Raw genomic sequence first — 72089 nt, 5'->3', positions numbered from 1 at the left:
AGCAAAAGTCTGATTCAAAGACAGAGAAAGGACTGCAGATGCTGTCAGGATCTGACCTACTTGCACTTGAAGGAGATTTTCTAGAGCTACATAAGTTTAAATGGTGCTCTCTTAATGGCTATGGAAAGCTAACATCCAGGGCTTTCCAGAAATATATAATAGTCCATACTTTGCTTTGGAAATGAAGGCCCAAAACTGGCATTCAACGCCAGCCACCTACCCTATTCCTAACGTTGGACGCCCAAAAGGGAGTAGCTGGCATCCCGCGCCCAAAAGGGAGTCCCAAGCCAATGTTCAACGCCCCTAAGGAGTCCTAGCACGTGGAGACACCCTTTGCTCTGCCTAAACACTCACCAAGTAGGCCCGAAAAGTGGATTTTCGCACTACAAGACTAGTTTATCTTATTTCTATAATTCCTAGTTAGCAGATTAGTATATATAGGAGAAGATCAACCATGTTTGAAGACTCTCCAGCATATCTTTCCTTTTCACATTTTACATTACGTACAGTATGAGTCACTAACCTCCTAAGGTTAAGGTTAGGAGCTCTGCTGATTCTTATGAATTAATAACATCACTATTCTATTTCAATCTATGCTTGATTCTATTCTAAGATGTATCTTCGTTCTTCATCCTAATGAATTGGGAGTGCAACTTGATCGTCATCCCTATTCACATAGATTCTTATGAGTCCTTGAAGGGATAGTACTGAGCCACAAGCTTAACTATATATCTCTTAGATGGCTAATCCACGGCTTCATTGGGGACTTCTCGAGATATCACTTCAGTCGAGGTGCGGGGCAATTAGGGCCTTTGTAGTACAGGCTAGAACCCAAGGAGCAGCGTTCTCTGATCTGGAAGATCTGACCTTGTCTGTGGCGTTTTGAGTAGGATCACCAAGGGAATGGACTGCTAGAGCTTCACCCCGTTTAAATTGGATGACCGCTGACCCGACGTTTGATCTGAAGCAGAGGAGATTAATGACCGCTGACCCGGTGTTAATCATATACAGCCTACCATGGAATGAATCAAATAGAAGTTGGAGTAGATGATGAGAAAAGTTAATCCAGAAGGAAGAAGCATCTCCGAAGCCTCAACCGTTCTCATACCCTTGATTTCACACCTATCTAGTAACGTTTTTATTTATTTATCTATTTTATGAATTTTCTCGTGACAACTATAATTTTTATCCGCCTAACTAAGACCTGCAAGGTAACCATTGCTTTCTCAAACCAACAATCTTCGTGGGATCGACCCTCACTCACTTGAGGTATTACTTGGACGACCCGATATACTTGCCGGTCTATCTGTGCAAAATGTGCGGAGCCGAACAGAATAATGGAGGAGATGCAAGGAAGGTTCTTGGTGACTTCACTGTAACCACTTCTGACTTCTATGGAAGAAGTATCTCCATACCTGCCATTAGAACAAATAACTTTGAGTTTAAGCCTCAGTTAGTCTTTCTAATGCAACAGAATTGTAAGTGTCATGGACTTCCACTAGAAGATCCACATAAATTCTTATCTGAATTCTTACAAATCTGTTATACTATTAAGACCAATGGAGTGGATCATAAGGTATATAGAATTATGCTTTTCCCCTTTGCTGTCAGAGACAGAGCTAGGATATGGTTGGACTCTCAACCCAAAGAAAGCCTAGACTCTTGGAAAAAGTTGGTCAATGCTTTCTTAGCCAAGTTCTTTCCACCTTATAAGATGAGCAAGCTCAGGGTGAAAGTTCAAACCTTCAGACAAAAAGAGGGTGAATCCCTTTATGAAGCTTGGGAAAGATACAAGCAACTGATCAGGAGATGTCCTCCTAACATGCTCTCAGAATGGTCTATCCTAGGCATCTTCTATGATGGTCTATCTGAGATGTCCAAGATGTCCTTGGACCATTCTGCTGGAGGATCACTCCACTTGAAGAAAATGTCTGAAGAGGCGCAGGAACTCATTGAAATGGTTTCAAACAACCAATTCATGTATACTTCTGAGAGAAACTCTATGAACAATGGGGTAGCTTAGAAGAAAGGAGTCCTGAAAGTTGACACTCTGAATGCCATACTGGCTCAAAACAAGATTTTGACCCAGCAGGTCAATATGATCTCTAAGCATTTAACTGGAGTGCAAGGTGCAACTAGCAGCACTCAAGACACCTCATATAATGGAGATACCTATGATCCAGATCAACCCATGATGGAAGAGGTGAATTACATGGGAGAACCCTATGGAAACATCTAAAACTCCTCATGGAGGAATCATCCTAACCTCTCATGGAAGGATCAACAGAAGCCTCAGCAAGTCTTCAATAATAATCAAGGTAGAAAAACCCAGAATAGGTTCAACAACAGACCACCATTCCCATCTTCTTAGTTACTTTTTTTCTCTTTCTTATTTTTTAAAACTTCCTAACTAATTACTCTCTCTTCTATTTTCGAAAAATTCTCATCTCTTTTTCTCCCTTCTTTTTCAAAAATCATCTTTCAATTTTTAAAATCTTTTTAGTTAATTAGCTTTTTTGAAATTCATCTTTCAATTTTCAAAATCTTTTTTAGTCACCGCGAAGCTACCGCTGTTGTTGATGTTTGGTGCACAAAATTGTGATTCACACTTTTCACAACTCATACCACTAACCAGCAAGTACACTGGGTCGTCCAAGTAATACCTTACGTGAGTAAGGGTCGATCCCACGGAGATTGTCGGCTTGAAGCAAGCTATGGTTATTTTGTAATTCTTAGTCAGGAAATCAATGATAAGAGTGATTATATTTATGAAGAGTAAAAAGCATAAATTAAATAGTACTTGTTGTGCAGTAATGGAGAACAGATTGAGGTTTTGGAGATGCTCTGTCTTCTGAATCTCCGCTTTCCTACTGTCTTCTTCTTCACGCACGCAAGACTCTTTCCATGGCAAGCTGTATGTTAGTGGATCACCGTTGTCAATGGCTACCATCTGTCCTCTCAGTGAAAATGGTCCAAATGCGCTGTCACCGTATGACTAATCATCTGTCGGTTCTCACTCATGTTGGAATAGGATCCATTGATCCTTTTGCGTCTGTCACTACGCCCAGCACTTGTGAGTTTGAAGCTCGACACAGTCATCCCATCCCAGATCCTACTCGGAATACCACAGACAAGGTTTAGACTTTCCGGATCTCAGGAATGGCCGTCAATAATTCTAGCCTATACCACGAAGACTCTGATCTCACGGATTCGAATGCTCTGTTGTCAGGAGATGCAATCAAACACGTGAACTAGGAATCAAAGAGAAACACACTCAATCTAAGGTAGAACGGAAGTGATTGTCAGGCACGCGTTCATAGGTTGAGAATGGTGATGAGTGTCACGGATCATCACATTTATCATGGTTAAGTGCGAGTGAATATCTTAGAACAGAGACAAGCGTGTTTGAATAGAAAACAGAAGTAATTGCATTAATTCATCGAGACACAGCAGAGCTCCTCACCCCCAATCATGGGGTTTAGAGACTCATGCCGTCAGAAATACAAATTGAAACGTGTAAAATGTCATCAGGTACAAAATAAATCTCTAAAAGTTGTTTAAATACTAAACTAGTAACCTAGGTTTACAGAAAATGAGTAAACTACAATAGATAGTGCAGAAATCCACTTCCGGGACCCACTTGGTGTGTGCTGGGGCTGAGACTTGAGCTTTACATGTGCCTAGGCTGTTTTTGGAGTTAAACGTCAGGTTGTAGCCTGTTTTGGGCGTTTAACTCCAACTTGTAACCTGTTTCTGGCGTTTAACGCCAGAATGCAACATGGAACTGGTGTTGGACGCCAGTTTACGTCATTTATCTTCGAGCAAAGTATGGACTATTATATATTGCTGGAAAGCCCTGGATGTCTACTTTCCAACGCAATTGAGAGCGCACCATTTGGGTTTCTGTAGCTCCAGAAAATCCATTTCGAGTGTAGGGAGGTCAGAATCCAACAGCATCTGCAGTCCTTTTTCAGCCTCTGAATCAGATTTTTCTCAGGTCCCTCAATTTCAGCCAGAAAATACCTGAAATCACAGAAAAACACACAAACTCATAGTAAAGTCTAGAAATGTGAATTTTGAATAAAAACTAATAAAAATATAGTAAAAACTAACTAAATCATACTAAAAACTACTTAAAAACAATGCCAAAAAGCGTATAAATTATCCGCTCATCAATATTTCTTGCCGCCTTTCTGTCACCGGGGTCCACTGCCGTTGCTGCTAAGGTTTTCTGTCATCACCAGAGCCGTTGCCATTTTGTTTCTCTGTTACTTTTTAAGTGAAGTAGGTAATTTCTTTTCGGAACCCTTGATATATTAGTTTCTGTTATATGTGGCTGAGGTTTGCGGCATTATTTGGCATAGGGTTAAATATCAGTTCTTGCATGTCATGTTTGAAGTCACTGTTGTTGCCTCAGAAATGGTCCAAAGTTGTGGTTGTCGCAGGCTGCGAGGAAAAGGGGTTTTTGACTCGTTTTGGTTTTGTGAGTTTCGACGAGTTGAGGTAGGGGTTTTCTTAAAGTTTATTTTATATTATGGAATTGTTATAAATAGATATTGATATGGAAAATATATTTCTGTGATTATATTTATCTTATGGATGTGGTTGTTTGCTGAATTGAATTACTGATAGCTTGAGTGGTGTGCGGTTGTGGATAAGTGGTGCACGAAATTGTGATCTCTAACAATGGCGCCAAAAACTTGGTACGCGCAATCTTAATCTCAACTCTTTTTCATAACTCTACACAACTAACCAGCAAGTGCACTGGGTCGTCCAAGTAATACCTTACGTGAGTAAGGGTCGATCCCACGGAGATTGTCGGCTTGAAGCAAGCTATGGTCATCCTTGTAAATCTCAGTCAGGCAGATTCAAATGGTTATAAGGTTTTGATAATTAAAATATAAATAAAATATAAAATAAGATAAAGTTACTTATGTAATTCATTGGTGGGAATTTCAGATAAGCGTCTGGAGATGCTTTGTTGCTTCTAAACCTCTTCTTTCCTATTGTCTTCTTCCAACCATGCGTTACTTCCTTCCATGGCAAGCTGTATGATCCTCTCGGATGAAAACAAATCCATATGCGCTGTCACCGCACGACTAATCATCTGTCGATTTCCGCTAGTGTCGGAATAGGACCATTGTCCTTTTTCACACTGTTACTTGTGCCCCACATTCGCAGGTTTGAAGCTCGTCACAGTCATCCCTTCCCAGATCCTACTCGAAATACCACAAACAAGGTTTAGACTTTTCGGATCTCAGGAATGCTACCAATGGTTCTAGCCTATACCACAAAGACTCTGATCTCATGGAATGGAATGCTCTGTTGTCAGGAGAGGCAACCATGCGTCGTGAACCAGGAGGCCAAGAGATACACACTCAAGCTATTGCAGATAGAACGGAAGTGGTTGTTAGGCACGCGTTCATAAGTGAGAATGATGATGAGTGTCATGGGTCATCACATTCATCAGGTTGGAGTGCGAGTGAATATCTTAGAGAAGAAGTAGGCGTGAATTGAATAGAAAAATAATAGTACTTGTATTAATTCATGAAGAACAGCAGAGCTCTACACCTTAATCTATGGGGTGTAGAAACTCCACCGTAGAAAATACATAAGTGAAAGGTCTAGGCATGGCCGTGAGGCCAGCCTCCAAACGTGTACAATATGATCAAAAGATATTCCAAAGATCAAAGACGATAAAATAAATCTCTAAAAGTAGTTTTTATACTAAACTAGTAGCCTAGGGTTACAGAAAATGAGTAACTAAGTGCAGATAGTGCAGAAATCCACTTCTGGGAACCACTTGGTGTGTGCTTGGGCTGAGCATTGAAGCTTTCACGTGCATAGGCTGTTCCTGGAGTTAAACGCCAGCTTTGGTGCCAGTTTGGGTGTTTTACGCCAAGATGTTTTAGGCTGTCTTTGAACGCTAGTTTGGGCCATCAAATCTCGAGCAAAGTATGAACTATTATATATTTCTAGAAAGCCCAGGATGTCTACTTTCCAACTCAATTGAGAGCGCACCAATTGGGCTTTTGTAGCTGCATAAAATCCACTTCGAGTGCAGGGAGGTCAGAATCCAACAGCATCTGCAGTCCTTTTTCAGCCTCTGAATCAGATTTTTGCTCAGGTCCCTCAATTTCAGCCAGAAAATACCCGAAATCATAGAAAAACACACAAACTCATAGTAAAGTCCAGAAATATGATTTTTGAATAAAAACTAATAAAAATATAATAAAAAGTAATTAAAATATGCTAAAAGCTATGTAAAAACAATGCCAAAAAGGGTATAAATTATCCGCTCATCAATAAGAAAAGTAGTTTTTCTTAGTTTTGGAATTAATTTAATAATGAAAATGGATTGGCATTGAAAATAATTTGATTTTGGAGGTGCTTTGATTTTGAATTGGTTGATTTTATAAATGATTCAATATTGGAACTGGTTGATTTTGAAAAAAAAAAGACTTATTATTGGAATTGGTTGGATTTTGGAAAATGGTTGAGATTTGGAAATGAGTTTAATTTATTGGAAATAAATTGAATTAGAGAAATAAATTGATTTTGAAATGGTTTGACATCGAACCAGATCTGATATCAAAATTGGTTTAAAAAGTTAAAAAGAATTGGATATTTGATAATTGTTTGATATTGAATCTAGTTGAGAACGGGTTGGAAAATGTGGTTTTGACAAGACCCGTAATGGTGACATAGTCCGAATTTCAGAAGAGATGCTACCCAAATTTTTATAAAAATTGGAGACTTCGTTTAAAGTGGTTATTTAGAAAGATTGATATTTAAGAATTATATGATTTGTTTCTGAGTTATTAAGAAAAAGATTATGTTTTGAGTTTGAATTATTAATGAACGAAATGGGAGGAATGATGATGATTGAATTTGAATGAAGAATGATGAGATTATGATTTTAAAAGTATGATTTTTGAATGAATTGAATGATATTGAGAAATTGATTTGAAAATGAAATTGAATTTCATTAAGAGTTGAGACCCCAGGTAAGAGGCAGTGGCGTTGTCCACTTGCTCCGAGAAAGAGATGAGGAAGAAGAATGAAGAAATATGAGTCTGATTATGAAATTGAATGAATATGATAAATGAGACATAATTGAGGATGATTGATGACAAGTATGTTTGTGTTTTCTCTCTGGTTGTAAGGGTGACAGGGCACCTATTCCCTCTTGTAAGGGTGACAGGGCATATAATCCCTCTAATGGTGACAGGACATATAATCCCTCAAATGGTGACAAGGCATGTATTCCCTCTAATGATATTAAGGCGCAACAGAGAGACAGTGTCCAGATTAGCTACCGGACATATCAGGTTTGGCTATAAAACCGACAAATGAGCCCATTAGCCATAGGGCAAACATGCATCATATGCATTTGTATGATTTGGTTGAGTTTGAATTTGTTTTGGTTTACCTAATTGTTTAACTTATATTAATTGTTATCTAAGCTATTTGCTATAACTGCTATCCAGGCCTGTATTTTTCTTGTCTGTTTTGCCTGTGTTTGCTCTAATGTGGTACTTTTGAGATAGAGTTTTGGTGCTGAATTGAAGATAAGTGCTAATTGATTACGTGAATGGGCATGAGGTCGTGATTGGTTCCTGATTGAGGTTTAGTTAAGTATGAAAAATCAAGCTGGTTCAGCTAGACTTAATGAACCTATGCTTGGAACAGGTTGGTTATTCATATAGTCTAGGAAACTTTTAAGATTTTTCTTATACGAAATGAAAGGTTTTGGCTTTGCATAGTTAACTGATTTCTTTTAAAAAGGTTTTGAATTTTTGGATGGTTAAACTGTCAATTTTCAAAAGATTCATAAAGCAACGATAATCACTGAGCTTGAAAATAGTTTTCTTATTGAATATCTTCTTATGACAATTCTGTAAACTCCGTGGTGAGATCGTGTGGTTAGGTTCTCATCCCCTACAGCTTTATCTTTTCAAGAGACGAATGAAGAAGCTTTCGAAGAGTTTTATTGCGTTTAGCTTATTCAATGTTGATGTTCAGTTATTTTTTATTTTTCCCTCGCCATCAATATTGTATCTTGTAAGAGGGATAGGGATTGTATGTTTTGTATCTATACTAAATTCATAAGCTACTTGGGTAAGGAGTGTTGTATATATGTATATGTTTGTTGGTTTGCAAGATAAAGTATTTTTTCCAGTTTTCCAAGGAAAACAGCGATACGATTTCGAGTCAAAGGCTCATATTTTATTGTTAAGTATATGTAGTCGTCATAATACTTCTTGCTATCAGAGTGGCGCAGCCGGAAGCATGACATTCTGATAGTGAGGGTGTTACATTATGGTATCAGAGCAGTCTTTCCTGTAGAGCCTGAGGAATGGACTGATTGTGCTCTAGTTGCGTACTTTGAGTGTCTATCATGTTGTAGATCTTGCCTGTAAGACCCGGTTAATTAATGGATAATTAACCCATAAATGAGAATTTATTCTAGAAAGCCAAAAATATGATTTTATGGCTAAATATGATAGAGGAGATTGAGACGAGAATTTTGGTACCAATTTTATAGAAATCGGACCAAGATTGGACCGAACGGGCCAAACCGGTCCAACCGGACCCAAAGTGGGCCCTTGGCCCAACTAAACTAAACCCTAAAACACTCATTTCAGCACTCTCTGTCCTCACTTATCTCTCAAACACGCTGAAAGGGGGAAGAATGGGGGAAGAACACTCTCAAACTTCTATCTCTCACTTGATCTTGAAACCACCATAACTTTTGATCTAGAGCTCCGATTGCCGCACCGTTTGCGGCCACGCGTTCACCGCGGAGAGCTCTACAAAACTCATACAACCAATCTTTAGATAAGCTACGTTTTGCTCTTCGAAATTCCAGCCTTTGTTTTCGAGTTTCATGGGTGAAATATTGAGATTTTGGGCTCCTTGATGTTATAGGACCCAACTCTCTTGAAGGAGAAGGTTAATCTTGTCTCCTTGGACCTTGGGTGTGGTAATATTCTCAACTCTAGTATAATTTATTGTTCTATGATGTTTGGGTATTGAGATATTGTGTATGGGTATGATGATTGTGGCTTAGATTGTGTATATGTGAATATTGGAGCTTGCTTGGTGACTTTGGAAAGCTTGAAAAGGGAGTTTTGTGTGATAAAATATATTCTTGGAGGTGTTGAGACCTTGAGAGCTTGAGGAAAAGTGATTTGGAAGTGCTCCGGTTGAGCTTGGGAAATCGGCTAAGGTATGGTCTTGGTTTCTCGTATCTAATATGTAATGTGGTAGGAAATACTTAGGCTAGAGGCCCTAAGATAGGCATTGAATTGATGATGTTGTTGAATGGTTGAGATATATGATGTGATCATATATGTGACTATGAATATTGATGCCTTGATTGTGTGATATATGAGAAAATGCATGTTGTGATATATGCTTGATGAATGATTGAGGTTGAATTGGTGGGTGGTACCATGTTGATGGTGAGTATGATGATGAGTATGTATAATGATGTTTGATTGAAAATGGTATTATTGGAAATTGGGATGAGGAAGGATGTATGACATGATATTGTGTTTGTCCTTTAGCCATTTGACTGAGAAGTGTTAAAATGGTTGGATGGTGGTTTTGGGAGTTTTGGTAAAGTGTCAATGTGTGAGTTGAGGATGGCTTGATGTTGATTTTGGTACATTTTGATTGATTTCAAAAATGGTTGAAATTGGCATGTTTTGGTTGATTTTGAAAAGAGTTGAAAATGGCTTGTTTTGAAAATGGCACCTTGTGGTTTTGTATGAAAATATGGTTTTTGGGCATATTTTGACGGGACATAACTTGGACTACGGATCCCCATTTTGTACCAAACTTATTTAGAAATGAAATTGGATCTGAGATGTCCATGTCGTTAGAAGAACGGGCGGAAAATGATTTAAAATGAGAAAGTTATGTCCGTCAGAAGATTGGGGGTTGAATCTGTAAATTCTGCAACTTTTAACTTAGAAAATTTTTAGCAGAATGACCCTACGCGCGTAGGCACACTTGGCGCGTACGCGCCACTCTTCAAGAAGGCACCATCCACGCGTGCGCGTGGTGTGCGCGGGCACGTCGATGCGCTGCACCAAATGCCCAGCCATTTTCCCGAGAGTTGTGCCAGAGTTGTGCCAGTTTTGTGCCTGGGGCACAAATGTACCCGCGCGTACACAGGGCTGATGCGTATCCGTCGTTTGGCTATTTTTCAACCCGCACGTTCGCACGTTTGCCGCTTGTGCGTCGATGAGTTTTGTGTCCATCTACGCGTGCGCGTGGAGTGCGCATACGCGTGGCCCTGTTTTCATCCTAAAGTTGATTTTTGAGTTTTAAAAGCCAAATTTTATACTTCTAAGCCTCCGAACTCACCACTTATGTCTTAAATCATTATGATATGCCTAGCAATGAGACAAGGAGCTAGTGAATGTGGTAACTTGCGAGTGAAGCAAGGGAAAAGTGAGTGATCAATGAGGATCAAAGATGATTATGTGAAATGCGGAGAATGGCGGTGGAAGTGCTTGTTATGCCATGGGCCGAAGGGCCGTAATTGTTAATGAATTGGCTGGTTATGGATTTAACCGTGAGCTGGATGGCTGGATTATTGCCGTGTTACGGCGGAGCCATGATTATGGCTAAGTATAAATGCATATATGCTATTGAATGAATTGTGAATGTTTTCACTTCCACAATTGGAGATGAGGGTTTCCCTGGGAGGAAGCAGTGGCTAGCCACTACGTGCTCCAGGTTGAGACTCGAAGCTCTTTTGACCCTATGTCGTAGGTGTAGCCGGGCACTGTGAAAGTCTCGGATGAGCTCGCCCCCGTAAATATTCACCAGTGAGGGTGATGGATATGGATCATGATTATGATCAAGTTTATGATGAGTATAACTCGAGTTGGGGATGCGCGACAGAGGGACAGTCCAATGGTTAGCTACCAAGACTTGTCGGGTTGGCTCTATAACCGACAGATGATATCATCAGCCACTAGGGACATGCATTCATCATATGCATACTATATAAATTGTTTGAGATTGCCTATTTGACTGCATATTACTTACTAGTTGTCTAAATGCCTTATCTGTTCTTATTTGTATATCTCGTGTTTGATTTAGCTACGTTTGCTACGTTATACTCCTGCTGGTGGTTGGGAGGTCTGAAGGAATTGTTAAGGGAAGCATTAGTTAGAATGAAGGATCTTTAGTCAGATGCCCTTTATGGTTTAGCTTGTTTATAAGCTTTGATATTATCTGGAGGAAGTCCTAGGATTGCCTTCGGCTTTTCTCTATTATGACATGTTATATATGGGGAACTGTTACCATGCTGGGGACCTCTGGTTCTCACCCATGCGAATTTTGTGGTTTTCAGATGCAGGACGCGAGGCTTCTCGTTGAGGCATGCTGGAGACTTCCGGATTAGCGAAGATCCTTTATTCTTGGGGGCTCTGTTTTGGTTTATATGTTTTGCGTAGATACTTTTATCTCCATTAAATAATACAAACTGTGATGACTCCTTCTAGAGGGGATTTTTGGAGAATAGGTTCTCTGTTTTTATGTCCCTTTGGGTTTCCTTTGGTGTTTCCTTATTTTATTATATGTATATATATTGCTATGCTCGGACCGGTTATCTTCGCAACCGGATTTTGAGTTTTGATATTCCCATTTTTGACACTCTTTCGTATATATATAATTCTCGCGATGGTTTATTTTTGTTCGCTACGTTATCGATCGGAGTGTTGCGCTTTTCGAGTCACGATTTTTGTTTACCCCTTTTTCCTTCAAAGGCTTCTAGTTATAAACATCATTCATACTACTATACGTACTAAATTTTTATTTTAGAGGTCGTAATACCTTGCCATCTCTGAATTATGACTTAAGCATAAGACTCTGTACGGTAGGGTGTTACATTATGGTATCAGAGCAGTTCGTTCCTGTAGCGCCTGAGGGACGGACTGACTATGCTTCTGTGCATTCTCTGTATGTGTGTTATGTGCTGTTAGTATATCTACTTGATATAATTGGCATAAACGTTCATGAGCATACATTTGGGACTTGAAGTACTAAACTTTCGATATTGAGACTGATCAACTTAATATCGATTGTTTGATGTGTATAGGAACCAGATGGCGCCTCGTGGACGCGGTAGAGGCCGTGGTAGAGGTCGTACTAATGCTCGTGCACCAGAGGTTAACCCTAATGACCCGGTGAACTTTATGACTGCGTTGGAGAACATGGCTGTTGCTATGCAAGCCATTGCTGAAGCTCTTGGACAACAGATGAACAACCATGGCAACGACGGAGGTGGAGTTCAGGGCCCGATGACACTGGCAAACTTTTTGAAGGTTAATCCTCCTAAGTTCAAGGGAACTACTAGCCCGACTGAAGCCGATACATGGTTTCAGGCTTTGGAGCGAGCACTACAAGCGCAGGTGGTGCCTGAAGGACAGCGTGTTGAGTTTGCTACCTATTTGCTCACTGGGAAAGCGTCGCATTGGTGGCAAGGAGTCCGACACCTCCTGCAGTAGGGTGATGATTATATCACCTGGGATGTCTTCCAAGAGGAGTTCTATAAGAAGTACTTTCCGACTTCTGCTAGGACGGCCAAGGAGCTTGAATTATTGTAGTTGAAGCAGGGTACTATGTCCGTATCTGAGTATACTGACAAGTTTGAGGAGCTGTTCAGATTTTCTCGTATGTGTCAAGGGACTCCGGTGGAATATGAGGAATGGAAGTGCGTTAAGTATGAAGGAGGACTCCGGAGTGATATTTTCAGCTCAGTGGGACCAATGGAGATCAGGACTTTCTCCGAGTTAGTGAACAAGTGTAGAGTTGCTGAAGAGTGCGTGAAGAAGGCGGCTGCTGAGAGAGGGAGTCACAAAGGATCATTCCCATAGAACCGAGGGAAGAGCTTTGCACCTAGAGGTCCATCTTTCAAGAGGGGAGGTTCTTTTAGGAGGCCCAACAATAACAACTCCCAAGGTAAAAGGTTTGGAAAGCAGCCTCAGAATGAGCAAGCTTGTGCTAGGTGTGGAAGTCACCATCCAGGAGCCCCGTGCAAGGCCGGGTGGGGCTTGTGCTATTACTATGGTAAGGCGGGACATAAGGTCCCAAACTGTCCGGAGAGGCAGAAACAAGGTGCCGGGAAGGCGCAGCAGATTGGTCGGGTGTTCACCACTTCAACTATAGGTGCTGAGGGATCTGAGGCACTTATCCGAGGTAACTGTGAAATAGCTGGTCGAACTTTAAATGCTTTATTTGATTCGGGAGCATCGCATTCATTCATTGCATTTGAGAAAGCCCATGAGTTAGGATTGAAGATCGTAACCTTAGGTTATGACCTAAAAGTGTATAATGCTACCCATGAGGCCATGGTAACTAGGCTAGGATGCCCGAAAGTTTCGTTTAGGTTCAAGCAGCGTGATTTTGTCCATAACTTAATCTGCTTACCGATGATCGGTCTTGATCTTATCTTGGGATTGGACTGGTTATCTGAGAACCATGTTCTGCTTGATTGTTCTACAAAGTCGGTGTACTTTATGCCGGAAGATACAGAAGGGCCGGTTGTGGTGAATAATTGTTACTTGAATTCGATGATGGTGAACTGCTCCGAAATCGAATGTCAGGGTATCCTGTTGTTAACCACAGGTGTTTCGGGTGATGATCAAAGGATGGAACAGATTCTGGTGGTGTGTGAGTTTCTGGAGGTGTTTCCCGATGACATTGATGAATTTCCACCTAACCGAGAGGTCAAGTTTGCTATTGAATTGGTGCCTGGGGCGGGACCAATCTCAAGTGCTCTTTATAGAATGTCACTGTTAGAGATGGCCGAGCTAAAGTCTCAGTTAGAGGATCTGTTGGGTAAGAATTTTATTCAACTAAGTGTTTCACCGTGGGGTGCGCCAGTGTTACTGGTAAAGAAGAGGGACGGGAGTATGCGGCTCTGTGTGGATTACAGGTAGCTGAACAAGGTCACGATAAAGAATAAGTACCCGTTGCCGAGGATTGATGATCTCATGGATCAGTTACAAGGAGCTGGGGTTTTCTCCAAGATCGATTTGCGATCCGGTTATCACCAGATAAGGGTGAGGGGTGAGGATATCCCTAAGACCGCTTTCAGGACTCGTTATGGTCATTACGAGTACACTATAATGTCCTTTGGATTGACGAACGCTCCTGCAGTATTCATGGATTACATGAATAGAGTGTTCCGTCCGTTTTTGGATAAATTCGTCGTTGTCTTCATTGACGACATACTGATTTACTCCAAGACTGAAGAAGAGCATGCGAAACACTTGAGGACCGTGTTGCAGATTCTAAAGGAGAAGAAACTCTATGCGAAACTGTCCAAGTGTGAGTTTTGGAAGGATGAGGTAAAGTTTTTGGGTCACGTGGTGAGTAAGAAGGGGATAGCCGTAGATCCAGCTAAGGTGGAGGCTGTGATAGATTGGAAGCAACCAACCACAGTAACTGAGATAAGGAGTTTTCTGGGCTTAGCTGGCTATTACCGAAGATTCATCAAAGGCTTTTTGCAATTAGCCTTGCCGTTGACAAAGTTAACCCACAAAGACACACCATTTGTTTGGACTCCTAAGTGTGAGGAGAGCTTTCAGGCGTTGAAGAAAAAGTTGACCACTGCACTTGTGTTGATGTTACCTGAGCCGAACGAACCATTTGAGGTGTACTGTGATGCCTCACTAAAGGGTCTAGGATGCGTGCTGATGCAGCATCATAATGTGGTGGCGTATGCCTCACGCCAGTTGAGACCGCATGAAGTTAGTTACCCTACGCATGATTTGGAACTCGCTGCGGTCGTGTTTGCGCTAAAGGTGTGGAGGCATTACCTCTATGGGGTTAAGTTCCAAGTCTTCTCTGATCACAAGAGCTTGAAATATCTCTTTGATCAGAAAGAGCTTAATATGAGGCAAAGAAGGTGGATGGAATTATTGAAGGACTACGACTTTGAGTTGAATTAGCATCCGGGAAAGGCGAATGTAGTGGCAGATGCGTTAAGTTGGAAGTCGTTATATGCGGCTTGGATGATGCTTCAAGAGGAGAAGTTGCTCAAGGGATTCGAGAGTCTACAAATTGGTGCTCAAGAAGTATCTGGAACTTTGTGTTTGAGCCGATTAGAAATCTCGAGTGACTTTAAGTCCGAACTCCTAAAGGCTCATGAAAATGATGAAGCGTTATGGAAGGTGTTACTGGCTATCGAGCAAGGAAAACAGTGGAGAGTGTCGGAAGAAAAAGACGGGTTATGGAGATTCAAGGGTAGAATCATTGTGTCGGATGTTGGCACTTTGAAGCAAGATATCTTAAAGGAGGCACACAAAAGCGGATTCTCCATTCACCCTGGAAGTACTAAAATGTACCATGATTTAAAGGCAATGTTTTGGTGGCCAGGCATGAAGAATGATGTGGCGGAATATGTTTCAAAGTGCTTAACTTGTCAAAAGGTGGAGATTGAACATCAAAGACCTTCCGGGATGTTGCAACCTTTAGAGGTTCCGCAATGGAAGTGGGAAAGTATTACAATGGACTTTGTGTCAGGATTGCCAAGGACTAGAACTGGTTTTGATGCTATCTGGGTGATTGTGGACCGACTGACGAAATCAGCTCACTTTTTACCCATTCGGATGACTTACACCCTTGAGGAACTAGCACGGTCGTACATAAAGGAGATTGTGAGAATTCATGGCGTACCGGCTACTATAATCTCTGATAGAGATCCTCGCTTCACTTCGAGGTTTTGGGGTGCATTTCAGAAAGCTTTCGGAATCCGACTAAGCTTGAGTACGGCTTACCATCCTCAAACAGATGGTCAATCCGAGAGGACAATCCAAACACTAGAGGATATGTTGAGAGCTTGTGTTTTGGACCAACCTGCGAGTTGGGATCGGTATATGCGTTAGTGGAGTTTGCATACAATAATAGTTACCATGCGAGTATCGGAATGGCTCCGTATGAGGCATTGTATGGGAGGAAATGTCAATCTCCGCTATGTTGGTATGAAGCTGGAGAGAAAGGCTTGTTGGGGCCGGAGATGATAGCTGAGACCACTGAACAAGTCAAGAAAATCCGAGATAGGATGCTTACGGCGTAGAGTTACGCCGATCAGAGACGGAAGCCCTTGGAATTTGAGGAAGGAGATCATGTTTTCCTTAAGGTTACTCCAACCACGGGAGTAGGTAGGGCGATTAAAGCAAGGCAGTTGAATCTTCGGTACATCAGTCCATTTCAGATCCTGGAAAGGGTGGACCGGTGGCATATCAGATGGCTCTACCACCTCATCTTTTGAACCTGCACGACGTGTTTCACGTGTCGCAGCTTCGGAAGTACACTCCTGATGCTAGCCATGTGTTAGAACCTAAATCGGTTCAGTTAAGAGAAGATTTGACGCTTCCAGTGGCTCCAGTCAGAATTGATGATACTAGTATCAAACGGTTGCGTGGAAAAGAGGTTTCATTAGTCAAGGTGGCATGGAGTCGAGGCGGTGTTGAGGAACACACTTGGGAACTTGAGTCAGAGATGCGATCGGATTATCCGCACTTATTCTCAGGTAATTGAATTTGAATTTTGTGGGCAAAATTTCCAATTAGGTGGGTAGAATGTAAGACCCGGTTAATTAATGGCTAATTAACCCATAAATGAGAATTTATTCTAGAAAGCCAAAAATATGATTTTTATGGCTAAATATGATAGAGGATATTGAGACGAGAATTTTGGTACCAATTTTATAGAAATCGGACCAAGATTGGACCGAACGGGCCAAACCGGTCCAACCGGACCCAAAGTGGGCCCTTGGCCCAACTAAACTAAACTCTAAAACACTCATTTCAGCACTCTCCCTCCTCACTTATCACTCAAACACGCTGAAAGGGGGAAGAATGGGGGAAGAACACTCTCTCAAACTTCTATCTCTCACTTGATCTTCAAACCACCATAACTTTTGATCTAGAGCTCTGATTGCCGCATCGTTTGCGGCCACGCGTTCATCGCAGAGAGCTCTACAAAACCCATACAACCAATCTTGAGGTAAGCCACTTTTTGCTCTTCGAAATTCCAGCCCTTGTTTTCGAGTTTCATGGGTGAAATGTTGAAATTTTGGGCTCTTTGATGTTATAGGACCCAACTCTCTTGAAAGAGAAGGTTAATCTTGTCTCCTTGGACCTTGGGTGTGGTAAGATTCTCAACCCTAGTGTAATTTGTTATTCTATGATGTTTGGGTATTGAGATGTTGTGTATGGGTATGATGATTGTGGCTTAGGTTGTGTATATGTGAATATTGGAGCTTGATTAGTGACTTTGGAAAGCTTGAAAAGGGAGTTTTGTGTGATAAAATCTATTCTTGGAGGTGTTGAGACCTTGAGAGCTTGAGGAAAAGTGATTTGGAAGTGCTCCGGTTGAGCTTGGGAAATCGGCTAAGGTATAGTCTCGGTTTCTTGTATCTAATATGTAATGTGGTAGGAAATACTTAGGCTAGAGGCCCTAAGATAGGCATTGAATTGATGATGTTGTTGAATGGTTGAGATATATGATGTGATCATATATGTGACTATGAATATTGATGCCTTGATTGTGTGATATATGAGAAAATGCATGTTGTGATATATGCTTGATGAATGATTGAGGTTGAATTGGTGGGTGGTACCATGTTGATGGTGAGTATGATGATGAGTATGTATAATGATGTTTGATTGGAAATGGTATTATTGGAAATTGGGATGAGGAAGGATGTATGACATGATATTATGTTTGTCCTTTAGCCATTTGACTGAGAAGTGTTAAAATGGTTGGATGGTAGTTTTGGGAGTTTTGGTAAAGTGTCAATGTGTGAGTTGAGGATGGCTTGATGTTGATTTTGGTACATTTTGATTGATTTCAAAAAGGGTTGAAATTGGCATGTTTTGGTTGATTTTGAAAAGAGTTGAAAATGGCTTGTTTTGAAAATGGCTTGTTTTGAAAATGGCACCTTGTGGTTTTGTATGAAAACATGGTTTTTGGCCATATTTTGACGGGACATAACTTGGACTACGGATCCCCGTTTTGTACCAAACTTATTTAGAAATGAAATTGGATCCGGGATGTCCATGCCGTTGGAAGAACGGGCAGAAAACGATTTAAAATGAGAAAGTTATGTCCGTCGGAATATTGGGGGTTGAATCTGTAAATTCTGCAGCTTTTAACTTAGAAAATTTTTAGCAGAATGACCCTCCGCGCGTAGGCGCACTTGGCGCGTACGCGCCGCTCTTCAAGAAGGCACCATCCACGCGTGCGTGTGGTGTGTGCGGGCGCGTCGATGTGCTGCACCAAATGCCCAGCCATTTTCCCGAGAGTCGTGCCAGAGTTGTGCCAGTTTTGTGCCTGGGGCACAAATGTACCCGTGCGTACGCACGGCTAACATGTACGCGTCGTTTGGCTATTTTTCAACCCGTGAGTTCGCACGTATAATGCTTGCACGTCGATAAGTTTTGTGGCCATCCACGTGTGCGCATGGAGTGCGCATACGCGTGGCCCTGTTTTCATCCCAAAGTTGATTTTTGAGTTTTAAAAACCAAATTTCATACTTCTAAGCCTCCGAACTCATCATTTATGTCTTAAATCATCATGATATGCCTAGAAATGAGACTAGGAGCTAGTGAATATGGTAACTTGCGAGTGAAGCAAGGGAAAAGTGAGTGATCAATGAGGATCAATGATGATTATGTGAAATGCGGAGGATGGCGGTGGAAGTGCTTGTTATGCCATGGGCCGAAGGGCCATAATTGTTAATGAATTGGCTGGTTATGGATTTAACCGTGAGCCAGATGGCTGGATTATTACCGTGTTACGGCGGAGCCATGATTATGGCTAAGTATAAATGCATATATGCTATTGAATGAATTGTGAATGTTTGCACTTCCACCATTGGAGATGAGGGTTTCCCTGGGAGGAAGCAGTGGCTAGCCACCACGTGCTCCAGATTGAGACTCGAAGCTCTTTTGACCCTATGTCGTAAGTGTGGCCGGGCACTGTGAAAGCCCCGGATGAGCTTGCCCCCGTAAATATTCACCAGTGAGGGTGATGGATATGGATCATGATTATGATCAAGTTTATGATGAGTATAACTCGAGTTGGGATGCGCGACAGAGGGACAGTCCAATGGTTAGCTACCAGGACTTGTCGGGTTGGCTCTATAATCGACAGATGATATCATCAGCCACTAGGGACAGGCATTCATCATATGCATACTATATGAATTGTTTGAGATTGCCTATTTGACTGCATATTACTTGCTAATTGTCTAAATGCCTTATCTGTTCCTATTTGTATATCTCGTGTTTAATTTAGCTGCGTTTGCTACATTATACTCCTCTTGGTGGTTGGGAGGTCTGAAGGAATTGGAAAGGGAAGCATTAGTTAGAATGAAGGATCTTTAGTCAGATGCCCTTTATGGTTTAGCTTGTTTATAAGCTTTGATATTATCTGGAGGAAGTCTTAGGATTGCCTTCGGCTTTTCTCTATTATTACATGTTATATATGGGGAACTGTTACCATGCTGGGGACCTCTGGTTCTCACCCATGTGGATTTTGTGGTTTTCAGATGCAGGACGCGAGGCTTCTCGTTGAGGCATGATGGAGACTTCCGGATTAGCGAAGATCTTTTGTTCTTGGGGGCTCTGTTTTGGTTTATATATTTTGCGTAGATACTTTTATCTCCATTAAATAATACAAACTGTGATGACTCCTTCTGAAGGGGATTTTTGGAGAATAGGTTCTCTGTTTTTATGTCTTTTTGGGTTTTCTTTGGTATTTCCTTATTTTATTATATGTATATATATTGCTATGCTCGGACCGGTTATCTTCGTAACCGGATTTTGAGTTTTGATATTTCCATTTTTGATACTCTTTCGTATATATATAATTCTCGCGATGGGTTATTTTTGTTCGCTACGTTATCGATCGGAGTGTTGTGCTTTTCGAGTCACGATTTTTGTTTACCCCTTTTTTCTTCAAAGGCTCCTAGTTATAAACATCATTCATACTACTATACGTACTAAATTTTTATTTTAGAGGTCGTAATACCTTGCCATCTCTGAATTATGACTTAAGCATAAGACTCTGTACGGTAGGGTGTTACATTGCCCGATGACGAGAGTTAGAGTTTTATGCACACGACGATCTACTAATTAATGTCGTTAGTCTATCATTGCATACTTCATGGTATTAAACTTGGCCAGCTTAACGCTAATGGTTTATGTATACTAGCGGCTCAACAAGCACTAATGTGCCTGTTCAGCCGCTTTTCTATTATTTTGAAGAAATTAATTTTATTTTTAAAATATATTATTCGCTCTTCAAATTTATTAAATCACCTTTTTTATTTTAATATTGATGTGATCTTATTTATATCATATTTTAGTGTTGGTGTTAATATATCATTCACCCTTATTTATATGATATTTTGTTGAGAGTAAAATTACTATAAAAAAATCTTTAAACTGCTAAATTATAAAAGCGCACAATAAAGATATATGTATATATTATCAGAAAAAGGTACAGTTCAAGAAATAACGCAAAAAATATTATCCTAATTTAAAAAGAGTATCTCTATAAACCAAAATGCATGTTAGTTATTTACAAAACATTAATTTTGCCTAAATATCATGGATATTCATGTTTGTCTTCTTCGTTTTTAAGTGGTAGGCCAAAATATGATTCTGAATATGAAGAGGCCTTCATTTTTCTACAAATAGTGGAAGGATAGAAGAAATGAATATGCTTATTTTGTTCGTTTTTAAATATCAAACTATAAGAGAATTAATGAAAAAATTAGGAGAATACAAAGATTGTGTACCTGGAAAAAATTCTTCGTAATTCATCATACATCTCCTTGTCAATAACTTCTTGCATCTTGAAAAACTGTCAGATTTTGTTTACCATAAAAATAACCATATAAATGCTTCAGGTTTATTCAATTAAATTGATTCCTTATTATAGAGAAGAATTCAATTAAAACCTGTAGAATTATGATATCTTGTTTTACATTAAACTTTCTGAAAGGACAAAAGAAATGACATTAATCATTGTTTATCATTGACAAAATATAAATTAAATGATATTACATCTTTTTTTTTTTGGTATTTTTTTAATAGCAATTACTTGCAATTATATTATTTTGTATCGAAATGAGTTAGTTGTGTTCTTCTAAGTTCATGGCTGAAAAAAAAAGTTAAAGTTTTAACATAATTGGTATATAAGACGAAATAGACGGAAATGTGTATTATATAATAAAAGTTTATTGCATTATCTTTTATTCTTTTGATCCAATATTTCTCTTTTTACCATCTTCCATAATTGAGTTTTGTCTGCTTTAACTGTACCTCCTCAACCAATAGAATAAATTTTGAGTGGATGAACCTGAGTCAATTTCACGTTTGATCAATAACGCTAAAACAAAAATATGTATCATCAATGCAATTGTCACTGTCATTAATGCTGTAATCCTTACTTTATTGTCGATTGGTCTCATTGATACAATTGATTGCTCATCCTTCCATGTACTCGATAACGATTGGAATCCTATTTCCTGTAATTTATTGCATATATGTATCACAATATATTTCAGTAGTGTTTTATATATTACTTTAGAATTAAGTAATGATACATCCCAAATAAGACATACCTCTCCTTTTATTGGTTTTAAAATTTTAATTTTTATAATTTTATTGCTAAAATTATAAAATTGATAGCAACATTTAAAGAAATCAAATTTTGAATTTTTTTAAAGTAAATATAAACATTGCAAACTATAATTTCTTAAAAAACCAATAATGATATATTTTAAGGATGTATGATATAATTTTTATAATTTATGTGAATCGTAGTTGGTGCATACCTATTGAGTAAAGTAGAGGTTCCAGTTCCTTTCGCTTATCTCTTTTAATATGTTGATGAGCTCTCTTGATATCAATTTATCTGTTAAAAATCTTAGTCATTAGTTGTTAAAATTAGTGAAAAAAACTATCTATTCCAATGTTGATATTGTAATGATAAAATTACATAGAGTAAAGTATCGTTTTTGTCCCCAACGTTTGGGGTAAGTCCTATTTGTGTCCCTAATGTTTAAATCGTCCTATTTGTATCCTCAACGTTTATAAAAGTGATTCAATGTTATCCTACTATCAATTATACTAACAAATCAGATTATATTTTTCAATTATTCTCACTTAAATGTATTCATTCTCAATTAGGTCTCACTTGGATGTGTTCGATTTAATATTATACCCACTATTTGTGTTTAGATTCAATTATGTCCCTAGAAAAGTGAATTATGTAAATGTTGTAGGAATTAGTTTCAACATTTGATGAGCTATTTTTCGGAGTAGATCATCGATTCTATCCCAGACATTTGTATTCTAATTCAAGAAGAGATTTTTAAAACTCAAACTAAAGCGCTCATGATGTGTAATTGATGACAGGATAACATTGAATCACTTTTACAAACGTTAGGGATACAAATAGGACAATTTAAACGTTAGGGACACAAATAGGATTTACCCCAAACATTAGGGACAAAAACGATACTTTACTCAATTACATAATACTCGGATTATACTTGTAAAAAGGCTCACGTATTTGCTAAGCACATAAATTACCTGACAAAATTTCTTTGAACACTACATTCTTTGTGAATTGTCCGCTTTTTTCATCTATTGTTCCTTCTTTGACTAAGATTTTTGTGGTTGACTGAGAAACACTTCGAGATAGAGCAACGTATAATTGACCATGGCTGAACACATATTTAGGGAGATAGATCCCTACCTTAGGGATAGCTTTCCCTTGTGATTTATTTATCGTTAAGGCAAAACTCAACCTTACAGAAAATTGCTTCCTAATAAGCACAAAGGGTAATCTTGAGTTCTCAGTTTTTTTGTGTTTTATCTGAGGCAGAAAAGCTCTTTGTCTAGAGTGATGGCCTGTTAAAATTTCCACATCTAACATGTTTTGAAAAGTTCCTCGACACAGTAGCCTTGTGCCATTGCATAAGCCTGCCTTAGGATCTATGTTTCTCAGTAACATCAAAGGAGCACCTTTTTTACCTTCAACATATAAGGTGGCAATCCACCTGTGCAGATCGAGATAAGATATTCTTGTTGATATAGATTATTTGTATCTCCTTTTACTTCATCAAAGGATGCTAAAATTCATTCATCTCCTGGAAATTGGTTGATGACTATATCATTAAGCTGTTGCACATAATGATTTTTGGGTGTCAATATCACTCTCTCCACCATATAAGATGCATCCCACTCATGAGATTGCAAATTTGGAAAGGTTTCTTCTATTAATTTGTGTAATGATGCCTCACCTTCCCATGGTATTGCCATGTGTGCTTCTATTTGTTCCAAGTCCTCACATATAGTAGGCTCAATCCCATCCCCTATGCGCATAAGATACTCTGCAAAATCATGATCATTAAGAGATCGCATATTTTGTCACAAGTGGAGAATTTTGGTGAATGCCCACAAATGTGATTTAACAATAGAAGCCAAAATCATTTACGACTTACTTCCTTTCGGCACAATAGGTGGTACTTGGCGGAAATCCCCTCCCATAACCATCACCTCCCTCTAAATGGATTATTGTTTTATAAGATGTCTCGCAATGTGCGGTCCAATGATTCCATTGTCTCTTTATTAGCCATTGGCGCTTCATCCCAAAATATCACTGTCGTTTGCCTAATCAATTTTTCAAAATCAAATTGTTTACTTATATTGCACATGGAGGATGGCTCTGCATTAATTGGGATCTTAAATCTAGAATGAGCTGTTCGACCACCAGGCAATAAAGTTGCAGCTATTCCTGATAACGCAGTTACCAAGGCAATATGTCCTTTACTTCTTAAGTCTACAATTAAACTCTGTAAAGAAATGTTTTACCTGCTCCGCCTGGTCTATCAACAAAAAATACTCCACTTTCTCTCCGATCAATTGTATTCATAATACACCTGAAAGCCACAGACTAGTCACGATTCAATCTTTCTATAGAAAACAGATCTTCTCAAGGAACTTCGATGGACATCTCTTCTTGAATAATTCTAGGCATCAAGTTGTCATTGTCGTTGTCCGAGGTTAGAGCTGATAAATCGTATTGTGCAATATGTTTTCCATGTTGTAAGAGGATGTCATTTAAATCCCTAAGCAAACGATTTGTCAACCCATGGCATGTTGTAGTGCTTGTTGATGGATAATCATCTACCATGTATGAAAGAAACTCGTCCCACAACCTTCTTACATCTGTTGGCTCACAAAAAATTAAGATGGTGGCAAACAACCTTCTTAAAGCACATGGCATTCTTAAAATGGAAGCCTCAACCAAACATGACCTTATACTGCTATCACTCTCTAGCAGTCTTTGATGCTGAATGGATTGCTTAAAGGACGAATATTGGACACCATTCACTGTTAACAAATCATCCCAACCAGTTGGTTCTCTTACATTTGACAATAGAATACGCAAATAGAATTTTTCTCTTTCTGTTGGTGAAATAGTATAGATCCGACCGATAGCCCTCTTTTGTGACCTGCGTCGACGCCATTCTTTTTCCTTGCTGTGCCAACTGTAATATTCTGGGATTTCCCTATACAAAAGATGCCTAGATTGTTAGTCATCGACCCGATTAAGTGCAAAGAATTCAGTGAGCATTGTTCTTGAAAAATATTCATCATTAACTATTTCAGAAATAGTTTGGTGCTCATAAAAGCTCACTTGATGTTGGTTTGGCAAATGAACTTGCAACCTTTCAACTGATGGGTACATTCGGTAAAGGTTGAATTTAAATATTCTCCAGCATGCCTTTGAAACAACAATCCATCTTGCATCAATAAACTGTTTCACCTCATCATAATGAGAACTTCTGTGAACCTTCATTGCAACACGATCTGGTCCCTTATAGCAATACTTGTATAGATACTTTATACTCTTGATACTGCTACATATCTCTACATTGATATGGCAATCATACTTCAGTAGTAGCCAAGGGTTGTACGGAACTACCCATCTATTGTCAATTGTGACATTTTGGTTTATAGGGATTGGAGTATCAAATCGCCTCCTATATTGAGGATATGAGTCATCATCTCGTCGTGTCTCTGCTACGAACTCTTTTGGATAGTTGTGTTTACATTGACCATTTTTCATGCATGGTGAAGATTGATTAAGTGTTCCGCAAGGAACATGGACCATATGCCTTAGCACTGCCTCATGTATGTGCGGTTCTGCTTCTTTACATGGTATTTCCGCTCGAACCAAACTATCATATTGGTCAGCATCACTCAACTTGTCGTTGTTTTCTAGGATTAGCAACATATGTATGTGTGGTAATCCTCTTTTCTGAAACTTGGTGACATAAATATAACTTTTTACCTTTCCCAATACACCCTTGGTAATGACATCCTCCTTTAATTGTTTGAATTTGGCTCTGAAAATCCTAGTTGTTAGATCCGGAAGATCTTGTGGAGTTTGAGTAGGACTGAGTTCTGAAGCTATTTCTGACCATGATGGATTGCATGTCATAGTGAGAAAAATATCCGGTTTTCCTTCTTTAAGAACAATAGCCATTCCATCATCGTACCGTTGGGTCATGTCTTGACGACTGCCCATGAAATCTATTCCTGGGGAGCATTTACTTGTGGCAAAGAGACATTTCCCCTGTTGCAAAACATGTCAAATATTTCATGGTGAAATAGACGTGCATTACAGTGGGTACATGTCCTTGCAGTAGGTAGTGTAGTTTGAAGCACTGTTGTATTCTCTTGAAAATTCTGAGCATAATTGTAGGATGTTCAGACATGGTGGGTAATTTCTGTACTCGCATAGGTAAATAAAATATTATATTATAGATCTTTTTTCAACACGTGCCAATAATTATATGGTTAGGTACTCGGGAAGAATTCATCAATTATTTCATATATTTTTTAGATAGTGAAATAAAGAGTGAACAAAGAATATCTATACAACTTCCCAAATGAGGATTATTTTTTGGAAAATAAACATAATCTTTAAAGATGTAGTATATTTTTTTAGATTTTTTCTGTTTCCTAAAAATCATATAAGATTGTCAAAGTTTAAAGTTCTAGGTAATATTTGAGGTAAAATATTTAATAGAGCAGATTTTTATTCTGAATTATACTAAAATATATAAATAGTATTTTTTAAATTGTTTGATTTTAATTGTATTTCTTTGCTATTTAATTTGTTGAAAGTTTTGATTGTCGCCTAATAATTTGTAATAATTTTAGTTTAATTTTTTAAATTTATTATGATAAAGTAACGATATGATAAGGATTTTGTCCATTAAAATTGCATAAAGATTTTTAAAAATTTCTTTGTTTATTGTACTTTATTTGTTTTTTTTAGGTGTTTATGTTAATATTTCTTACATTATTAAATTTTATTTTGATAATTTCTTTATCATCAAGGGTTTATATTCCCTAATTACTGTAACTACATTAAAATTTAGTTTCCATCTCTAAATAATATTATGTGTCTTATAATTATTGCTATTGGATAATAGTTGTAGTAGTATTTTGTTTAGTTCGTACTTAAATTAGTTATTCAATAAAAATTTATCTAGTAACTCTTAAAAATGTATATGTTATCTATGTTTTTAAGTTGATTTTTTCTGATTTAGTTACCTGTTGACTTGTAACATTTAATTTAGTATTTAATCTTTTTTTTAAGAAATTAGGACACGTACTATCACCAAATTTCACCATTTATTGAATTCTTAATTGGATAAAGACCTGATAATAAAAAAGACCTATATAATTTGTACAGTATATGTTTAAATACATGAGATAAAATATCAATATTTTAGCACTATCTTTTAATTGTTGTTTTTGTGTTTAAATTAGATTTTTTTTATTTCTAGTTGTACTCTTTAATTTTAAAAGATATATTTTGTTACCAAAATTTTATTAACAAAGGTATTCTTATTATTATTAGTCTCATGAATGTATTGACTATTTTGAATTTTTTATTTATTAAATATTTGTTTTAACATTATTTTTTATTAAATTTATAATTTTGTTTGTCATTAGACATTTTATATAGTAGTGTACGATAACAAACCTTTACATTTATTTAATACAAAAAATATTTTAAATAAATATTATATGATGATGGTGAAATATTAGAGATATAAATAGAATACTGACCATTCATATTTGTATGGCTTCTAGCATTATTTGTAATTAATTCATGATAAAGAATTGGTTGAGGCATTGAAGTAGTAGCAGCAGTGGTGCCTTGACCTACACTTATACAACAAAAACAAACTTTATATGTTATACATATTTTTGGAAAAATTAAAAAGTAGTGTTAGCAATAAAATTAATCATCTAAATTAAGTTAGTTAATTTTGTTATCCTATATATTAAGAAGATTTAATGTGGAGGTAAAATAACTTATATTATCGTAGGATACTAACCAGTTAGAGATCTGTTACTTGGACCGGCTCCATTACCATATATTTTTATATTTATATTTTTAAAGAGCAATACAGATAATAAGCATAATTTAAACTCGTGAGAGAGTTATTAGTTATCATAATAAAAGTTAACTTTGATTGTGTGAAACAAAATACTACTGACTTTAATTCTTTTAAATTTTTGTAATTTTAGTGTGCTCAATATAATAGATCTTATTTATAAAACAAATTGTTTTTTCTATACTTCTATTTAATTTTTTATATGTTAATTTCTTTTCCAAAGTTTTAATCTCATCCATTAATGTGTGACATATTTTAATCTGTTTTTTTTAATTTGTTACCATAAATTAATGATATGATGAGTATTTTATCAATTAAGAATGCAAAAATATTTATAAAAAATAATTTATTTAATATACTCTAATTTATCTTTGTATTTTTGTGTTTACATTGCTATATCTCATATTATTAAATTTTAATTTGATGAGATATTTTTATCATCAAGAATTTATTATTTACTTAGTACTATTAAAGTAAGATATATTTTTTAGTAATAAACGATGTTAGGTATTTTGTCATGGGTTAATATAGGATTATTAGATTAATATTTGGTACCCGAATTAGTTATTTTATAAATGTCGAATTTTGAAAGTTGTATGTTTATCTATTAACTTGTAACATTTAATGCCAATGAATAATAGTTTAAATAGCAGAGTCTCCCGATATTCAATTAAGAGGTTGCGGGTTTGAGTCTCCTATCTTTGGTAAAAAAAAAAAATTTGTAACATTTAATATAGTATTTAGACTTTTTTTTAATTACAATACATTTTACCTTTTCCAAATTTTATCATTGGTTAATTTTTTAATTGGAGAAAAATTTTTTTAATAAAAAGGATAAATCTTTATCTGTGCAGTGTATTTTTAAATACATTAAATAAAATACATATATGTTTGTATTCTATTTTAACCGTTGTATTTATATTGAAATGAGATATATCCTCGTGTTATTTTTCAATTTTAAAAAATATATATATCATTACCAAAAGTTTGAAATATGAGAACATAAATAAAGATACAAAAATTAAAAAAAAAAACTAAATTAAAGTATATTAAAAATTATTATATTACATTGATTTATTATTTTAATATATAAATATTATTTTGATTATAAAATTGTTATGATAAACTTTAATTGAAGAGTAGTGTTCAATATCTTATCGAGTTTTGTGGGTCATGCTAGATCAACTGATTGAACTGGGAGTGGTTGTAAGCTTTTTAAAGTTATCTTATATAAAATAGTATTTATATATGAAGAGATTTTATTTATTTTTTTTAATATAAGAATGCAAAAGCATATTTTTTAATTTCTAATTCTTTAACTAGAACTCTACATTAATTTGAAATATAAATACATTTTTTTCGTAATAAATGTATAACAAATAAAAGCATGAGTTGAAGAGTACTCATTAATTTTTTTTATAAGTTAGAGTAATAATTTTTTTTATTTCATAATTGTTACTTACTTTGTAAGACATATCTATCAACTCAAATTTAAAAGTACACACGGCAAGAAATAAGAGATATATTTTTTTCTTATTATATTTGTTATTATTAGTCTTATGAATATATTTTTTATTTTATTTTTGTTAAGTATTTACAATTGAATTCATAATCTTATTTGTTAAATAAATATAAAAATATAAATATTATATAATGCATTATATATTATATTGTATGATGAAGATGGAATATTAAAAAAATATAATTATTATTATTTTGATCATTAAATTTAATTTACATAATAAATTTTTTAAGCATGAATCTGAAAAAGTTGAACTCCAAACTTTGATTTTGACGTTTTATATTGTTACTTTATAACTTTATATATTGTTTAATGTATTGTTTGATTAAGGAATACATTGGTATAGGTATAATTTTTTATCTAAAATTAAACATTAGTACTCAGAAATAAAATAAATCATCTATATTAGTTTGATTAGTTTTATTACATAATATAAGAGTACTCAATACCAACCAACAATGTTATTAGGATCTCTATTACTTGTGCCAGTATCATTGCTTTCATTCCTGTATTTTTCAAGAGGTAGAAAATAGATATTAAGAACTAATTAAGTTCATAACAAAGAAAATTAGTTATCATTATCTATGTCAAGTTTTATGTTACCTGTGTCAAATTGATTATGGTTGGTAGCTCTGGCCATTTGTCTATTTGTAGTTAATCAGGTAACTCCACCTGTGTTTGGCATAGGAGTTGAAATAGGAGTTGTATCAGTTGACATGGCAATTTGTTTTCCTTGTCGAATCGTCTCGCGATAAGTTGCACGTCTTCTAGCTAGGTGTTGCTGTCTTTGTTCTTCGGTCATGTTCTATCTTTTTTGCCTAGCATATTCTGTCCAAGTGGGTCGACGTTGACGTAATTGTTCATTTGTTGAATTCTCCATTTTTATTTTTGTTTCAGAACATAAGATAGGAAGAAGAAAAGAAAAACAGACAATTGCAAGTGGAGGAATTTTTTTATTTTGTTTCACGATTGAGAGTGAGTAGTTGCATAACCCCCTCGTAAATTAATGGAGACTTTACAAAACGCGTACGTAGTTTTAGATTATACAAATATGGGTAAACACAGGAAATAAGAATTGGATACCAAATTTTTAATATCCCCATTATATATTACCTGTATCTATAAAAATATTACTATAATAATATTACTCAAAATGCTTAATAAAATATTTTTATATTATAATGTTATCTCTGTGTGTAGATTTTAATGTTAACTCTGTGTGTAGATATTTTTAAAAATAATAAAATACTTATATTTATTGTTAAACATGTATAATTATAATTATTTTAAACATTTTAATTATCTTTAGAGTACTGTTAATAAAAAGAGTACTATTAATAAAATGTTTTAGTAATAATTTTTATATTATTATGTTTAATTTTTATATTATTAAAATTTAAGTTTTTTAATCCTTTTCATGATTGACCGTCAGCCGTTTGAGTTTAATCCATTTCACGATTGAAAGTGGAAACTCTTTGTCGGTTAATGGAGAGGTTACAGAATGTTACGTAGTTTTAGTTTATAATGATAGGGGTAAAATAAGAAAACAGATTTGGATACCAAACTTACCTTTATAAAAATAGGGATAATATAGGAAAACAGATTTGGATACCAAACTTCCGTATCCACTTTATATATTGTTATAGATGAGAGCACTAGCGGATTATCATAGACGAGATAGAACTAATAGATAACGCATATCACGGGGTTTCGAAAAATGTTAGAAGTTGCATCTCGAGGTTACTCGGTTATCCATCTTGTTCTTTCATGGTTTGTCTTGAAGTTCTTGTTTGAGATTTCTTCTTTTGGAAGTGATTTGAATCTTTTCCAACCCTATTCTTTTGTTCATATGCATTCTCGTTGATCATAACTACATATGTCTGCTTAAATTTCTTGGATATCTGTCTTGTGTTGGTTAAAATCCTCTTTTTGACTCATGTATTCTTTGATGTAATTTTGGATTTGTTTGATACATCAAAGAAAATCGTTAAAATTTTTGTGAACCTTGTCCTTATTGCTTGTTCTTTCTCTGAGGTCTCATATCTGTTTGAGTGACTCGGGATTTGTTTTGGTGTCTTGTGCAACTGTTATACATTGCAAGTGATATGTTAGTTCTTCAGTACGCGTTTTATGGACGTGGTAGGTGAAGTTTCTAAGTGTGTGAATGTTAATCACATTGTTTTAACGCCAGCCTGTTTTGTAATCGTTTGCATCGAGCCTATATTGTAGTTTCTGTTTCGCCTCACACGTATACCCTTATATCTCTATACCATATGAGAATCCTATTATTTGAAACTCTACGTATATACATCTATATGCTTAGACTTTTTGCTTTTCCATAAGATGTTTAAAAAGTAAAGTGTTGAAACTATGTACTGTTTTGTGTATTATGTTAAATTTTCAAGGACAAAAGTTTTTATAAGTGGAGTAGAATGTATGAATGATCTCTTCCTTTAAATACTAAACTAATAATAAATGCTAACCTAAAAGACACTATTAAAAAAAATAAAAATTATAAAGATAAAAAAAATAAAATAAGATGAAACTAATAAGTGCTAAATCCACTTAGAGGCCCAATAGTGTGTGACTCAGACTGCAGGCTGGTGTTCAGCGCCAGGATTGGGCGTTGAACGCCCAGAAGGGGAAGCGCGTTCTGATCACTTGCCCCCTTGCTGGCGTTGAACGCCAGGTTGGCATTCAGCTCCCAAGGAGGAGCTGCCAACATTTTCCTTTCTTGCTCCAGGCTTCTCCAAACTGCTCCGAATTTCACCTAAAACCATAAAAACACAAGAAAAACTCAAAGTAGCATCCAAAAGTGATTTTTGCACTAAAACCAATTAAAACTAATTAAAATCTAACTAAAAACAATATAAAAACAACTAGAAAAAGGGTATAAGATGCTCACGCATCAAAGACCCCAAATTTTTAGAAATTAAATAATAGATTAATTATGACTTATTTTATTTATTCAGGGTATTATTTTCAGAAATTTTTATATTAATTGGATATTTTCTTATTATTGATTTGAAAGTTTGAGTAATTGAAAAATAATGAGGATTTTAGATATATGGTTTAATTTGAATAATTAGACTTTGAACTCTATTTTATGATTTTAAGGAAAATTAATTTGATTATCTCTAATTATTGAATTAGAGTATTTATTTGAAAATAAATTAAGTTGATAATTAAATAGTATTTTTATAGATATTATTATTCGATTAAAAAAATTGATTTTTGATTTACTCTATTACCCCTAATTTTATTAAAATTACCTAAACTACCCAAAAATTCCCAAATTGAACCCACTAACCCTAACCTAACCTAGCCACCGCCCCACCCACTGCCACACCCCTTCCTTAAATACACCCAACACAAGTAAACTCACACACAACATAAGAAAAAAAAAGGGAAAACGAAATAGGGGAAAAGGGAGAGTGAGATTCGAGAGAGCAGAGAACGGGAGGAGAGGGGAAGAGAAGAGGGAGACAGCGCCAGCCACTGCACCACGTCGTCGCGCCCAGCTCATCGCCAGTCACCGCTGATGTCGCCGAAGGGAGGAGCGCGACCACTGGTGCGGAATTTATAACCACAAACTAACCAGCAAGTGCACCGGGTTGTACCAAGTAATACCTCAGGTGAGTGAGGGTCGATCCCACGAGGATTGATGGACTAAGCAACAATGGTTAAGTGATTTACTTAGTTAGACAAACAGAAAATGGTGTTTGAGAGTTCAAAGAGCATTAAACAGTAACTCAATATTAGAAGACAGGCAAGTAAATAAGTTGGGAATAAAAGATGGAGAAAGCAGTTAAGACTTCAGAGTTATCTATTTTCTGAATTGACTTTTCTTATTAATTTATTTTAATCATGCAAGATTTAATTCCTGGCAAACTATGTATGACTAAACCTGAATTCCTTAGACCTTTTTAGTCTCCTCTAAAATTCATCAACCGCCAATTTCTTGGTCAATTAATTCCAATTAGAGGGTGAAGTTCAATTCTAGTTTATATGCCACAAAAATCCTAATTATCCAAATATAAGAGGATTATATGTCACGTATCCCGTTAAGTCCAGATAACTAGAATTTAGGAGAAATTGTTTTCAAGCTCTTGTTCAAGTAAAGAGCTTTTCCAAGTTATACAAGAACTCAATTAGAAAGAGGGTCATACTTCCGTCCACCCAAATTCATAAGATAAAGAACGAAAACAATTCTTGAATTATAAATCAGGACATGAATTAAAATACAAAAATAATAGAATCAATCCATACAAATAGACAGAGCTCCTCACTTTAACAGTGGAAGTTTAGTTGCTTATGGAAAAGAGTGAAAACTAGGATTCTGATAAAATGTATTTTGGTAGTCGTGAAATGGAATCCCCATGTGGAATAATTCCAATCCCCTTTTATATCTAATCCTAATTAATTTAAAATCTATCTTCTAAAACTAAAATAATATCTTTTCCTATTTTTAAATAAAATAAAATTTAAATCAGAATTAATTAAAGCAATCAGCATGTCTTCAATTGATGGATGGGGACCAGTTGTTTCGTACAGTCCACGCCTAACTTGGAGTGGGCATAACCATTCTTGTGTGAATCTCCCATGAGTCTCTGCTATCCCCTGGCTCCAGTCTATGTTTCTTGGCCGAAAACTGGGTCGAAACTCGGCCTGAAATCGCCCCCAGCATTTTCTGCGAATTCTGCATGTGGCGCAGGTCATGCGTACGCGTCGATGATCTTCTTTGCGTGTAACGCGTACGCGTCAGGTACGCGCACGCGTCGCTATGGACAGCTCCGAATCACGCGTACGCATCAGGCATGCGCACGCGTCACTCCTCGCTGGTCAGCTCCTTGGTTTCTTCTCTTTCTCTGCAAAAACTCCATCAAATTCATCCGAATGCTACCTAAAATAAACAGAAGTGCACAAAGCTCAAAGTAGCATCCATAGTGGCTAAAAGATAATTAATTCTTGATTAAACTCAACAAATTACATGCAAATTCACTAGGAAAAGATAGGAAAGATGCTCGCGCAGCAACCACTATAAGGAATCGTCATCATCGTTGCCGAGCTGGGAGAGAGGAAGTATCGCCGTTCTGCCTTCCATCAAGCCCGTTGCGCTGCTGCCGTTGCGCCGTGTTGCCACTCCAAGCCGTTGCCATCGCTATTCGCAGAGGGAGAGAGCAAGCACACCAGAGGAAGCGAGAGTGACCGAAGCTGAGAGAGAGAGGAGAAGTGACGAACGAAGCTGTTGCGAGAATTGCCGCCAGAGGGAGTCCCGTCGCCGCTGCTGCCAATGTTTCCTCTGATGTCGTTGCTGTAGGGGAGGACGAGAGAGAGGGTCACGTGGAGCGTAGTCACCGCGAAGCTACCGCTAATGTTGCTATTTCTTGCCGCCATTCTGTCGTTGGGGTCCACCGCCGTTGCCGCTAAGGTTTTCCATCATCACCGAAGCTGCTGCCGTTTTGTTTCTTTGTTACTTTCTAAGTGCAGTAAGTAATTTCTTTTCGTAATCCTTGATATATTAGTTTCTGTTATATGTGGCTAAGGTTTGCGGTGTTATTTGCCATAGGGTTGAATATCAGTGCTTGCACGTCGTGTTTGAAGTCGCTGTTGTTGATTCGGAAATGGTCCAAAGCTGTGATTGCCGTGGGCTGCGAGGAAAAAGGTGTTTTTGACGTGTTTTGGTTTTGTGAGTTTCGACGAGTTGAGGTAGAGGTTTTCTTAAAGTTTATTTTATATTATGGAATTGTTATAAATAGATTTTGATGTGAAAAATATATTTCTGTGATTATGTATGTCTTATGGATGTGGTTGTTTGCTGAATTGAATTACTGATTGCTTGAGTGGTGTGCGGTTGTGGATAAGAAATTGATTTGTAAAGTTACTTGGTTAAATATTATGAAAAGTGATTTTTCTTCGTGTTGGAATTAATTTGATAATGAAAATGGATCAGCGTTAAAAATGATTTGATTTTGGAAGCGGTTTGATTTTGAATTGGTTGATTTTATAAATGATTCAATATTAGAGCTAGTTGATTTTGAAAAAAAAAAGATTTGTTATTGGGATTGGTTGGATTTTGAAAAATGGTTGAGATTTGAAAATGAGTTTGATTTATTGGAAATAAATTGATTTTGAAATGGTTTGACATCAAACCTGATCAGATATCAAAATTGGTTTAAAATTAGAAAGAATTGGATATTTGATAATTGTTTGATATTGAAGCTGGTTGAGAATGGGTTGGAAAATGTGGTTTTGATGGGACCTGTCAGGATTGCAAAGTCCAAATTTTAGAGAAGATGCTGTCCAAATTTTTATAAAAATTGGAGACTTCGTTTAAAGTGGTTATTTAGAAAGATTAAGATTTAAGAATTATATGATTTGTTTCTGAATTATTAAGAAAAAGATTATGTTTTGAGTTTAAATTATTAATGAACGGAATAGGAGGAATGATGATTATTGAATTTGAATGAAGAATGATGAGATTATGATTTAAAAGTATAATTTTTGAATGAATTTAATGATATTGAGAAATTGATTTGAAAATAAAATTGAATTTGATTAAGAGTTGAGACCCCGGGTAAGAGGTAGTAGTGTCGCCCACTTGCTCTGGGAAAGAGATGAGAAAGAAGAATGAAGAAAACTGAGTCTATTATGAAATTGAATGAATATGATAAATTAGACATGATTGAGGATGATTGATGATAAGTATGTTTGTGTTTTCTCTCTAGTTGTAAGGGTGACAGGGCACCTATTTCCTCTAATGGTGACAGGGCACATAATCCCTCTAATGGTGACAGGGTACATAATCTCTCTAATGGTGACAGTACACGTATTCCCTCTAATGATATTAATGTGCAACAGAGAGACAGTGTCCGAATTAGCTACTAGACATGTCGGGTTTGGCTATATAACCGTAAAATGAGCTCATTAGCCATAGGGAGACATGCATCATATGCATTTGCATGATTTGGTTGAGTTTGAATTTGTTTTGGTTTGCCTAATTGTTTAACTGATATTAACTGCTATCTAAGCTACTTGCTGTAACTGCTATCTATGCCTGTGTTTTCTTTGTGGTACTTTTGAGATAGAGTTTTGGTGCTAAATTGATGATAAGTACTGATTGATTGCGTGAATGGGCATGAGGTCGTGATTGGTTCCTGATTGAGGTTTAGTTAAGTATGAAAAATTAAGCTGGTTTAGCATAGACTTAATGAACCTATGCTTGGAACAGGTTGGTTATTCATATAGTCTAGGAAATTTTTAAGATTTTTCTTATACGAAATGAAAGGTTTTGGATTTGCATAGTTAACTGGTTTCTTTTAAAAAGGTTTTGAATTTTTGGATGATTAAACCATCAATTTTCAAAAGATTCATAAGGCAACGATAATCACTGAGCTTGAAAACAGTTTTCTTATTGAATATCTTATGACAATTCTGTAAACTCCATGGTGAGATCGTGTGGTTAGGTTCTCACCACCCCTACAACTTTATCTTTTTAGGAGACGGATGAAGAAGCTTTCGAAGAGTTTTATTGCGTTTAGTGATGAGCAGATATTTTATACGCTTTTTGGGGGTATTTTTATATAGTTTTAGTAGGATTTAGCTACTTTTCAGTATAGTTTTATTAGTTTTTATGAAAAAATGACATTTTTGGACTTTACTATGAGTTTGTGTATTTTTCTGTGATTTCAAGTATTTTCTGGCTGAAGTTGAGGGATCTGAGCAAAAATCTGATTCAGAGGCTGAAAAAGGACTGCAGATGCTGTTGGATTCTAACCCTGCTTCACGAGAAATGGATTTTTTCGAGCTACAGAAACCCAATTGGAGCGCTCTCAATTGCTTTGGAAAGTAGACATCCAGGGCTTTCTATCAATATATAATAGTCCATACTTTTCCCGAGTTTTGATGACGCAAACTGGCGTTTAAACGCCAACTTCCTGCCCTATTCTGAAGTTAAGCGCCAAAAACAGGTTACAAACCAGAGTTAAATGCCACAAACAAGCTGCAACCTGGCATTTAACTCCAAGAGAAGCCTCTACACGTGTAAAGCTCAATGCTCATCCCAAACACACACTAAGTGGGCCCCAGAAGTGGATTTCTGCACTATCCATCTTAGTTTACTCATTTTCTGTAAACTCTAGCTACTAGTTTAGTATAAATACTACTTTTAGAGACTTACTATGCATCTCTCATGACATTTTTACACGTTTCATATTGTATTTCTGACGGCATGAGTCTCTAAACCCCATGGTTGGGGGTGAGGAGCTCTGCTGTGTCTCGATGAATTAATGCAATTACTTCTGTTTTCTATTCAATCAATCTTGTTTCTATTCTAAGATACTCGCTTGTACTTAACCGTGATGAATGTGATGATCCGTGACACTCATCACCATTCTCAACCTATGAACGCGTGCCTGACAATCACTTCCGTTCTACCTTAGATTGAGTGTGTATCTCTTAGCCTCTTGGTTCATGATTAGAGTCTTCATGGTATAGGCTAGGATTATTGGCGGCCATTCCTGAGATCCGGAAAGTATAAACCTTGTCTGTGGTATTTCGAGTAGGATCTGGGATGGGATGACTGTGACGAGCTTCAAACTCACGAGTGCTGGGTGAAGTGACAGACGCAAAAGGATGGTAGCCATTGACAACGGTGATCCACTAACATACAGCTTGCCATGGAAGGAGCCTTGCGTGCGTGAAGAAAAAGACCGTAGGAAAGCAGAGATTTGAAAGACAGAGTATCTCCAAATCCTCAATATGTTCTCCATTACTGCATAACAAGTATTATTTAATTTATGCTATTTACTCTTCATAAATATAATCACTCTTATCATTGATTTCCTGACTAAGGATTACAAAATAACCATAGCTTGCTTCAAGCCGACAATCTCCATGGGATCGACCCTTACTACGTAAGGTATTACTTGGACGACTGGTGCACGAAATTGTGATCATCAACCATGGCGCCAAAGACTTGGAGCTCTTAAACGTGAATCACACTTTGTCACAATTCCACACAACTAACCAGCAAGTGCACTGGGTCGTCCAAGTAATACCTTACGTGAGTAAAGGTCGATCCCACGGAGACTGTCGGCTTGAAGCAAGCTATGGTCACCTTGTAAATCTTAGTCAGGATAATTCAGATGGTGATGGAGAATTGATAATTAAAAGATAAATAAAACATAAAATAAAGATAGAGATACTTATGTAATTCTTCGGTTGGAATTTCAGATAAGCGTATGAAGATGCTTTGTTCCCCCTGAACCTCTGCTTTCCTATTGCCTTCTTCCAATCATTCATACTCCTTTCCATGGCAAGCTTTATGTTGGGCCTCACCGTTGTCAATGGCTACTTCCCTTCCTCTCAGTGAAAATGTTCCAAATGCGTTGTCACCACATGGCTAATCATCTGTCGGTTCTCGATCATGTCGGAATAGGATCCATTGATCCTTTTGCGTCTGTCACACGCCCCACAATCGCGAGTTTGAAGCTCGTCACAGTCATCCCTTCCCAGATCCTACTCAGAATACCATAGACAAGGTTTAGACGTTCCGGATCTCAGGAATGGCCGCCAATAATTCTAGCCTATACCACGAAGGTTCCAATCTTAGATCAGAAACCCAAGAGATACGCATTCAAGCCATTGCTAGTAGAACAGAGGTGGTTGTCAGGTACATGTTCATAGGTGAGAATGATGATGAGTGTCACAGATCATCACATTCATCAAGTTGAAGAACGAATGAATATCTTGGAGAAGAAGTAGGCGTGAATTGAATAGAAAAACAGTAGTACTTTGTATTAATTCATGAAGAACAGCAGAGCTCCACACCTTAATCTATGGTGTGTAGAAACTCCACCGTTGAAAATACATAAAAACAAGGTCTAGGCATGGCCAAATGGCCAGCCTCCCAAACGTGTCTAAGATAGCATAAGACTTATCAAAGATGAAAATACAATAGTATAAGGTCCTATTTATAGAGAACTAGTAGCCTAGGGTTTACAGAAATCAGTAATTAATGCAAAAATCTTCTTCCAGGCCCACTTGGTGTGTTCTTGGGCTGAGCATTGAAGCTTCCATGTGTAGAGAATTTTCTTGGAGTTAAACGCCAGCTTTTGTGCCAGTTTGGGCGTTTAACTCCAGCTTTTGTGCCAGTTTTGGAGTTAAACGCCAAAATTCTTGAGCTGACTTAAAACGCCTATTTGGGCCATCAAATCTCGGGAAAAGTATAGACTATTATATATTGCTGGAAAGCCCAGGATGTCTACTTTCCAACGCAATTGAGAGCGCGCCAATTGAGCTTCTGTAGCTCTAGAAAAGCCACTTTGAGTGCAGGGAGGTCAGAATCCAACAGCATCTGCAGTCCTTTTTCAGCCTCTGAATCAGATTTTTGCTCAGGTCCCTCAATTTCAGCCAGAAAATACCTGAAATCACAGAAAAACACACAAACTCATAGTAAAGTCCAGAAGAGTGATTTTTATTTAAAAACTAATAAAAATATAATAAAAACTAATTAAAATATACTAAAAACATACTAAAAACAATGCCAAAAAGCGTATAAATTATCTGCTCATCACAACACCAAACTTAAATTGTTGCTTGTCCCCAAGCAACTGAAAATCAAATAGGATAAAAAGAAGAGAATATATAATGAATTCCAAAAACATCTATGAAGATCAGTATTAATTAGATGAGCGGGGCTTTTAGCTTTTTGCTTCTGAACAGTTTTGGCATCTCACTTTATTCCTTGAAGTTCAGAATGATTGGCATCTATAGGAACTCAGAATCCAGATAGTGTTATTGATTTTCCTAGTTAAGTATGTTGATTCTTGAACACAGCTGCTTTATGAGTCTTGGCCGTGGCCCTAAGTACTTTGTTTTCCAGTATTACCACCAGATACATAAATGCCACAGACACATAACTGGGTGAACCTTTTCAGATTGTGACTCAGCTTTGCTAGAGTCCCCAATTAGAGGTGTCCAGGGTTCTTAAGCACACTCTTCTTTTTGCTTTAGACCTCGACTTTAACCGCTCAGTCTCAAGTTTTCACTTGACCCCTTCACGCCACAAGCACATGGTTAGGGACAGCTTGGTTTAGCCGCTTAGGCCAGGATTTTATTCCTGTGGGCCCTCCTATCCACTGATGCTCAAAGCCTTGGATCCTTTTTATCACCCTTGCCTTTTGGTTTAAAGGGGTATTGGCTTTTTCTGCTTGCTTTTCTTTTTCTTTTCTCTTTTTTTTTTTTGCCTCTTTTTTTTTCTTTTTTTTCCTGCAAGCTTTTCACTACTTTTTCTTGCTTCAAGAATCAATTTTATGATTTTTCAGATCATCAGATAACATTTCTCCTTTTCCCATCATTCTTTCAAGAGCCAACAATTTTAACATTCATAAACAATCAAATTCAAAAATATGCACTGTTCAAGCATTCATTCAGAAAAATAATAGTATTGCCACCACATCAAAATAATTAAACAGTTTTAAAATTTGAAATTCATGCACTTCTTTTTTTTTTCAATTGAAAACATTTTTCATTTAAGAAAGGTGATGGATTCATTTTTCATAGCTTTAAGGCATAGACACTTAGACACTAATGATCATGTAATAAACAAACATAGATAAACATAAGCATAAAAATTCAAAAAACAGGAAATAAAGTACAAGGAAATTAAAGAACGGGTCCACCTTAGTGATGGCAGCTTGTTCTTCCTCTTGAAGATCTTATGGAGTGCTTGAGCTCCTCAATGTCTCTTCCTTGCCTTTGTTGCTCCTCTCTCATGGTTCTTTGGTCTTCTCTAATTTCATGGAGGAGGATGGAATGCTCTTGGTGCTCCACCCTTAGTTGTCCCATGTTGGAACTTAATTCTCCTAGGGAGGTGTTGATTTGCTCCCAATAGTTTTGTGGAGGAAAATGCATCCCTTGAGGCATCTCAGGGATTTCATGATGAGGAAATTCCTCATGCTCTTGTCCATGAGTGGGATCTCTTGTTTGCTCCATCCTTTTCTTAGTGATGGGCTTGTCCTCATCAATGAGGATGTCTTCCTCTATGTCAATTCCATCTGAATTGCAGAGGTGACAAATGAGGTGAGGGAAGGCTAACCTTGCCACAGTGGAGGACTTGTCTGCCACCTTGTAGACTTCTTGGGATATAACCTCATGAACTTCTACTTCCTCTCTAATCATGATGCTATGAATCATGATAGCCCGGTCTATAGTAACTTTGGATTGGTTGCTAGTAGGAATGATTGAGCGTTGGATGAACTCCAACCATCCCCTAGCCACGGGCTTGAGGTCATGCCTTCTTAGTTGAACCAGCTTTCCTCTTGAATCACTCTTCCATTGAGCGCCCTCTTCACATATGTCCATGAGGACTTGGTCCAACCTTTGATCAAAGTTGACCCTTCTAGTGTATGGGTGTGCATCTCCTTGCATCATAGGCAAATTGAATGCCAACCTTACATTTTTCGGACTAAAGTCTAAGTATTTCCCTCGGACCATTGTAAGCCAATTCTTAGGGTCCAGGTTCACACTTTGATCATGGTTCTTGGTGATCCATGCATTGGCATAGAACTCTTGAACCATTAAGATTCCGACTTGTTGAATGGGGTTGGTGAGAACTTCCCAACCTCTTCTTCGGATCTCATGTCGGATCTCTGGATATTCGCCCTTTTTGAGCTTAAAAGGGACCTCGGGGATCACCTTCTTCTTGGCCACAACTTCATAGAAGTGGTCTTGATGCACCCTTGAGAGGAATCTCTCCATCTCCAATGACTCAGAGGTGGAAGCTTTTGCCTTCCTTTTCCTCTTTCTAGAGGTTTCTCCGGCCTTTGGCGCCATTAATGGTTATGGAAAAACAAAAAAGCTTTAGCTTTTACCACACCAAACTTAGAAGGTTGCTCGTCCTCGAGTAAAAGAAGAAAGAAGAGAGTAGAAGAAGAAGAAATAGAGGAGATGGAGGGGGCTCTGTGTTTCGGCCAAGGGGGAGAAGTAGTGTTTAGGTTGTGTGAAAATGAAGGAGTGAAGATGGGTTTATATAGGAGTGGAGAGGGGGGGTATGGTTCGGCCATTATGGGTGGGTTTGGGTGGGAAAGTGGTTTGAATTTGAATGGTGAGGTAGGTGGGGTTTTATGAAGGATGGATGTGAGTGGTGAAGAGAATGGTGGGATTTGATAGGTGAGGGATTTTTGGGAAAGAGGTATTGAGGTGATTGGTGAATGGGTGAAGAAGAGAGAGAGAGGTGGGGTAGGTGGGGATCCTGTGGGGTCCACAGATCCTGAGGTGTCAAGGATTTCTCATCCCTGCACCATGTGGCGTATAAAACGCCCCTTGTTGCCAATCCTGGCGTTAAACGCCAGGCTGCTGCCCATTTCTAGCATTTAACGCCAGCTTCTTGCCCATTCCTGGCGTTAAACGCCAGTCTGGTGCCCATTTCTGGCGTTAAACGCCCAGAATGGTGCCAGACTAGGCATTTAACGCCCATTCTGCTACCCTTACTGGCGTTTAAACGCCAGTAAGTTTTTCCTCCAGGGTGTTCTGTTTTTCATTCTGTTTTTGCTTTTTCAATTGTTTTTGTGACTTCACATGATCATCAACCTACAGAAAATATAAAATAAAAAAAGAAAATAGAAATTTAACATAGATAAGTAAAGATTGGGTTGCCTCCTAACAAGCGCTTCTTTAATGTCAATAGCTTGACAGTGGCTCTCATGGAGCCTCACAGATGTTTAGAGAAATGTTTGGAACCTCCCAACACTAAACTTAGAGTTTGAATGTGGGGGTTCAACACCAAACTTAAAGTTTGGTTGTGGCCTCCCAACACCAAACTTAGAGTTTGACTGTGGGGCTCTGTTTGACTCTGTATTGAGAGAAGCTCTTCATGCTTCCTCTCCATGGTGACAGAGGGATATCCTTGAGCTTTAAACACAAGGGAGTCTTCATTCACTTGAATGATCAATTCTCCTCTATCAACATCAATTACAGCTTTTGCTGTGGCTAGGAAGGGTCTGCCAAGGATGATGGATTCATCCATACACTTCCCAGTCTCTAGGATTATGAAGTCAGCAGGGGTGTAGTGACCTTCAACCTTTACTAAGACATCCTCTACAAGTCCATAAGCCTGTTTCTTTGAATTTTCTGCCATCTCCAGTGAGATTCTTGCAGCTTGTACCTCAATGATCCCTAGCTTCTCCATTACAGAGAGAGGCATGAGGTTTATGCTTGACCCTAGGTCACACAGAGCCTTCTTAAAGGTCATGGTGCCTATGGTACAAGGTATTGAGAACTTTCCAGGATCTTGTCTCTTCAGAGGTAATCTCTGCCTAGTCAAGTCATCCAGTTCTTTGATGAGCAATGGAGGTTCATCCTCCCAAGTTTCATTACCAAACAACTTAGCATTTAGCTTCATGATTGCTCCAAGGTACTTAGCAACTTGCTCTTCAGTGACATCTTCATCCTCTTCAGAGGAAGAATACTCATCAGAGCTCATGAATGGCAAAAGTAAATTTAATGGAATCTCTATGGTCTCAGTGTGAGCCTCAGATTCCCATGGTTCCTCATTAGGGAACTCCTTGAAGGTCAGTGGATGTCCATTAAGGTCTTCTTCAGTGGGAATCATTGCCTCTTCCTCCTCTCCAAGTTCGGCCATGTGAGATGTGGTTATGGCCTTGCACTTTCTTTTTGGATTCTCTTCTGTGTTGCTTGGGAGAGTACTAGGAGGGAGTTCAGTAAATTTCTTACTCAGCTGACCCACTTGTGCCTCCAAATTTCTAATGGAGGACCTTGTTTCAGTCATGAAACTTTGAGTGGTTTTGATTAGATCAGAGACAATGGTTGCTAAGTCAGAGTGGCTTTGCTTAGAATTCTCTGTCTGTTGCTGAGAAGATGATGGAAAAGGCTTGCTATTGCTAAACCTGTTTCTTCCACCATTATTGTTGTTGAAACCTTGTTGAGGTCTCTGTTGATCCTTCCATGAGAGATTTGGATGATTTCTCCATAAAGGATTATAGGTGTTTCCATAGGGTTCTCCCATGTAATTCACCTCTTCCATTGCTAGGTTCTCAAGATCATAAGCTTCTTCTTCAGAGGAAGCTTCCTTAGTACTGCCTGTTGCTGCTTGCATTTCAGACAGACTCTGAGAAATCATATTGACTTGTTGGGTCAATATTTTATTCTGAGCCAATATGGCATTCAGAGTATCAATCTCAAGAACTCCTTTCTTCTGAGCTATCCCATTATTCACAGGATTCCTTTCAGAAGTGTACATGAATTGGTTATTTGCAACCATTTCAATGAGTTCCTGAGCTTCTGCAGGCGTCTTCTTCAGATGAAGAGATCCTCCAGCAGAGCTATCTAATGACATCTTGGATAGTTCAGACAGACCATCATAAAAAATACCTATGATGCTCCATTCTGAAAGCATGTCAGAAGGGCACCTTCTGATCAATTGCTTGTATCTTTCCCAAGCTTCATAGAGGGATTCACCTTCCTTCTGTCTGAAGGTTTAGACTTCCACTCTAAGCTTGCTCAATTTTTGAGGTGGAAAGAACTTTGCCAAGAAGGCATTGACTAGCTTTTCCCAAGAGTTCAGGCTTTCTTTAGGTTGTGAATCCAACCATGTCCTAGCTCTGTCTCTTACAGCAAAAGGAAAAAGCATAAGTCTGTAGACTTCAGGGTCAACCCCATTGGTCTTAACAGTGTCACAAATTTGCAAGAATTCAGCTAAGAACTGATGAGGATCTTCCAATGGAAGTCCATGAAACTTGCAATTCTGTTGCATTAGAGAAACTAATTGAGGCTTAAGCTCAAAGTTGTTTGATCCAATGGCAGGGATTGAGATGCTTATCCCATAGAAGTCGGGAGTAGGTGCAGTAAAGTCACCAAGCACCTTCCTTGCATTGTTGGCATTGTTGTTTTCGGCTGCCATGGTTTCTTCTTCCTTGAAAAGCTCTATTAGGCCCTCTAAAGAGAATTGTTCTTTAGCTTCTCTTAGCTTTCTCTTCAAGGTCCTTTCAGGTTCAGGATCAGCTTGAAAAAGTATGCCTTTATCTTTGTTCTTTGAGGAGGAGTGTTAGTCCTTTAATTAGAAGGATGTGAGAAGAGGGGAAGAATTTTCGAAAATTAATTAAAAGATTTTGAAATAATTAAAAAGAAATTTGAAATTTTGATTGAGATTTTCGAAAACTAAGATTGGGAAAGAAATAAAGTGATTTTTGAAAAAGATTTTGAAATTAGAAATTAAAAAGATATGATTGAAAAATTAATTTTGAAAAAGATGTGATTGAAAAGATATGATTGAAAATCAAATAAAAAAAGAGAAAGTTTTAAAATTAAAATTGATTACTTGACTAACAAGAAATTAAAAGATATGATTCTTAAAATTTAAAATTTGATCCTTTCTTAATAGGCAAGTAACAACTTGAAAATTTTGAAGTAAATCATTAATTTTAGCAAGGATTTTCGAAAATAGTAATAAATAAAAAAATGGAAAGAAATTGATTTTGAAGAGATATGATTGAAAAGATATGATTTGAAAAAGATTTGATTTTGAAAAATTATGAAGATTTGAAAAAAATCTGAATTAAAAACAAAATCTTCCCTCTAGTGTCATCCTGGCGTTAAACGCCCAGAATGGCATTCATTCTGGCGTTTAACGCCCAAAATGCTACCCTTTTGGGCGTCAAACACCCAGCCAGGTACCCTGGCTGGCGTTAAACGCCAGTTTTCCTTCTTCACTGGGCGTTTTGAATGCCTTGCTTTTTCTGTTTAATTCCTCTGCTGAATGTTCTGAATCTTCAATTCTCTGTATTATTGACTTGAAAAGACATAATTTTGAAAATATTTTTGGATTTTTAATGATGAGAAACAATAAAAATTTCAACTAAGATCAAATAAACAATGCATGCAAGACACAAACTTAAATATTTTCATATAAGAGACACTAACAAATTGAGGATGCATATGAGAAACAACAAAACACAAAAAACAAGAGAATTTAAAGATCAGAGCAATGAAATCATCAAGAACAACTTGAAGATTAATGAAGAACATAATTCATGTATTCAAAAAATGCAAGAAGAATAAAAACATGCAATTGACACCAAAATTAAAAATTGATACTAGACTCAAACAAGAAACATAAAATATTTTTAATTTTCTGGTTTTATAAATTTTTTTTGTGATTTTCGAAACTTATATGGAAAAGAAAATAAAGAGAATCAAAACTTTTAATAAGAATTCCAAGAATCATGCAATGTTAGTCTAAAGCTTCAGTCTAAAAAGATTAGACATGTTTGGCCAAGCTTCAGCAGGACATTACATTCAGCAGCTAAATTGATGAGAATCAATCATCTTTTGTGATGATAAGAACATCACCTTGAAACTCTAGAATTCATTCTTAAAAATTCTGAAAAGTAAAAAGAAAAGTACCTAATCTAAGCAACAAGATGAACCGTCAGTTGTCCAAACTCGAACAATCCCCGGCAACGGCGCCAAAACTTGGTACACGAAATTGTGATCATCAACAATGGCGCCAAAGACTTGGAGCTCTTAAACGTGAATCACACTTTGTCACAATTCCGCACAACTAACCAGCAAGTGCACTGGATCGTCCAAGTAATACCTTACGTGAGTAAGGGTCGATCCCACGGAGACTGTCGGCTTGAAGCAAGCTATGGTCACCTTGTAAATCTTAGTTAAGCTAATTCAGATGGTGATGGAGAATTGATAATTAAAAGATAAATAAAACATAAAATAAAAATAGAGATACTTATGTAATTCTTCGGTTGGAATTTCAGATAAGCGTATGAAGATGCTTTGTTCCCCCTGAACCTCTGCTTTCCTATTGCCTTCTTCCAATCATTCATACTCCTTTCCATGGCAAGCTTTATGTTGGGCCTCACCGTTGTCAATGGCTACTTCCCGTCCTCTCAGTGAAAATGTTCCAAATGCGCTGTCACCGCACGGCTAATCATCTGTCGGTTCTCGATCATGTCGGAATAGGATCCATTGATCCTTTTGCGTCTGTCACACGCCCCACAATCGCGAGTTTGAAGCTCGTCACAGTCATCCCTTCCCAGATCCTACTCAGAATACCACAGACAAGGTTTAGACATCCCGGATCTCAGGAATGGCCGCAAATAATTCTAGCCTATACCACGAAGGTTCCAAGCTTAGATCAGAAACCCAAGAGATACGTATTCAAGCCATTGCTAGTAGAACAAAGGTGGTTGTCAGGCACATGTTCATAGGTGAGAATGATGATGAGTGTCACGGATCATCACATTCATCAAGTTGAAGAACGAATGAATATCTTGGAGAAGAAGTAGGCGTGAATTGAATAGAAAAACAGTAGTACTATGTATTAATTCATGAAGAACAGCAGAGCTCCACACCTTAATCTATGGTGTGTAGAAACTCCACCATTGAAAATACATAAGAACAAGGTCTAGGCATGGCCAAATGGCCAGCCTCCCAAACGTGTCTAAGATAGCATAAGACTTATCAAAGATGAAAATACAATAGTATAAGGTCCTATTTATAGAGAACTAGTAGCCTAGGATTTACAGAAATCAATAATTAATGCAAAAATCTTCTTCCGGGCCCACTTGGTGTGTGCTTGGGCTGAGCATTGAAGCTTCCATGTGTAGAGACTTTTCTTGGAGTTAAACGCTAGCTTTTGTGCCAGTTTTGGAGTTAAACGTCAGAATTCTTTAGCTGACTTGGAACGCCTGTTTGGGCCATCAAATCTCAGGCAAAGTATGAACTATTATATATTGCTGGAAAGCCCAGGATGTCTACTTTCCAACGCAATTGAGAGCGTGCCAATTGGGCTTCTGTAGCTCCAGATAATCCACTTTGAGTGCAGGGAGGTCAGAATCCAACAGCATCTACAGTCCTTTTTCAGCCTCTGAATCAGATTTTTGCTCAGGTCCCTCAATTTCAGCCAGAAAATACCTGAAATCATAGAAAAATACACAAACTCATAGTAAAGTCTAGAATAGTGATTTTTATTTAAAAACTAATAAAAATATAATAAAAACTAATTAAAATATACTAAAAACATACTAAAAACAATGCCAAAAAGCGTATAAATTATCCGCTCATCAACGACCCAGTGCACTTGCTGGTTAGTGGTACGAGTTGTGAAAAGTGTGATTTACAATTCGTGCACCAAGTTTTTGGCGCCGTTGCCGGGGATTGTTCGAGTTTGGACAACTGACGGTCTATTTTGTTGCTTAGATTAGGAAAAATTTTTCTTTTTTGGTTCAGAGTATAAAAATTTTTAAGTTTGATGTCCTTTGTGTTTTAGTGGTCTTAAAATTTTTTCAAAAAAAAAAAGTTGTTTTTGGTATTCATTGTGATATTCAAAGTTTTCCTGCTTGTTTTCGTTGTCCTGATCTAAAAATTTTAAGTTTGGTGTAATTTTGTGGTTTTTCTCTTTCCTCATAAAATTTAAAATTCAAAAAGAATATATATCCTTTCCTTTAATTGCTCATAATTTTCGAAAATCTACTCTTACTCTATTATTGTGATTTAAAAATTTTAAGTTTGGTGTTTCCTTATTGAGGAAGTTTCAACATTTAAAATTTTGAAATCATATCTTTTTCAAAACTTACTAACACTTTCTCTCTCTCCATTTTCTGAAAATATTCACTCATTTTTCATTTTTTTATTTTTTTTATTTTTATCTATTTTAATTTTGAATATATATATATATATATATATATATATTTATCCACATCATCTCCCTTACTCCAACATGGACATAAGTGGAACTCTGGGGTCATATGCTAACCCCATTACTGCTGCATATGGGAGTAGTATCTGTATACCTCCCATCAAAGCAAGCAGTTTTGAGCTAAATCCTCAGCTCATTGTCATGGTGCAGCAAAATTGCCAGTATTCTGGTCTTCCACAGGAAGAACCTACTGAGTTTCTAGCACAGTTCTTACAAATTGCTGACACAGTACGTGACAAGGAAGTAGATCAGGATGTCCACAGATTATTACTGTTTCCATTTGCTGTAAAAGATCAAGCTAAGAGGTGGTTAAATAACTAACCTACAGCAAGCATAAGAACATGGAAACAGTTATCAGACAAATTCCTGAATCAATATTTCCCTCCAAAAAGGATGACACAGCTAAGGGTGGACATCCAAGGCTTTAAACAAGAGGATGATGAATCCCTTTATAACTCCTGGGAGAGGTACAGAGGGATGCTGAGGAAATGCCCCTCTGAAATATTTTCAGATTAGGTGCAGTTAGACATCTTCGACTACGGGCTTACAGAAAAAGCTCAGATATCTCTAGATCACTCAGCTGGTGGATCTATAAACATGAGAAAGACTGTTGAAGAGGCTCAAGAGCTTATTGATATAGTTGTTAGAAATCAGCATCTGTACATAAATAATGAGTCCTCTATGAAAGAAGAAGCTAAGGAAGTGTCAACTGACTTTAGTCCTCAGGAACAAGTTGCTAAACTCAATCAGCAACTATCTTCTATAACAAGGCAGCTAGCAGAATTTAAGGAGATGCTACAAGAGACCAGAATTGCTAACAGGTATATGGAATTACAATTGAATCAGATAAAACAGCAGTTGTCAAAATAGATAATAGAGGAGTGCCAAGCAGTTCAATTAAGAAGTGGAAAAACGCTAAACACTTTAACTCAAAGCAGCAGAAAGCCAAGAAAAGAACAGCTGACAGAGGAGGAGCAACCTGCTATCCAAAATCCCTCTGAGGACAGTAAGAGCCCAGAGAGGAATAGTTCTGGCAATCAAACGCCAGAAACAGGTGAAAAACTGGCGTTAGACTCCAAATCCACGTCCAGTTCTGGCGTTCAGACGCCAGAAAAGGGTAGGAATCTGGCGTTAAACGCCCAATCCATGTCCAGATCTGGCGTTCAAACGCTAGTGAGGGATCAGACACCTGCAAGTGCTGATACTAACTCCCTCAAGAAGGCTTCTCAACCTGCCTTTGTAGGAAATAAACCTGCAGCAATTAAGGTTGAAGAATATAAAGCCAAAATACCTTATCCTCAGAAACTCTGCCAAGCGGAATAGGATAAACAATTTGCCCGCTTTGCAGACTATCTCAAGACTCTTGAAATAAAGATTCCATTTGCAGAGGCACTTGAGCAAATACCCTCTTATGCTAAGTTCATGAAAGAGATCTTAAGTCATAAAAAGGATTGGAGAGAAACAGAAAAAGTTTTTCTCACTGAAGAATGCAGTGCAGTCATCCTAACAAGCTTACCAGAGAAGCTTAAGGATCTCGGAAGCTTTATGATACCATGCACATTAGAGGGTACTTGTACCAAGACAGCTCTATGTGACCTTGGGGCAAGTATCAATCTAATCCCTGCATCTACTATCAGAAAGCTTGGCTTGGCTAAAGAGGTCAAACCAACCCGGATATGTCTTCAACTTGTTGATGGCTCCATTAAATATCCATCAGGCATAATTGAGGACATGATTGTCAAGGTTGGGCTATTTGCCTTTCCCACTGACTTTGTAGTGCTGGAAATGGAGGAGCACAAAAGTGCAACTCTCATTCTAGGAAGACCCTTCCTAGCAACTGGACGAACCCTCATTGATGTCCAAAAAGGGGAGGTGACCTTAAGAGTCAATGAGGACGAGTTCAAGCTGAATGCTGTTGAGGCAATGAAGCATCCAGACGCATCAAAAGACTGCATGCGTGTTGATATTATTGACTTCCTGGTAGAGGAGATCAACATGGCTAAGAGTCTCGAATCAGAGCTATAAGATATCTTTAAAGATGTCCAGCCTGATCTGGAGGAATTAGAGGAAATAAAAGAGCCTCTGAAATTTTCTCAGGAAGAGGAGAAACCTCCTAAACTTGAGCTCAAACCACTACCATCATCCCGGAAATACGCATTTCTGGGAGAAGGTGACACTTTTTCGGTGATCATAAGCTCTGCTTTAAATCCACAGGAAAAGAAAGCACTACTTCAAGTGCTAAGAACACACAAGGCAGCTATTGGGTGGTCCATAAGTGATCTTAAGGGCATCAGCCCAGCAAGATGCATGCACAAGATCCTATTGGAGGACAATGCTAAGCCAGTCGTTCAACCACAGAGGCGGCTGATGAGCGGATAATTTATACGCTTTTTGGCATTGTTTTTAGTATGTTTTTAGTATATTTTAGTTAGTTTTTATTATGTTTTTATTAGTTTTTAAATAAAAATCACATTTCTGGACTTTACTATGAGTTTGTGTATTTTTCTGTGATTTCAGGTATTTTCTGGCTGAAATTGAGGGACCTGAGCAAAAATCTTATTCAGAGGCTGAAAAAGGACTGCAGATGCTGTTGGATTCTGACCTCCCTGCACTCGAAGTGGATTTTCTGGAGCTACAGATACCCAATTGGCGTGCTCTCAATTGCGTTGGAAAGTAGACATCCTGGGATTTCCAGCAATATATAATAGTCCATACTTTGCCTGAGCTTTGATGGCCCAAACAGGCATTCCAAGTCAGCTTAAGAATTCTGGCGTCAAAACGCCAGAACTGGCACAAAAGCTGGAGTTAAACGCCCAAACTGGCACAAAAGCTGGCGTTTAACTCCAAGAAAAGTCTCTACATATAGAAGCTTCAATGCTCAGCCCAAGCACACACCAAGTGGGCCCGGAAGAAGATTTCTGCATTAATTACCTATTTCTGTAATCCTAGGCTACTAGTTTTCTATAAATAGGACATTTTGCTATTGTATTTTCATCTTTTGATCATCTTGGAATCATGTTTTGATGATTGAACCCTCTTTGGGAGGCTGGCCATTTGGCCATACCTAGACCTTTTGTTCTTATGTATTTTCAACGGTGGAGTTTCTACACACCATAGATTAAGGTATGGAGCTCTGCTGTTCTTCATGAATTAATACAAGTACTATTGTTTTTCTATTCAACTCAAGTCTATTTCTTCTCCAAGATATTCATTCGCACCTAAGAACATGATGAATGTGATGATTATGTGACACTCATCACCATTCTCACCTATGAACGCGTGACTGACAACCACTTCCGTTCTACATGCAAACAAGCTTGAATGTGTATCTCTTGGGTTTCTAATCTAAGATTAAAGCCTTTGTGGTATAGGCTAGAATTATTGGCAGCCATTCCTGAGATCCGGAACGTCTAAACCTTGTCTGTGGTATTCTGAGTAGGATCTGGGAAGGGATGACTGTGATGAGCTTTAAACTCGCGATTGTTGGGCGTGTGACAGACGCAAAAGGATCAATGGATCCTATTCCAACATGATCGAGAACCGACAGATGATTAGCCGTGCGGTGATAGCGTGCGTAGAACATTTTCACTGAGAGGATGGGAAGTAGCCATTGACAACGGTGATGCCCAACATAAAGCTTGCCATGGAAAGGAGTATGAATGATTGGAAGAAGGCAATAGGAAAGCAGAGGTTCAAGAGGAACAAAGCATCATCATACGCTTATCTGAAATTCCTACCAATGAATTACATAAGTATCTCTATCTTTATCTTATTTTATGTTTTATTTATCTTTAATTATCAATCCTCCATAACCATTTGAATCTGCCTGACTGAGATTTACAAGATGACCATAGCTTGCTTCAAGCCGACAGTCTTCGTGGGATCGACCCTTACTCACGTAAGGTATTACTTGGACGACCCAGTGCACTTGCTGGTTAGTTGTGCGGAATTGTGACAAAGTGTGATTCACGTTTGAGAGCTCCAAGTCCTTTGGTGCCATTGTTAATGATCACAATTTTGTGCACCAAGTTTTTGGCGCCGTTGGCGGGGATTGTTCGAGTTTGGACAACTGACAGTTTATCTTGTTGCTTAGATTAGGTAATTTTATTTTATGTTTATGCTTTTTACTTTTTATTTTTGAAAAATAATTCAAAAACAAAAAAAACTTCTATTTTGTTCTTCAGAGTTTTTAAGAATGAATTCTAGAGTTTCATGATGATCTATTGAAGTCTGGTTGGCTGTGAAGCCATGTCTAATCTCATTGGACCGAGGTTTCAACTTATCATCACAAGAGCTTGTTGATTTCTATCAATTTTGCTGTTGTGAGCAATGATCTGCTAAAGCTTGGCTGGCCATTGGCCATGTCTAGTGTTTTGGACTGGAGCTTTCTTTGAAAGCTTGGCTGGCTAGTAAGCCATGTCTAATTCCTGGACTGGAGTCTTAGACTAGCATTGCAATGATTCCTGGAACTCTTATTAAAAATTTTGAATCCCTTTCTTCTCCACTCAATTTTCAAAAAATCACAAAAATTTCTATAAAACCATAAAAATAAAAAATATTTTATGTTTCTTGTTTGAGTCTAGTATCAATTTTTAAGTTTGGTGTCAATTGCATGTTTTTATTGTTCTTGCATTTTTCGAATATATGCATTATGTTCTTCATTGATCTTCAAGTTGTTCTTGATGATTTCAGTGCTCTGATCTTTAATTTCTCTTATTTTGTGTCTTTTGTTGTTTCTTATATGCATTTTCAAATTGTTATAGTCCTTAGTATACAAACTTCTAAGTTTGGTGTCTTGCATGCATTGTTTATTTGATCTTAGTTGCATTCTTTTTATTATTGTTTCTCATCATTTAAAAATTCAAAAAAAAATTTTAATTGTGTCTTTTCAAGTCAATAACATAGAGAATATAAGATTCAGAACATTCAGCAGAGGAATTACACAGAAAAAGCTGGGCGTTCAAAACACCCAGTGAAGAAGAAAAACTGGCGTTTAAACGCCAGCCAGGGTACCTGGCTGGGCGTTAAACGCCCAAAAAGGTAGGATTTTGGGCGTTAAACGCCAGAATGGATACCATTCTGGCCGTTTAACGCCAGGAAGACACTAGAGGGAAGATTTTGTTTTTAATTCAAATCTTTTTCAAATATTCATAATTTTTCAAAATGAATTTTTTTTCAAATTATATCTTTTCAATCATATCTTTTCAAAATCAATTTCTTTTCAATTTTTTTATTATTACAATTTTCGAAAATCCTTGCCACAATTAGTGATTTAATTCAAAATTTTCAAGTTATTACTTGCCTAGTAAGAAAGGATCAAAAGTTTTAATTCTAGAATCATATCTTCTAATTTCTTGTTAGTCAATTAATCAACTTTAATTTTCAAACTTTCCTTTTTCTATTTGATTCTCAATCATACTGATGAGTGGATAATTTATACGCTTTTTGGCATTATTTTTAGTATGTTTTTAGTAGGATCTAGTTACTTTTAGGGATGTTTTTATTAGTTTTTATGTTAAATTCACATTTCTAGACTATACTATGAGTTTGTGTGTTTTTCTGTGATTTCAGGTATTTTCTGGCTGAAATTGAGGGACTTGAGCAAAAATCAGATTTAGAGGTTGAAGAAGGACTGCTGATGCTGTTGGATTCTGACCTCCCTGCACTCAAAGTGGATTTTCTAGAGCTACAGAAGCCCAATTGGCACGCTCTCAATTGCGTTGGAAAGTAGACATCCTGGGCTTTCCAGCAATATATAATAGTTTATACTTTGGTCGAGTTTAGATGATGTAAAAGGGCATGGAACGCCAGTTCTATGCTGCTGTCTGGAGTTAAATGCCAGAAACACGTCACAAACCAGAGTTGAATGCCAGAAACACGTTACAACCTGGCGTTCAACTCCAGAAAGAGCCTCTGCACGTGTAACATTCAAGCTCAGCCCAAACACATACCAAGTGGGCCCCAGAAGTGGATTTATGCATCAATTACTTATCTTTGTAAACCCTAGTAACTAGTTTAGTATAAATAGGACTTTTTACTATTGTATTAGACATCTTATGATTTTTAGTTTATCTTTAGATCATATTGATCACGTTTGGGGGCTGGCCATTCGGCCATGCCTGAACCTTTCACTTATGTAATTTTAACGGTAGAGTTTCTACACTCCATAGATTAAGGTGTGGAGCTCTGCTATTCCTCATGAATTAATACAAAGTACTACTATTTTTCTATTCAATTCAACCTATTCCGCTTCTAAGATATTCATTCGCACTTCAACATGAATGTGATGAACGTGACAATCATCATCATTCCCCCACGAACGCGTGCCTGACAACCACTTCCGTTCCACCTTAGATTGGATGATTATCTCTTGGATCTCTTAATCAGAATCTTCGTGGTATAAGCTAGATTGATGGCGGCATTCATGAGAATCTGGAAAGTCTAAACCTTGTCTGTGGTATTCCGAGTAGGATTCTGGGATTGAATGACTGTGACGAACTTCAAACTCGCGAGTGCTGGGCGTAGTGACAGACGCAAAAGGAGGGTGAATCCTATTCCAGTATGATCGAGAACCTCATATGATTAGCTGTGCTGTGACAGAGCATTTGGACCATTTTCACAAGAGGATAGGATGCAGCCATTAACCACGGTGATGCCTCCAGATGATTAGCCATGCAGTGACAGCGCATCGGACCATTTTCACAGAGAGGATGAAAAGTAGCCATTGACAATGGTGATGTCCTTACATAAAGCCAACCATGGAAAGGAGTAGGACTGATTGGATGAAGACAGCAGGAAAGCAGAAGTTCAGAGGGACGAAAGCATCTCTATACCTTTATCTAAAATTCTCACCAATGATATACATAAGTATTTCTATCTTTATTCTCTGTTTATTTATTATTATTTTCGAAAACTCCATAACCATTTGATATCCGCCTGACTGAGATCTACAAGATGACCATAGCTTGCTTCATACCAACAATCTCCGTGGGATCGACCCTTACTCACGTAAGGTTTATTACTTGGACGACCCAGTGCACTTGCTGGTTAGTTGTATCGAAGTTGTGAATGAAAAATGATTTATTAAGACGTGCGCACAGAGTTTTTGGCGCCGTTGCCTGAGATCACAATTTTGTGCACCAAGTTTTTGGCGCCGTTGTCGGGGATTGTTCGAGTTTGGACAACTGACGGTTCATCTTGTTGCTCAGATTAGGTAATTTTCTTCTTATTTTGTTTTCAAAAAAAAAATATATTTTCAAAAAAATTTTCAAAAATTTTTCCTTTGTTTTCGAAAAAAAATAAAAAAATAAAAAAATTCTTTTTAAAAAGTTTTATTATCTTCTTCAGAATTTTTAAGAATGAATTCTAGTGTTTCATGAAGCATGTTGAAGCCTGACTGGCTGTAAAGCCATGTCTAAATTCATTTGGACTGGGGCTTCCAACCCATCATTATCAAGAGCAAGCTAGTTGTTACTAATCCACCTGCTGCTGTTTCAGATCCAAAAGATTTACATGCTAAAGCTTGACTGGCTATTAAGCCATGTCTAACCCTCAGATTGGAGCTTTAGACTAAGAGTACAAGATTCCTGAAATTCATATTAAAAATTTTGGAATCCTTATTTTCCTTTTTCAAATTAATTTTCAAAAAATACAAAAAAATTTAGAAAATCATAAAAATCAAAAAAATATTTTGTGTTTCTTGTTTGAGTCTTGAATCAGATTTTAAGTTTGGTGTCAATTGCATGTTCATCTTGCATTTTTCGAAAAAAAAATCATGCATTCATAGTGTTCTTCATGATCTTCAAGTTGTTCTTGACAAAACCTTCTTGATTGATCTTCATATTATCTTGTTTTGTGTTGTATGGTGTTTTTCATATGCATTCTTGAATTCTTAGTGCCTAAGCATTAAAGATTTCTAAGTTTGGTGTCTTGCATGTTTTCTTTGCATTGAAAATTTTTCAAAAATATGTTCTTGATGTTGATCATGATCTTCAAAGTGTTCTTGGTGTTCATCTTGACATTCATAGCATTCTTGCATGCATTCATTGTTTTGATCTAAAAATTCTCATGCATTGAGTCTTTTTCATGTTTTTCTCTTTCTTCATTAAAAATTCAAAAATCAAAAAAATATCTTCCCCTTTTTCTCTCTTAAAATTTCGAAAATTAGATTTGACTTTTCAAAAAAAATTTAAAATCTAGTTGTTTTTATGAGTCAAATCAAATTTTCAATTTAAAAATCTTATCTTTTTTAAAATCTTTTTCAAAAATCAAATCTTTTTCATTTTTCTTATTTATTTTTGAAAATTATAAAAATATTTTTCAAAAATCTTTTTCTTCATTCTATCTCATAATTTTCGAAAATATCATCAACAATTAATGTTTTGATTCAAAAATTTCAAGTTTGTTACTTACTTGTTAAGAAAGATTCAAACTTTAAGTTCTAGAATCATATCTTGTGATTTCTTGTGAATCAAGTCATTAATTGTGATTTTAAAAATCAAATATTTTTCAAAACTAATTTCAATCATATCTTTTCAAAAATATCTTTTTATCTTATCTTTTTCAAAATCATATCTTTTTCAAAAATTTGATTTTAAAATATCTTTTCTAACTTCTTATCTTCTTATCTTTTCAAAATTAATTTTCAAATTTGTTTCAACTAACTAACTAACTTTTTGTTTGTTTCTTATCTTTTTCAAAACTACCTAACTAACTCTCTCTCTCTCTAATTTTTGAAAATATCTCCCTTTTTTTCAAAAAAAATTCTTTTTAATTAACTAATTGTTTCAAATTTTAATTTTAATTTCTTTCTTCTCCTAATTTTCGAAAATCACTAACCCCTTTTCAAAAATAATTTTCGAAAATCCTTCTCTCTCATCTCCTTCTATTTATTTATTCATCTACTAACATCTCTCCCTCACTCACCAAAAATCCGAACCCCATCTCTCTCTCTGAGTTCAGATTTTCTCTTCTTCTTTTCTTCTACTCACATAGGGACCTCTATACTGTGGTAAAAAGGATCCCTATTATTATTTTTCTGTTCCCTCCTTTTTCATATGAGCAGGAGCAAGGACAAGAATATTCTTGTTGAAGCAGATCCAGAACCTGAAAGGACTCTGAAGAGGAAACTAAAAGAAGCTAAATTACAACAATCCAGCAAGCACCTTTTAGACATTTTCGAACAGGAAGAGGAGATGGCAGCCAAAAATAATAATAATTCAAGGAGGATGCTTGGTGACTTTACTGCACCTAATTCTAATTTACATGGAAGAAGCATCTCCATCCCCACCATTGGAGCAAACAATTTTGAGCTGAAACCTCAATTAGTTTCTCTGATGCAGCAGAACTGCAAGTTCCATGGACTTCCATCTGAAGATCCTTTTCAGTTCTTAACTGAATTTTTGCAGATCTGTGATACTGTTAAGACTAATGGAGTAGATCCTGAAGTCTACAGGCTCATGCTTTTCCCTTTTTCTGTAAGAGACAGAGCTAGAATATGGTTGGACTCTCAACCTAAGGATAGCCTGAACTCTTGGGATAAGCTGGTCAAGGCTTTCTTAGCCAAGTTCTTTCCTCCTCAAAAGCTGAGTAAGCTTAGAGTGGATGTTCAAACCTTCAGACAGAAAGAAGGTGAATCCCTCTATGAAGCTTGGGAGAGATACAAGGAACTGACCAAAAAGTGTCCTTCTGATATGCTTTCAGAATGGACCATCCTGGATATATTCTATGATGGTCTGTCTGAATTAGCTAAGATGTCATTGGATACTTCTGCAGGTAGATCCATTCACCTAAAGAAAATGCCTGCAGAAGCTCAAGAACTCATTGACATGGTTGCTAATAACCAGTTCATGTACACTTCTGAGAGGAATCCTGTGAGTAATGGGACGCCTCAGAAGAAGGGAGTTCTTGAAATTAATACTCTGAATGCCATATTGGCCCAGAATAAAATATTGAATCAGCAAGTCAATATGATTTCTCAGAGTCTAAATGGAATGCAAGCTGCATCCAACAGTACTCAAAAGGTATCTTCTGAAGAAGAAGCTTATGATCCTGAGAACCCTGCAATAGCAGAGGTGAATTATATGGGTGAACCTTATGGAAACACCTATAACCCCTCATGGAGAAATCACCCAAATCTCTCATGGAAGGATCAACAAAAGCCTCAACAAGGCTTTAATAATAGTGGAAGAAACAGGTTTAGCAATAGCAAACCTTTTCCATCATCCACTCAGCAACAGACAGAGAACTCTGAACAAAATACCTCTAATTTAGCAAACTTAGTCTCTGATCTATCTAAGGCCACTGTAAGTTTCATGAATGAAACAAGGTCCTCCATTAGAAATTTGAAGGCACAAGTGGGCCAGCTGAGTAAAAGGATCACTGAAATCCCTCCTAGTACTCTCCCAAGCAATATAGAAGAAAATCCAAAGAGAGAGTGCAAAGCCATTGATATAACTATCATGGCCGAATCCAAAGAGGAAGGGGAGGACGTGAATCCCAAGGAGGAAGACCTCCTGGGACGTCCAGTGATCAATAAGGAGTTTCCCTCTGAGGAACCAAAGGAATCTGAGACTCATCTAGAGACCATAGAGCTTCCATTGAACCTCCTTATGCCCTTCATAAGCTCTGATGAGTATTCTTCTTCTGAAGAGAATGAGGATGTCACTGAAGAACAAGTTGCCAAGTTCCTTGGTGCAATCATGAAGCTGAATGCCAATTTATTTGGTAATGAGACTTGGGGAGATGAACCTCCCCTGTTCACCAATGAACTGAATGCATTGGATCAACTGAGATTGCCTCAGAAGAAACAGGATCCTGGAAAGTTCCTGATACCTTGTACCATAGGCACCATGACCTTTGAGAAGGCTCTATGTGACCTGGGGTCAGGAATAAACCTCATGCCCCTCTCTGTAATAAAGAAACTGGGAATCTTTGGGGTGCAAGCTACTAAAATCTCACTAGAGATGGCAGACAATTCAAGAAAACAGGCTTATGGACAAGTAGAGGACGTGTTAGTAAAGGTTGAAGGCCTTTACATCCCTGCTGATTTCATAGTCCTAGATACTGGGAAGGATGAGGATGAATCCATCATCCTTGGAAGACCCTTTCTAGCCACAGCAAGAGCTGTGATTGATGTTGACAGAGGCGAACTAGTCCTTCAATTGAATGAGGACTCCCTTGTGTTTAAAACTCAAGGTCATCCTTCTGTAAACATGGAAAAGAGGCACAATAAGCTTCTCTCAAAACAGAATCAACCAGATCCCCCACACTCAAACTCTAAGTTTGGTGTTGAACTCCCATATCCAAACTCTAAGTTTGGTGTTGGGGAGTCTCAACAATGCTCTGAACATCTGTGAGGCTCCATGAGAGCCCACTGTCAAGCTATTGACATTAAAGAAGCGCTTGTTGCGAGGCAACCTAATTTTTATTTATCTAATTTTTATTTTCATTATTTTTCATGTTTTATTAGGTTCATGATCATGTGGAGTCACAAAATAAATATAAAAATTGAAAACGGAATCAAAAACAGCAGAAGAAAAATCACACCCTGAAGAGGATCTCACTGGTGTTTAAACGCCAGTAAGGAGCATCTGTCTGGCATTCAACGCCAGAACAGAGCATGTTTCTGGCGTTGAACGCCAGAAACAAGCAGCATCCTGGCGTTCAGACGCCAGAAATGCACAGTGAAGAAGAGTTGGCGCTGAATGCCAGAAACAAGCATCTGGCTGGCGTTCAACGCCAGAAATATGCTGCATCTGGGCGTTCATCAATTCGGCGTCTAAACGCCAGAATTGCATGCAAAGGCATTTTACATGCCTAATGGGTGCAGGGATGCAAATCCTTAACACCTCAGGATCTGTGGATCCCACAGGATCAACTCAGCATCGGTGGACCCCACAGGATCCCCACCTACCACCACTCACTCTCTTCCCTCTTCTCAATGTTCATCCTCTCTTTCCAATAAACACTCTTCCCCAAAACTCTTCACCAATCACCTCAATCTCTCTTCCCTATCACTACTTCACCACTCACATCCATCCACTCTTCCCCATAAACCTACCTCATAAACTCCACCTACCTTCAACATTCAAAATCAATCTCCCACCCAAACCCACCCATATGGCCGAACCTTAACCCCCCTCCCTTCCCTATATAAAGCCATCCATTCTTCTTCATTTTCATACAACACAACCCTTTCTTCCCCTTCTTGGCCGAATACACCTCTCCCTCTTCTCCTCCATATTTTCTTCTTCTTCTTCATCTATTCTTTCTTCTCTTGCTCGAGGGTGAGCAATATTCTAAGTTTTGTGTGGTAAAAGCATAAGATTTTTGTTTTTCCATTACCATTGATGGCACCCAAGATCGGAGAATCCTCTAGAAAAGGGAAAGGGAAGACAAAAGCTTCCATCTCCGAGTCATGGAAGATGGAAAGATTCATCTCCAAAGCTCATCAAGACCACTTCTATGATGTTGTGGCCAAGAAGAAGGTGATCCCCGAGGTCCCTTTCAAACTCAAGAGAAATGAGTATCCGGAGATCCGACATGAGATCCATAGAAAAGGTTGGGAAGTTCTAACAAACCCCATCCAACAAGTCGGAATTCTAATGGTTCAAGAGTTCTATGCTAATGCATGGATCACAAGGAACCATGATCAAAGTAAGAACCCGAACCCAAAGAATTATCTCACCATGGTTCGGGGGAATTACTTAGATTTTAGTCCGGAAAATGTAAGGTTGGCGTTCAACTTGCCAATGATGGAAGAGAACGCACGCCCCTACACAAGGAGAGTCAACTTTGATCAAAGGTTGGACCAAGTCCTCATGGACATATGTGTGGAAGGAGCTCAATGGAAGATTAACTCAAAAGGCAAACCGGTTCAACTGAGAAGACTGGACCTTAAGCCTGTAGCTAGAGGATGGTTGGAATTCATTCAACGCTCAATCATTTCCACTAGCAACCGGTCTGAAGTTACTATAGACCGGGCCATCATGATCCATAGCATCATGATTGGAGAAGAGGTGGAGGTTCATGAGATTATACCTCAAGAACTCTACAAGGTGGCTGACAAGTCCTCCACTATGGCAAGGTTAGCTTTTCCTCACCTCATTTGCCATCTATGCAATTTGGCTAGGATTGACATAGAAGGAGACATTCCCATTGAGGAAGAGAAGCCCATCACTAAGAAAAGGATGGAGCAAACAAGAGAGCCCATTTATGGAGCTCAAGAGACGCATGAAGCTTAGCACCATGAGATCCCGGAGATGCCTCAAATGCATTTTCCTCCACAAAACTATTGGGAGCAAATCAACACCTCCCTAGGAGAATTAAGTTCCAACATGGGACAATTAAGGGTGGAACATCAAGAGCACTCCATCATCCTTCATGAAATTAGAGAAGATCAAAAAGCAATGAGGGAGGAGCAACAAAGACAAGGAAGAGACATAGAAGAGCTCAAGGACATCATTGGTTCTTCAAGAAGGAAACGCCACCATCACTAAGGTGGACTCATTCCTTGTTCTTAAATTATCTGTTTTTCATTTTCTTTATGTTAAATGCTTATCCATGTTTGTGTCTTATTACATGATCATTAGTATTTAGTAACTATGTCTTAAAGTTATGAATGTCCTATGAATCCATCACCTCTCTTAAATGAAAAATGTTTTAATTCAAAAGAACAAGAAGTACATGAGTTTCAAATTTATCCTTAAAATTAGTTCAATTATATTGATGTGGTGACAATACTTTTTGTTTTCTGAATGAATGCTTGAACAGTGCATATGTCTTTTGAAGTTGTTGTTTAAGAATGTTAAATATGTTGGCTCTTGAAAGAATGATGACAAGGAGACATGTTATTTGATAATCTGAAAAATCATAAAATTTATTCTTGAAGTAAGAAAAATCAGCAAAAAAAACAAAGCTTGCAGAAAAAAATGGCAAAAAAAATAGAAAAAAAAAAGAGAGAAAAAGCAAGCAGAAAAAGCCAAAAGCTCTTAAAACCAAGAGGCAAGAGCAAAAAGCCAGTAACCCTTAAAACCAAAAGGCAAGGGTAATAAAAAGGATCCCAAGGCTTTGAGCATCAGTGGATAGGAGGGCCTAAAGGAATAAAATCCTGGCCTAAGTAGCTAAACCAAGCTGTCCCTAACCATGTGCTTGTGGCGTGAAGGTGTCAAGTGAAAACTTGAGACTAAGCAGTTAAAGTCAAAGTCCAAAGCAAAAAAAAGAGTGTGCTTAAGAACCCTGGACACCTCTAATTGGGGACTTTAGCAAAGCTGAGTCACAATCTGAAAAGGTTCACCCAATTATGTGTCTGTGGTATTTATGTATCCGGTGGTAATACTGGAAAACAAAGTGCTTAGGGCCACGGCCAAGACTCATAAAGTAGCTGTGTTCAAGAATCAACATACTGAACTAGGAGAATCAATAACACTATCTGAACTCTAAGTTCCTATAGATGCCAATCATTCTGAACATCAATGGATAAAGTGAGATGCCAAAACTATTCAAGAGGCAAAAAGCTACAAGTCCCGCTCATCTGATTGGAGCTATGTTTCATTGATAGTTTGGAATTTATAGTATATTCTCTTCTTTTTATCCTATTTGATTTTCAGTTGCTTGGGGACAAGCAACAATTTAAGTTTGGTGTTGTGATGAGCGGATAATTTATACGCTTTTTGGCATTGTTTTTAGTATGTTTTTAGTAGGATCTAGTTACTTTTAGGGATGTTTTCATTAGTTTTTATGTTAAATTCACATTTCTGGACTTTACTATGAGTTTGTGTGTTTTTCTGTGATTTCAGGTATTTTCTGGCTGAAATTGAGGGACTTGAGCAAAAATCAGATTCAGAGGTTGAAGAAGGACTGCTGATGCTGTTGGATTCTGACCTCCCTGCACTCAAAGTGGATTTTCTGGAGCTATAGAACTCAAAATGGCGCGCTTCCAATTGCGTTGGAAAGTAGACATCCATGGATTTCCAGAAATATATAATAGTTCATACTTTGGCCGAGTTTAGACGATGTAAAAGGGCATTGAACACCAGTTCTACGCTGCTGTCTGGAGTTAAATGCCAGAAACACGTCACAAACCAGAGTTGAATGCCAAAAACACGTTACAACCTGGCGTTCAACTCCAGAAAGAGCCTCTGCACGTGTAACATTCAAGCTCAGCCCAAGCACACACCAAGTGGGCCCCGGAAGTAGATTTATGCATCAATTACTTATCTCTGTAAACCCTAGTAACTAGTTTAGTATAAATAGGACTTTTTACTATTGTATTAGACATCTTATGATTTTTAGTTCATCTTTAGATCATATTGATCACGTTTGGGGGCTGGCCATTCGGCCATGCCTGAACCTTTCACTTATGTAATTTTAACGGTAGAGTTTCTACACTCCATAGATTAAGGTGTGGAGCTCTGCTGTTCCTCATGAATTAATACAAAGTACTACTATTTTTCTATTCAATTCAACCTATTCCGCTTCTAAGATATTCATTCGCACTTTAACATGAATGTGATGAACGTGACAATCATCATCATTCCCCCATGAACGCGTGCTTGACAACCACTTCCGTTCCACCTTAGATTGGATGATTATCTCTTGGATCTCTTAATCAGAATCTTCGTGGTATAAGCTAGATTGATGGCGGCATTCATGAGAATCTGGAAAGTCTAAACCTTGTCTGTGGTATTCCGAGTAGGATTCTGGGATTGAATGACTGTGACGAACTTCAAACTCACGAGTGCTGGGCGTAGTGACAGACGCAAAAGGAGGGTGAATCCTATTCCAGTATGATCGAGAACCTCAGATGATTAGCCGTGCTGTGACAGAGCATTTGGACCATTTTCACAAGAGGATAGGATGCAGCCATTAACCACGGTGATGCCTCCAGATGATTAGCCATGCAGTGACAGCGCATCGGACCATTTTCACAGAGGATGAAAAGTAGCCATTGACAATGGTGATGTCCTTACATAAAGCCAGCCATGGAAAGGAGTAGGACTGATTGGATGAAGACAGCAAGAAAGCAGAAGTTCAGAGGGACGAAAGCATCTTTATACCTTTATCTGAAATTCTCACCAATGAGATACATAAGTATTTCTATTTTTATTCTCTGTTTATTTATTATTATTTTCGAAAACTCCATAACCATTTGATATCCGCCAGACTGAGATCTACAAGATGACCATAGCTTGCTTCATACCAACAATCTCCGTGGGATGGACCCTTACTCACGTAAGGTTTATTACTTGGACGACCCAGTGCACTTGCTGGTTAGTTGTATCGAAGTTGTGAATGAAAAACGATTTATTAAGACGTGCGCACAGAGTTTTTGGCGCCGTTGCCTGGGATCACAATTTCATGCACCACATACCTTTTCAATCATATATTTTCAATCACATCTTTTTCAAAATTAAGTTTCAATCATATCTTTTTTATTTCTAATTTCAAAATCTTTTTCAAAAATCACTTAATTTCTTTCCCAATCTTAGTTTTTGAAAATCATCAATCAAATTTTCAAATTTTTTTTATTATCTCAAAAAAAATTTTAATTTAATTTTCGAAAATTCTTCCCCTCTTCTCACATCCTTCTATTTAAGGGACTAACACTCCTCCTCAAGGTGCAATTCGAACTCTATCCCTCTTGATAAGTTCGAATTCTCCTCTCTCTACCTCCTCCTTCTATTCTTCTTTTCCTCTGACACCTCAAGGAATCTCTATACTGTGACATAGAGGATTCCATACTTTCTTCTTCTCTCTTTCATATGAGCAGGAGTAAGGACAAAGACATTCTTGTTGAAGCTGATCCTGAACCTGAAAGGACCTTGAAGAGAAAGCTAAGAGAAGCTAAAGCACAAATCTCTGTAGAGGGCCTAACAGAGCTTTTCAAAGAAGAAGAAGCAATGGCAGCCGAAAACAACAATGCCAACAATGCAAGGAAGGTGCTTGGTGACTTTACTGCACCTGCTCCCGACTTCTATGGGAGAAGCATCTCAATCCCTGCCATTGGAGCAAACAACTTTGAGCTTAAGCCTCAATTAGTTTCTCTAATGCAACAAAATTGCAATTTCATGGACTTCCATTGGAAGATCCTCATCAGTTCTTAGCTGAATTCTTGCAAATCTGTGACACTGTCAAGACCAATGGGGTTGATCCTGAGGTCTACAGACTTATGCTCTTCCCTTTTGCTATAAGAGACAGAGCTAGAACATGGTTGGATTCACAACCCAAAGAAAGCCTGAACTCTTGGAAAAAGCTAGTCAATGCCTTCTTAGCAAAGTTCTTTCCACCTCAAAAATTGAGTAAGCTTAGAGTGGAAGCCCAAACCTTCAGACAAAAGGAAGGAGAATCCCTCTATGAAGCTTGGGAAAGATACAAGTAATTGATCAAAAGGTGCCCTTCTGACATGCTTTCAGAATGGAGCATCATAGGTATATTCTATGATGGTCTGTCTAAACTATCCAAGATGTCATTGGATAGCTCTACTGGAGGATCTCTACATCTAAAGAAGACGCCTGCAGAAGCTCAGGAACACATTAAAATGGTTGCAAATAACCAATTCATGTACACTTCTGAAAGGAACCCTGTGAATAATGGGACAAGTCAGAAGAAAGGAGTTCTTGAGATTGATACTCTGAATGCCATATTGGCTCAGAACAAAATATTGACTAAGCAAGTCAATATGATTTCTCAGAGTCTGTCTGGAATACAAGCTGCATCAGTCAGTACTAAGGAAGCTTCCTCTGAAGAAGAAGCTTATGACCCTGAGAACCCTGCAATGGAAGAGGTGAATTACATGGGAGAACCCTATGGAAACACCTAAAATCCTTCATGGAGAAATCATCCAAATCTCTCATGGAAGGATCAATAGAGACCTCAACAAGGTTTCAATAACAATAATGATGGAAGAAACAGTTAGCAATAGCAAGCCTTTTCCATCATCTTCTCAGCAACAGACAGAGGATTCTAAGCAGAGCCATTCTGACTTAGCAACTATAGTCTCTGATCTAATTAAAACCACTCAAAGTTTCATGACTGAAACAAGGTCCTCCATTATAAATTTGGAGGCACAAGTGGGTCAGCTGAGTAAGAAAATTACTGAACTCCCTCCTAATACTCTTCCAAGCAATACAGAAGAGAATACAAAGAGAGAGTGTAAGGCCATAAACACGTCTCACATGGCCAAACCTGGAGAGGAAAAAGAGGCAATGATTTCCACTGAAGAAGACCTCAATGGACGTCCACTGGCCTCCAAGGAGTTCCCTAATGAGGAACCATGGGAATCTGAGGCTCACACTGAGACCATAGAGATTCCATTAAATTTACTTTTGCCATTCATGAGCTCTGATGAGTAGTCTTCCTCTGAAGAGGATGAAGATGTTACTGAAGAGCAAGTTGCTAAGTACCTTGGAGTAATCATGAAGCTAAACGCCAAGTTATTTGGTAATGAGACTTGGGAGAATGAACCTCCATTGCTCACTAAAGAACTAGATGACTTGACTAGGCAGAGATTACCTCTGAAGAGACAAGATCCTGGAAAGTTCTCAATACCTTGTGCCATAGGCACCATGACCTTTGAGAAAGCTCTATGTGACCTAGGGTCAAGCATAAACCTCATGCCTCTCTCTGTAATGGAGAAGCTAAGGATCATTGAGGTACAAGCTGCAAGAATCTCACTGGAGATGGCAGAAAATTCAAAGAAACAGGCTTATGGACTTGTAAAGGATGCCTTGGTAAAGGTTGAAGACCACTACATCCCTGCTGATTTCATAATCCTAGAGACTGGGAAGTGTGTGGATGAATCCATTATCCTTGGCAGACCCTTCCTAGCCACAGCAAAAGCTGTGATTGATGTTGACAGAGGAGAATTGATCATTCAAGTGAATGAAGACTCCCTTGTGTTTAAAGCTCAAGGATATCCCTCTGTAACCATGGAGAGGAAGCATGAAGAGCTTCTCTCAATACAGAGTCAAACAGAGCCCCCACTGTCAAACTCTAAGTTTGGTGTTGGGAGGCCACAACCAAACTTTAAGTTTGGTATTGAACCCCCACATTCAAACTCTAAGTTTGGTGTTGGGAGGTTCCAACATTGATCTGAACATCTGTGAGGCTCCATGAGAGCCCACTGTCAAGCTATTGACATTAAAGAAGCGCTTGTTGGGAGGCAACCCAATCTTTAATTATCTATGTTAAATTTTTATTTTCTTTTGTTATTTTATATTTTTTGTAGGTTGATGATCATGTGAAGTCACAAAAAAATTGAAAAAGCAAAAACAGAAGGAAAAACAGTATTAAAAATAGAACACCTTGGAGGAGAAACTTACTGGCGTTTAAACGCCAGTAAGGGTAGCAGAATGGGCATTAAACGCCCAGTTTGGCACCATTCTGGGCGCTTAACGCCAGAAATGGGCACCAAACTGGCGTTTAACGCCAGGAATGGGCAAGAAGCTGGCGTTAAATGCCAGAAATGGGCAGTAACCTGCCGTTGAACGCCAGGATTGGCAGAAAGGGGCATTTTTGCACGCCACTTGGTGCACGGATGAGATATCCTTGACACCTGAGGATCTGTGGACCCCACAGGATCCCCACCTACCCCACCTATCTCTCTCTTCTTCACCCATTCACCAATCACCTCAATACCTCTTCCCCAAAAAAACCCTCACCTATCAAATCCCACCCAAACCCACCCATAATGGCCGAACCATGCCCCCTCTCCACTCCTATATAAACCCATTTTCACTACTTCATTTTCACACAACATACACACTACTTCTCCCCCTTGGCCGAAACACTAAGCCCCCTCCATCTCCTCTATTTCTTCTTCTTCTACTATCTTCTTTCTTCTTTTGCTCGAGGACGAGCAAACCTTCTAAGTTTGGTGTGGTAAAAGCGTTGCTTTTTGTTTTTCCATAACCATTAATGGCACCAAAGGCCGTAGAAACCTCTAGAAAGAGGAAAGGAAAGACAAAAGCATCCACCTCCAAGTCATGGGAGATGGAGAGATTTATCTCAAAGGTCCATCAAAACCACTTCTATGAAGTTGTGGCAAATAATGCAAGGAGACCCTCATCCTTTCACTAGAAAAGTCAACTTTGATCAAAGGTTGGACCAAGTCCTCATAGACATCTGTGTGGAAGGAGCTCAATGCAAACAAGGGAGCCCAAATAAGAGAACCTCACCAAGAGCATGAGGAAATTCATCATGAAATCCCTAGGAGAATTAAGTTCCAATATGGGACAACTAAGGGTGGAGCACCAAGAGCATTCCATCCTCCTCCATGAAATTAGAGAAGACCAAAGAGTCATAAGAGAGGAGCAACAAAGGCAAGGAAGAGACATTGAGGAGCTCAAGCACTCCATTAGATCTTCAAGAGGAAGAACAAGCCGCCATCACTAAGGTGGACCCGTTCTTTAATCTCCTTGTTCTTTATTTTCTATTTTTCGAATTTTTATGCTTTATGTTTATTTATGTTTGTGTCTTTATTACATGATCACTAGTGTCTAAGTGTCTATGCCTTAAAGCAATGAAAATGAATCCATCACCTTTCTTAAATGAAAAATATTTTTAATTGAAAAAGAAAAAGAAGTGCATGATTTCGAATTTTAAAACAGTTTAGTTACTTTGATGTGGTGGCAATACTTTTGTCTTTCTGAATGAATGCGTGAACAGTGCATATTTTTGAATTTGTTGTTCATGAATATTAAAATTGTTGGCTCTTGAAAGAATGATGGGAAAAGGAGAAATGTTATTTGATAATCTGAAAAATCATAAAATTGATTCTTGAAGCAAGAAAAATCAGTGAAAAGCTTGCAGAAAAAAATATATATATGCGGAAAAAAAAAGAGAAAGAAAAAAGAAAAAGTAAGCAAAAAAAGCCAATAGCCCTTTAAACCAAAAGGCAAGGGTAAAATAAAAAAAAAGGATCCAAGGCTTTGAGCATCAGTCGATAGGAGGGCCCACAGGAATAAAATCCTGGCCTAAGCGGCTGAACCAAGTTGTCCCTAACCATGTGCTTGTGGCGTGAAGGTGTCAAGTGAAAACTTGAGACGGAGCGGTTAAAGTCATGGTCCAAAAGAAAAAAGAGTGTGCTTAAGAGCTCTGGACACCTCTAATTAGGGACTCTAGCAAAGCTGAGTCACAATCTGAAAAGGTTCACCCAGTTATGTGTCTATGGCATTTATGTATCCGGTGGTAATACTGGAAAACAAAATGCTTTGGGTCACGGCCAAGACTCATAAAGTAGCTGTGTTCAATAATCAACATACTTAACTAGGAGAATCAATAACACTATCTGGATTCTGAGTTCCTATAGAAGCCAATCATTCTGAACTTCAAAGGATAAAGTGAGATGCCAAAACTGTTCAGAAGCAAAAATCTAAAATCCCCGATCATCTAATTAATACTGATCTTCATAGATGTTTTTGGAATTTATTGTAAATTCTCTTCTTTTTATCCTATTTGATTTTCAGTTGCTTGGGGACAAGCAACAATTTAAGTTTGGTGTTGTGATGAGCAGATAATTTATACGCTTTTTGGCATTGTTTTTAGTATGTTTTTAGTATATTTTAGTTAGTTTTTATTATGTTTTTATTAGTTTTTAAATAAAAATCACATTTCTGGACTTTACTATGAGTTTGTGTATTTTTCTGTGATTTTAGGTATTTTCTGGCTGAAATTGAGGGACCTGAGCAAAAATCAGATTCAGAGGCTGAAAAAGGACTATAGATGCTGTTGGATTCTGACCTCCCTGCACTCGAAGTGGATTTTCTGGAGCTACAAAAACCCAATTGGTGCGCTCTTAATTGTGTTGAAAAGTACACATCCTGGGCTTTCCATAAATATATAATAGTCCATACTTTGCTCGAGATTTGATGGCCCAAACAGGCGTTCCAAGTCAGCTTAAGAATTCTGGCGTCAAAACGCCAGAACTGGCACAAAAGCTGGAGTTAAACGCCCAAACTGGCACAAAAGCTGGCGTTTAACTCCAAGAAAAGTCTCTACACATGGAAGCTTCAATGCTCAGCCCAAGCACACACCAAGTGGGCCCGGAAGAAGATTTCTGCATTAATTACCTATTTCTGTAACCCTAGGCTACTAGTTTTCTATAAATAGGACATTTTGCTATTGTATTTTCATCTTTTGATCATCTTGGAATCATGTTTTGATGATTGAACCCTCTTTGGGAGGCTGGCCATTTGGCCATGCCTAGACCTTTTGTTCTTATGTATTTTCAACGGTGGAGTTTCTACACACCATAGATTAAGGTGTGGAGCTCTGCTGTTCTTCATGAATTAATACAAGTACTATTGTTTTTCTATTCAACTCAAGTCTATTTCTTCTCCAAGATATTGATTCGCACCTAAGAACATGATGAATGTGATGATTATGTGACACTCATCACCATTCTCACCTATGAACGCGTGACTGACAACCACTTCCGTTCTACATGCAAACAAGCTTGAATGTGTATCTCTTGGGTTTCTAATCTAAGATTAGAGCCTTCGTGGTATAGGCTAGAATTATTGGCGGCCATTCCTGAGATCCGGAATGTCTAAACCTTGTCTGTGGTATTCTGAGTAGGATCTGGGAAGGGATGACTATGACGAGCTTCAAACTCGCGATTGTTGGGCGTGTGACAGATGCAAAAGGATCAATGGATCCTATTCCAACATGATCGAGAACCGACAGATGATTAGCCATGCGGTGACAGCGTGCGTAGAATATTTTCACTGAGAGGACGGTAAGTAGCCATTGACAACGGTGATGCCCAACATAAAGCTTGCCATGGAAAGGAGTATGAATGATTGGAAGAAGTCAATAGGAAAGCAGAGGTTCAAGAGGAACAAAGCATCTTCATACGCTTATCTGAAATTCCTACCAATGAATTACATAAGTATCTCTATCTTTATCTTATTTTATGTTTTATTTATCTTTAATTATCAATCCTCCATAACCATTTGAATCTGCCTGACTGAGATTTACAAGATGATTATAGCTTGCTTCAAGCCGACAGTCTCCGTGGGATCGACCCTTACTCACGTAAGGTATTACTTGGATGACCCAGTGCACTTGCTGGTTAGTTGTGCAAAATTGTGACAAAGTGTGATTCACGTTTGAGAGCTCGAAGTCCTTTGGCGCCATTGTTGATGATCACAATTTCGTGCACCAGCGGCTAAATCCAGCCATGAAGGAGGTGGTGCAGAAAGAGGTCACCAAGTTACTGGAGGCTGGGATTATTTATCCCATTTCTGATAGCCCCTGGGTGAGCCCTGTCCAAGTTGTCCCCAAGAAGGGAGGCA

At 37.7% G+C, this 72089-nt stretch overlaps 1 protein-coding gene and 2 non-coding genes across 3 annotated transcripts; 1 reads left to right on the top strand and 2 right to left on the bottom strand.

The window, feature by feature from the left end:
• Window positions 1-24045: 24045 nt before the first annotated feature.
• On the bottom strand, window positions 24046-29859 carry LOC112770172 (uncharacterized). Its single transcript, XM_025814581.1, has 4 exons — window positions 29730-29859; window positions 29511-29563; window positions 24785-25695; window positions 24046-24640 (listed from the first exon to the last, which is right to left on the bottom strand). Exons 1-4 carry the CDS (start codon window positions 29857-29859, stop codon window positions 24046-24048), a joined length of 1689 nt encoding a protein of 562 aa, XP_025670366.1.
• Window positions 29860-44469: 14610 nt separating this feature from the next.
• LOC112774859 (small nucleolar RNA R71) lies at window positions 44470-44577 on the top strand. The gene has a single exon (XR_003189317.1). It is a non-coding gene; the product is annotated as a small nucleolar RNA R71 (small nucleolar RNA).
• A 13805-nt stretch (window positions 44578-58382) lies between these two features.
• Window positions 58383-58490, bottom strand: LOC112773482 (small nucleolar RNA R71). Its single transcript, XR_003188029.1, has one exon. It is a non-coding gene; the product is annotated as a small nucleolar RNA R71 (small nucleolar RNA).
• Window positions 58491-72089: the final 13599 nt, after the last annotated feature.

Source organism: Arachis hypogaea, chromosome 18 (assembly GCF_003086295.3).
Source record: "Arachis hypogaea cultivar Tifrunner chromosome 18, arahy.Tifrunner.gnm2.J5K5, whole genome shotgun sequence".
Lineage (NCBI taxonomy): Eukaryota > Viridiplantae > Streptophyta > Magnoliopsida > Fabales > Fabaceae > Arachis > Arachis hypogaea.
The sequence above is the reverse complement of the archived record's forward strand: the minus strand, read 5'-3'. Positions and strand labels throughout refer to the sequence as shown.

Coding starts and splice junctions, on each gene's coding strand:
- LOC112770172 (XM_025814581.1), bottom strand. CDS start 29,859: ATGACCGAAGAACAAAGACAGCAACACCTAGCTAGAAGACGTGCAACT. Junction 29,564..29,729: donor AACTCCTATGCCAAACACAG/GTGGAGTTACCT, acceptor TGAAAAATACAG/GAATGAAAGCAATGATACTG. Junction 25,696..29,510: donor AGATCCTAATAACATTGTTG/GTTGGTATTGAG, acceptor GTTTTGCAACAG/GGGAAATGTCTCTTTGCCAC.